Consider the following 72,089-nt stretch of genomic DNA (forward strand, 5'->3'; position numbering starts at 1 on the left):
TGTCTGAGGATGATAAGTTGTACTCATGTCTAGCTTTGTTTCGTGAGTTTTCTGGAGGGACTTGCCAAAACCTTGAGGTAAACCTGCTATCTCAACTAGAGATAATGGACATAGGTATATCATGCGGTCGGACTATTTCTTGGATATGGGTTCGCATGAGTCTTTCCATCTGGAATGATTCTCTAATAAGAAAGAAGTTAGCGGATTTTATCGAAGGATCGACAATTACTCCAATTGGTATTGTACCTACTCGGGAATCCGGGTAACTTGACGATGAAATCTATGATAGTCATCTTCTATTTCCATTCGGGTATCTCTGGCTGCTGGAGCAATCCCGAGGGTTTCTAACTAGGCTTCTCAGGTCTGAGCGAGTAAACGGGGTTAGATGGTCATTGTCAATGTCTTAGTCTTGCTGTCTAAGCTTTCCTTTCGGCTAAGGGCACCTCATGTTTATGTCTTTCTGATCGAAGATATGCTATAGTCTCTTATGGTTAGTGAAATTCGTGTACTTGGTTCCATTGAGATCATGTCTCTCATTCTTCAGTGCAGGAACTGCTGTTCCTAATTCCAAATCGTGAGTTGTGTAGTTAACTTCGTGTGCCTTTTGTTTGTCTCATAGCGTGAACGATAACTTTTCCTTCCTGCCTAAGTACATAGTCTAAACTCTGATTGAACGCACCGCAATGGACAACGAAATCCTCTGTTTCTTCTGGCAGGGACAAGATAGGTGTGATGTATAAGTCTGGCTTTAATGCTTGGAATGATGTATCTCACTTTTTACTCCAACAAAAGGGTATACCTTTCTGTGTCGGAGTGGTTAAGGGTTTGGTGATTTTGGAAGAAATTTCCGAATGGGTCTGCGATAATAGCCGGCGAAACCCAAGAATTGACAGGTTTTCTATGGGTGTCTTCGGCGCTGACCAAGTCTTTATTGCTTCGACCTTAGGAGGATCCACGCGTATGTCTTCATCGCTCACTACATGACCAAGGGAAAATGGTTTGACCGAAGGGTATCAATACGGACTCTTAGTGATCATATCGAGTCCTGAATACTGTCTTGGAAACATTATCCTCTTGAACTCGTAGCTGATGGTGTCTTGATCTAAGGTCTATCTTCGAGGAGTAGCTGGCTCCCTGAAATTGATCGAAGAAGTCATCTAATTAAGGAAAGAGGATATCGGTTTTGACGGTCAACTCATTAAGCCGATTGGATAACTCTTGCATTTCTGCTGGAGCTAAGCGATACGGAGGTTTGGCTACGGGGGTAGTTCCAGGAATTAGGTCGATGCGAAACTCAAATTGACGTTCGAGAGGAATTTTTGGGAGCTCTTCGGGAAATACATCAGGAAAATTACAGTCTTCGGGGACGCTCTCAAGGTCTTTAACTTCTTGTTTCTCGCTGATTACATGGACTAGGAATATCTGACACTCCTTTCGCAGAAGTTTTCGAGCTTTGATGCAGGAAATGATGCGAAGATTTGAGCTAAGCTTGTCACCATATATCATGAGGGTCTGGTCAGAGGGGAGATTGAGACGAATAGCTTTTTCATAACAAAGTATATCAACACGATTGGGACTCAGTCGATATATGCCAAGGATAACATCAAAGCTCTTTAGTGAAACTTACATTAGGTCAATGAGGAAAGAATGATTACTCAAGGTAAGGATACAGCTTAGGGATAAGTCATTAGTGCACTCATTCTCACCGGTAACCATCTTGATGGTAACTGTTTCGGTCATTAGAAGAGGACTATGTTTACGAAAATATTTGAATGAATGACTAATAAAACTTTCTTGACACTAGATTCGAAATGGATGCGAGCATAAGAATTGTCGAAAAGAAATGTACCCGCGGTGTTGGGGGGATCAGCGGCTGCCTCCTCTTGCTTCATAGCTAATACCATCTCGGCGATGTTGACGTTGTTGGTGGTTGCTGCTTTTGGGCAGTTTCGCTTGAAATGCACGATTTCTCCACAATCAAAACAGGCTTGGTCGGTACTCGATCCGGAAGCTTGATTGATTAGTTGGGCTGGTGTTTTGCAGTTTTGAGTGAGGTGGCCCTTCATGCCACATCTGATGCAAATCTTCTCACGGCATGGACCAGGAATACGATGATGATAACTACACCTGTTGCACCAAGGGAGATTACCAGCATACCTAGTGATAGGTGCTTGAGCTGTAGACGCAGCAACAGGAGTAGTGGCAGCTTGAACTGCCGCAGTTTCATGCCTCTTGGAGGGTCCTTGGGAACTCTGACCCTTTCGCTTTTTCCAGATAACCTTATTACTCTCATCATACTCATTCTGATGCTCCTGAACATTTTCATGGTCTTGGGGGTACCGAACCTGTCAGGGCACAATAGCTTCATTGTAGCTGTCACTACGGCAGAAACATCCAACTGAAACATCACAGGGTCGAATTGAGAAGGAGGTGGTGAGGGAGGGCTGTTGTTCCTTGAACTGGGTCCTTTCTTTGGAGACATTTCGATCTAAAATGATTAGGAAAAAGAGGATGGTAAGTCCTCTGAATTAAATCAAGAGATATGAAACAAGGGATATCTCTTTATGACATACATATAATTCTATTAAGCAATAAAGCAAGAATGACTTATCAAGGCAGATAAACTATCGTTAAAGGAATGATCGAGGGGCAACGCTTGAATGACAATTTTCTACAACAAAGTTGGATCTAGAAATACTCCCATAGTATTTCATGATTCGCGGCAACGATGGCTCGTTGTTTGGGGTATTTGGGTAAGTTTTAGGCATGCTGAACACCACAGTCACTCCCAGGCACATGTTAGCTGTGTCTCGAATGAATATAGTTGAACAGTCTATATTGATCCTAGACACGACTACATAACTGCCCAGGTTTAACCGCAGCATACAACACCCATTTACTTATGTTTTGTTCTACTCATAGTTACAGATCTCGACGGTTAGGTATACTTGTATGTTTTTGAAAATACTTATATTTTGAAGTATACTTTTAGTTCAGAGCACTTAGGCCCCTTAATGTTTATAGTCTTATACCATGCAAAGTTTGGTATACTTAGTTTACTATAAACAAGGGTTCTGATACCAATCTGTCACACCCCGAAACCTAGGGCGGAAACGTTCCGGGGTGGAGGTGACTTCATGCTGAATATCATAACCAACGTACATAGTAAGCGAAGTAAACACAAAACATTACATTACATAGTTTTCATTACATCTGTTTAAAAGTAAAGTGATACAACTTTCATAGATACATAAGTTAAACAAAAGTAAGACGTGACTCCATACACTCCGTCTTTTGCAAAAGAACGCGGGAATACCTGTCTAAGGAGAACCTGAGAATACAGGCAGTTTAAAAATCAGCATAAATCTGGTGAGTTCATAAGCGGTTTGTTTTATGAAAATGAACAAGATTCCTTTTGTTTTCTAAAAAAAAGTGGTTATCCAAGAAAATCCCATATTTTCTTAAAAGTAATGTTTAGTTTTCCATTATGTTACACAAATCTGGTTATGAATAGTTGTTACCCCAGGAAAATCCTATATTTTCCTAAAAGTTAGTTACCAATCCGAAATGTAATGTAAAAGATGTATACTGAAAACGTGATTATCCTTGTGAAGTGTATGTTAGTTTTAACACGTATATAAAACTATCAACACAGTAAACTAATTTCAAAGGTTATTAATTTACTATATTCATTATTACTAACAAGTAAATCTCTGTTATCCAAATTGCGAGTTCCATAACCATACGATAGACTAGATATGGCAATAAGTAGTCCAAATCATTTTATGACTTTCGTCACCCTTGAACCTTTCGGTTTGGCTGTAGCTAGCAGCCAGGTGCAGGGTAGTTAGCCCCGTATAGATCTATACACTCAAGTCACACTCCCTATCTAAGAGATTATGGTTACAGAAGCAGTCCTCCACTCGCGTATCTCTGTGGATTGTTCTTCGAGGACGTGTCTCCAATTTAGAGGAATAACAAATCTACAAGTAATAATGCAGAAAATCCTCTATAAATTCTATTTACAAAGACGATCCTCCACTCGCGTATCTCTGTGGAGTGTTACCGAGGACAAAACGAATGTACTAATCTAATGCTTTTAACAATAATGTTATGGAACAAATCTTTTGTGAAATATATAATATAACATTATATAATAAGATTCGAAATCGGTTTGTAAACTGATTTTGCAAGTCAAACAGTTGGATAATACGGTTTCAATTGTTAAAACCAAGTGGAATATGAAACATTTCAATTGAAATAATAAGTTTAAGCACAAGATATTCTTGTACTTTTGCTTGTATTCCCCCCATGAAAACATTGAAAAACATTGAAAAAGGGTAGGGGTATGAACTCACCGGACGAGGAATGTGTCGACTAGGATGCTAAACGTCGGATCGAGGCTTGAAAACTTGCGAGGTTCCTATGTAATATTAAATGATACACAAATGTATCTAATTAGATTTTAAATCACTAGTTAGTTGAGGATATACACTTCTAGACGTGAAAACACTTCAAATCAAGTGTTTGGAGTGACCCGGGTGACATCTATGGACGTATATGACTTGGATATGGAGTTTACTCTTCAAGAGTAAACTCCCAAGAGATTTCACGGCCCTAATGACCCACTCCCCATGAGTTTACGGCCGTAAACTCATGGTGGGGTGTTCTAGAGTGCTAAATGGCTTTATATCATTTTAGGGGTGATGCTAGATTTGTTTTCAAGGCATTGGAATGAAATTTGAGCATGATAGGGACCAATTGAGGAGTTTACGGAAGTAAACTATGAGTTTACGGCCATAAACTCTTATGTGCCATAACTTAATGTGTTTTGGGGGTCCTAGATTAATCACATGTGATTTAACTCATTTTTACAAGCCAAGGGGTGAATTTGGGGCACCATTTAATCCATTTATAGGAGTTTACGACCCAGGAACCCGTTCTTGGGGGGTTGACGTCCATGAACACCTAAGGGAAGGGTTTTTATCAAGTTTAAGGCTTCTAATTCGATTGTGGTTGTTTCTAGACTTTAATCCAAGGCTATTGGTGTGTTTAAATGGCATTTTAACACTTTAAATTGAGTTTACTACCCATGATATGGAGTTTACGGCCCAAGAATGTTCTTGGGCAGTAAACTCATGCTTACTCCCCAAAAGTTGAGTTTAGGGTGTTCTAAGTCCAATCCAATAAGTCCTCAAGCCATATCTAAGTTCCAATGGTGTTTTGGAAGGGTTTTAAGGCTCAAAAACCCCATTTGCATGTGTTCATGGCCTAAGACTGTTCCAAGGCCGTAAACACATGTTTATGGTCCTATTCTATGATTTGAACACGAAATTGAAGGCTAAAGATGTTATACTAGGAGGTAGGATAGTTACCTTGGGTATTTGGAGCTAGATTTGGATGATTTTTGGACCTAGATCTTGGATTGAGGAGAGAGGTTAGAGAGAGAGAGAGAGTGAAAAGGCTTCAAATGAGGCTTAATCAGCTTTAAATATGGTTCGGGTTTGGGACACAGTGGAATTCTACCCGATAATGACGTTAACCGAGGCTTTTGGTCGCACCTGATTAAGTTGTTGTAACCCGATATGGTCGAAACTAAAATTTTTCTAATTATTAGTTTGAGATCTTTAATTGTGTTTCTAATGTGTTTGGATACTTATGAGATCAAAATAAAAGCCTTAAATTAAATGGCCTTATCAAAAAACGAAATCGGAACAATTCGCTTAAGACGAGTTTTATGGACGGAATGGGTTATGGTGATGGAACAACTTCGGGTTGTCACAGTTTGCAACTTTATGAATCTCTAGCTCAAGGTGACCTTGTAGTGGTTTGGATCTGGTCTTTAGCAAAGTTTTGATGACATGCATGGAGTTTAGGTCATATTTTCCCCTTTTTGACCCATTTTGGGTTAACGACATGCATTAACCTTTGGGTTGATTTTGGTGCTAGAATCTCTTCTGGAAAGGGTGGGTTTCAGATCTCAAGGATTTTGTGTTTATTGGTTAAGCTCTTGAATCTTTAAACCTTTTGGTTGAGTTTTTGAGCACTTGGGGTAGCCCTAAAGGATAAAGTTGGAAAATTTATCCTTTTGATAACATTTGAGGTTAGATCTGAGTCTTGGAGTTCCTGAAATCGTAGGATCAGCTGAATGTATTAAGCTTGGGCAAACTCAGTGAGTTTGCAAGCCAACTCGGTGTGTTAGCTGGGATTTTCCCGGTCTTCTGATTACGGTAGAAACTCAACGAGTTTATTAGTGCACTCGACAAGTTGGGTCAATATGGATTATTAACCTTGACTGTTAGCTTTGACTTTGACTATGGTTGACCAAGTTTGGCCTTGAGGGGTATTTTGAGTATTTGGTATTTTGGGATTTTGATGGTTATTGGTCACTTGGATGGGTAGGTATTGGTTGGAGGTGAGATACGGAGTCCGGACCTCATCAGCTTTGGATCAGATCAAGAGGTGAGTGCTCCTCACTATACTTGTGGGTCGAAGGCACCAATGACGGCCTATTAGATTGATATTTTGTTATGCATGTTGTTATGTTGTTATGATATGTTAGATCAATATCCTGGTAAATAGGATGTTGATATGTTGTTATGATCTATTAGATCGATATCCTGGTAGATAGGATGTTGCTATGCTTAGTGATCTGTAAGATCTGCCTATTTGTCTGCTGCCTGGTTATATATTTATGTGTAATGTATATGTCGACGTGTTATGTGTGGTTGGGTTGAGTCGGTCCTGCTCTGTGCTGAAGGCCAAGAGACCCAGGGCGTCCTAGATAGATTAAAGGCCAGTGGGGCGTACCAGTCAGGCCGAAGGCCCATAGAACATTCCAGATAGGCTGAAGGCGCGGTGAGGTGTACCAGTCATGCTGAAGGTTCTGTGAGCATACTAGATAGACTGTAGGTCAGTAGGGCGTTCTAGTCAAACTGAAAGCTCTATGGGCGTACCAGATAGGCTGTAGGCCGGTGGGGCGTTCCAATCATGCTGAAGGCTCTATATGCATGTTGTTTGTCATATATATTATATGTTGTGTGTTGGCACTCCGGGGGAACTCACTAAGCTTCGTGCTTAGAATTTTGGTTTATGGTTACCGGTACTTCAGTGGACCGTCGCAAGGTGAAGGCGTGACCGTACACATCCTTGTGTTTTTGTGACTTATGATTTTGGGAAACTCTGATAATGAAATTGTTTTGAAAACTATGTTGTAAATGATTCCAATTTTTAAATAATGTTTTAGAAGCAATGGTTTTTGTAACTACCTCTTTAGTGAATGGGTTGTTTTGAAAAGTTAAAAATTTGTTGAAATTTTCGGGATGTTACAAAAGCAGATCATCACATAAACGTAAGCCTCGTGGCTACAAATACTATAACATAATCAGATAAATTATGTATCATGTAAATCTTATAAATCATGTATCAAAGATCGAATAAAATCAAATACTCAGGAACAATCTATCTTTCAGTTATAATCTATCTCTTGGTGATGATCTCTCTCTCTCTCTCTCTCTCTCTTAATTAATCAAGATCAATATGTCAATCATAATCTATCTCATCAATAATCACTCTCTCGATTATAACCAATCTATCTATCAATCAATATCTATTTATCAATTAAGTCTCAATCTATAAAGATAATCAGTCTCTCGGTAATAATCTATTTATCAATTCTCATCAATCTCTCACTCAATAATCAATCATATAGATCACAATATATATATATTTCACATAATGGATAACACAAATATCCAAACAACAGATGTTAGAGTAGTGTTACTCACCTAGTCAAGTTCGCAGACTAATTCCAGTTCTTACTTCAACCCTTCGTTGCCAATCAGCTCATCATATGGTAGCACCTGATCATCAAATAACAAGTTCCTTAAAACTTGTATTACTTATTATTGGCTACCCTTTATGAACTCTTGTCATGACAATAATCAAATCTCATAATATTATCATAATAGGCTTAACGTGTAAGCCATTAGCTATCTCTTATAACAGGCATTTCTCAAATATTAGCGTTATAACCCTCATAGTCTCGACTAAATCTATAATCATAAGATTTACTCACAATTTTACCAACGGGTTTGTAACAACAGCATATCACGAACACCTATAACAGATACTCAGGTCTATCAAGGCTCAATATCTATCATATATCATAATCACAAATTAACGGGGTAAAAGATACATTAACAAATCTCATACTCGACCTTGTATCTCCTGCATAACATTATATCGTCTCTGTCATATTCTCCTGGGAATGATTTCGAGCAGCATTTCCGATCCTACGTGCTAAAAACTCTCTAAATTACATGAAACACTCATTTTTATACCTAAGATATGACACGTAGTGGCCATATGTGTGCCACATCGTGGTGATCAATCTAGACCTGGTTTTGCCACGTGTCGCACTTTCCTGCTATGTGTCTCGATGACTCGCCTCATGCCACGTCGTGATAAATCTTCTATCACGTCGTGGGGCCCAAATTGCCACATGTTGCTCTCTAGTTGACACGTGTCTCGATGAATCACTCATTTCCGTGTTGTGCCAAATATACCTCTGGTGGTCAAGAGTTAACCGTTGACTTGACTTTGCATTGGCTTTCTCAAAATACCAACATACTTTCTTCTAAACTTCAAATGATCATACCTTTCTCATAGAACTCCCTTTCCGATGATCTTTATATTCACGGAATCCTCTCAACAAGATCAACAATTGCCCTTAACTATTTTTTTTTCTAAATAACATTTCTCAATTTAAAGCAACTTAAGGCTTTATCTCGCTTACTCATCTCATAATGATCTATATCTGTTGAGTTAATACCTATTGCGTGTTACGAGTATTATGGACTGGTTTCAACTTAGGCATTCAATATTTAAGAGAAATAAAAAGCCACATTTTCATTATTAATTTAATCAGGGCCGGTCCTAGACAATTTGGGGCCCGGGGCCAAAAAAAATTGGAGCCCTCATATTGTTTAAACAAAAAAGAGGGCGGCACCTCCGAAAATTTTATTAATTAAAAAAATAATACAATTGAAAGTTGGGGACTCCCCACCTATGGAAAGAAATGTGACATCCCCAAAATCTCGGCCAGAAAAGACCGATTTTCATTTATGCTTTTAAATATTTTCAGAGTAAATCCTTTTGATTTGAAAGAGTTGCGGAATTTGTTCCCAAAACAAAACATGATAAAATAATATTTATCAAAGCATTTCATCAAGAGATGCATTTCATTATATAATCAAAACTCGGGATGTCATGTTCCGATACAGACCATAAAGCATAAACGATAAACATTACAAGTCATTCAACAAATATATACATATACAGACTTGTAAACAAAACAACAAGATGATCCATCCATCTTACGCCCTTGTGCCACTTCCTGTAATACAAATAAAACTGAGTGGGTCAGGCTTGGGAGCCTGGTGAGCATATAGGGTTTTCAACCCACAATAAATAAGTTATATTTAATTTCACCAACCAAACACTATCCCGATTACCCATTCCCGTTATCCTCACTTTACGTCCCTAAAACAACTATCTCAAGGGACCTAATCTAGGATTTTCATCGGGACGGACATCACTGCGAAGGGGTTTCCTCAACAATAGATATCCTAAAGGCAACCATGAGGGGGATAGAGTACACCGGTGAACACATCGTTCACAACACCTACAGGTTATGAACCTGCTAGCGTTCCATTGGACTGTCTAGAAAGAGTCTGTGGTCGTTATCCATACTCCGCTGAATAACTAGATCAACAACAACAACAACATCGAGGCCTCTCATCTGTTTATTACACACCAACTATCTACCCATGTTCTACCCAACATATTAGTAGATAAAATATATATTTTCATACGTAGTTTAAAGAAAACCTGTATAGCATGCTTTAATCAACACATATATCACATAACAGATGAGGCACACACACACATAACACATATCTCATAAAGAAATAAGCAGATCTATAAGATAGAAGAGAGTGAATACTCATTCACACATAACACAACCAAATATATACACATAGCACGTATTTTTATATAAAATACTTCGTATTATTGTATTAGAAGAAATAACCACACACTCACTTGATCAGAAGATGATCGGACAGCGCTACGGCTTATAGAAGTAGTATTCCTCAGCAGATCTGGAAGATCTCCTCGAAAATCGAACTTCTCGCGGGCAGAGCTTCGACTCGGGAACCGCGCTTCTCGGGATCTTCGGGGTCTCGGGACTTGCCTCGGGGCTAGAGTATGATACCGGGACTTCGGGGTAGCTTCGGCACGAAAAACGATGCAAAAGACTAGAGAGAAGAGAAGAAAATGAACAAGAATTATGGCTGCCTTCGGATCCCCTTTTATAGAGGCTGGAGCCTCGGAGTACGCGGGGCGTACTGCCCAAAACGCCATTGCTTACGTATCCGAAGTGCTCGAGTGCGAGTGTCGACATCCCTCGGAGTACGCGGGGCGTACCTCGGATCAGATCGGTGACTCCTTCGGATAATGCTTCCGAATTTTGATTTAAATTTAAATACAAAATGATTAATAAACTTCGGAAATTCATAACTTCTTCATACGAACTCCGTTTTTGACGTTCTTTATATCCACGGAAAGGTGAGACCATGCTCTACGACTTTCGTTTAGACTCCGTCGGCTAATTTTGACTTTATTTTTATTAATTATTTTTAATAGGCCGGGACAGAAACTTTCGTTATAAATTCATAACTTCTTCGTTTGACGTCCGTTCTCGCCTAACTTTTTATCGCTTCGATACCAACAACGAGATCTTCGATTCTCATTTAGATTGCTTCGGCTAACAACCGCTCGATCTCAATTCGAGTATTTCAGGTTGTATACCGCTAAGCCGGAACTTCGATAAATCATAACTTCCTCATACGAAGTCAGATTTGGGCGTTCTATATATATTCGGAAACCTCGTTTCGACTACTACAACATTAACCAAAGATATTAAGTTTATTTTACACTTAAATTTTGACGCTTATTTTTATTCTTAATTAATCAGACCACATAATTAAGCAATTAAGCACAAAACACATAATACTCAAATAATACATTCTTATTATTTCAAAACGGGTTACAAAGGTTAACCTAGACTATTATATTGCTAAATATGGCAAGCCCGGACACAGGCGTTACAATTCTCTCCACCTTAGAATGATTCCGTCCCCGGAATCACACATCAACAAACAAATGCGGATAGCGACTCAACATGTCACTCTCCGTCTCCCAGGTGAGATTCGGCCCATTCGTGTGTTTCCATCGGACAAGCACTAACCCAACCATCTTGCGTCGCAATTTCTTAGTCTTTCGGTCAACAATTGCCTCTGGTTCTTCAATCAACCTTTTGTTCTCATCAATTCTCAATTCAGAAATTGGAATTATGTCGGGAACTTCTCCCGTGAACTTCCTCAAATAACACACATGAAAAGTGTTGTGAATTCCATTCAGTTCTTCGGGTAATTCGAGCTTGTAAGCTTGGTTCCCAATCCTCTGAATAACTTTAAACGGTCCAATAAACCTTGGATTCAACTTTCCCCTTTTACCAAACCTTATAAGTCCCTTCCACGGCGAGACTTTAAGCAAAACCGAATCCCCAACCTCAAAAGTTATCGGTCTCCGCTTCTTGTCAGCATAGCTCTTTTGACGATCCTGAGCCGCTAACATTCTTTCCCTAATTATTTTCAACTTTTCAGCAGTTTGATGAACCAACTCCGGTCCCATAAACTGCTTTTCCCCAGCCTCAAGCCAACAAGACGGCGTACGACACTTCTGACCATACAAAGCTTGGTACGGTGCCATCTTAATGCTCGAGTGGAAACTATTATTATAGGAAAATTCTACCAACGGTAAATGTTCATCCCAATTACCTAGGAATTCCAAGGTACATGCTCTCAACATATCTTCGAGTGTTTGTATCGTTCGTTCGCTCTGACCATTAGTCTGCGGATGGTAAGCTGTACTTAAACACAACTTGGTACCCAATTCCTCTTGTAGACTTTTCCAAAACCTCGATGTGAAACGGCTATCACGATCCGACACAATCGTTAACGGAACACCGTGAAGCCTCACAATTTCCTTCACGTAAGAATTCGCAAGCTTCTCCATAGACCATTTCTCCCTGGCCGCTATGAAATGCGCACTCTTAGTGAATCGATCAACGACCACCCAAATCATGTCGTGACCATTCTTTGTTCTGGGCAGTTTAGTGACAAAATCCATAGCAATGACTTCCCACTTACCCATAGGCACATGCAAAGGTTCTAAACTCCCGTACGGTTTCTGATGTTGTGTCTTGACTCTTGCACAAGTCACACACTCGGCCACATACTTTGCAACATCAAGCTTCATCGTCGGCCACCAGTAGTAGGGTTTCAGGTCCCTATACATTTTAGTGCTACCCGGATGAATCGAGTACATGGTCTTGTGAGCTTCTTCCATCAGAAGATCTCTGACTCCTCCTGTCTTAGGTATCCAAATCCGATCTTGGAACACCTTCAGTCCATGACTGTTTACACCGAACACCAACGTTTTGCCCAAACGTTCCTCCTTTCTGTCATTCTTCTCAGAAGCTTCGCTCTGAGCTTTCTTTATACTTTCCAAAATAGTTGAGACAACTTCAATTCTCAACGCTCTTGGCCTTTTCCTTTCGGGATTGACTTTCCGACTGAGAGCATCAGCAACAACATTAGCTTTACCGGGGTGGTAAAGTATCTCGCAGTCATAGTCTTTAAGTAATTCTAGCCAGCATCGTTGCCTCATATTCAATTCTTTCTGATTAAAGAGGTATTGGAGACTCTTATGATCAGTGAAAAGTTTGCACTTCGTGCCATAGAGGTAATGCCTCCATATTTTCAGAGCGAAAACTACCGCTGCCAACTCCAAATCATGAGTCGGGTAGTTCTTTTCATGCTCTTTCAGCTGTCGAGACGCATATGCTATCACCTTTTCTCTTTGGGTCAAAACACAACCCAAACCAACACCAGACGCATCGCTATAGACAGCGAAGTCTTCAACTCCATCGGGTAGAGAAAGTATCGGTGCCTCGCATAGCTTCTTCTTTAGCTTCTCAAATGCTTCCTGATGCTTCTCACCCCAAGCATAAGTAGCTCCTTTGTGGGTCAAAGCTGACAATGGACTAGCGATCGAAGAAAAGCCTTGGATAAACCTTCGGTAATATCCGACTAATCCTAAAAAGCTTCGAATCTCCGTGGGACTTTTCGGTTGTTCCCACTTCGTCACAGCTTCGATCTTTGCTGGATCAACCATTATCCCTTCTTGGTTGACCACGTGACCCAAGAATTGGACTTCACGAATCCAAAAATCACATTTGGAGAACTTAGCATACAGCTTCTCCTTCTTCAAGACTTCTAACACTTCTCGCAAGTGTCTGCCATGCTCCTCCTGGCTTTTCGAGTAAATCAGAATGTCGTCTATGAACACTATCACGGATTTATCAAGGAACGGGTTACAAACCCTATTCATCAAATCCATGAACGCTGCTGGAGCATTGGTTAGTCCAAACGACATAACCAAGAACTCGTAGTGTCCATATCTTGTTATGAATGCAGTCTTCTCGATATCTTGCTCTCTTACTTTCAGCTGATGATATCCTGACCTAAGATCGATCTTCGAGAAATAACTCGAACCTTGCAATTGATCGAACAGGTCATCAATCCTTGGCAACGGATATCTATTCTTTATTGTTGCCTTGTTCAGCTCTCTGTAATCGATGCACATTCTCATACTTCCATCTTTCTTCTTTACAAATAACACCGGAGCTCCCCAGGGCGATGAACTAGGTCTAATGAAACCGTTTTCCAATAACTCCTGAAGTTGCATCATTAGTTCCTTCATCTCCGTCGGTGCTAATCGATAAGGTGCTTTCGCAATTGGCGTTGTTCCTGGCAACAAGTCAATACGGAATTCCACTTGTCGATCAGGCGGTAATCTAGGAAGATCTTCGGGAAATACTTCTGGATAATCACACACAACTGGAATATTCTGCATCACCTTCTTTTCCTTCTTGGCATCAATCACGAATGCTAAATACGATGTACACCCCTTGGTCAAACATTTTCTGGCTTTCATCAATGAAATGATTCCAGAATTCACTCTGCGTTTATCTCCATACACCATAAACGAATCTTTCCCAGGCGGGTTTACTTTGACTATTTTCTTCTTGCATAAAATTTCGGCGTCGTTGGCGCTAAGCCAATCCATTCCCAATACGATGTCGAAACCATTAAGTTCGATAGGCAATAATTCCTCGTGGAACTCATTCCCATTCAGATCAATTAAGATGTTTTTCATGCGATAGCTAATAGGTACAAACTTGCCACTACCAACTTCGACTAATAAAGCATTATCTAGTCTAACAACAGGCAAAGCTAGCTTTCTACCAAATTCATGCGATATAAAGGAGTAATTGGCTCCAGAATCAAATAAAATTTGGGCAGGCAATTCGTTAACGAGAAAGGTACCTGAAGCGACATCAGCTTCATCTTTAGCAGCTTCCAGTGTCATCTGGAATGCTCTCGCCTTTGGCTTTGGCGGAATGTTGGGTCTAGCTGCCTCCTTCTTCTTCGGGCAGTCCCTCGACATATGACCCTCCTCACCACAACCATAGCAAACTTTCTTTGTGAGGGTACACTCATTGGCATAGTGCCCTGGCTTTCCACACTTGTAGCATGTGTTCGCCACCTCACATCTTCCATGATGCTTCTTCTTACATTTGTCGCACCATTTCGCTTCACCTCCACCTCCCCTCGAACCAGACTTCGAGAACTTGTTTTTCTTGTTGGACCCTGAAGTTCCATCGAACTTCCTCTTTTCTCCAGCATCTATTCTTTCCAGACCCCTTTCCTTCTGCTGGGCCTCCACGTTCTTAGCTGCACGAACAGCCGTTTTCAGAGTGGTTGCCATTTTGACTGTCGGACCAAAGTCAGCAGGCAGTCCGTTAGCAAACCTCTCAATCTTGGAGAGTTCCGTCGGCACTAGGTACGGAAACAACTTCATCTTCTCAGTAAATGCAGTAGCATAGTCATCTATGCTCATCTTCCCTTTCTTCAAGTTTTGGAAGTCATTGTTCAGATCAATCAGATCTATCTCCGAACAATACTGCACCCTTAACTGTTCCAAGAACTCCTCCCATGACATTTTCAGGGCCTCTCCTCGTGGCATAGTATCTGCCAACAACTTCCACCAACTCAAGACCCCAGTCTTCAGTTGTCTAACCGCAAAGACGGTTTTCTGTTTGTTGCTACAGTCGCAACTTTCAAATACCATCTCCATTTCGGAGATCCAATCCATTATCTCAACAGGCTTTGGGCTCCCAGAAAGACTTGGCGGTTTGGCGCCCAAGAAGTTCTTGTACATACGCCCATCCTTGTTTTTTCTCCTTTCTGGATCGTTCCTTCGTTCCTCTTGAGTCCCGACTTGACTCATCATGCGACTATTGTTCCCTTCCTCCGATTGCTTAGGAATCAATTCAGGTTCCTCAATAGGTATGATAGGTTCATCCCTATTATTATGCAACATTTGTCGCATCTCCTCCCTTTGTTCGGCTAGCATAGCCCGAATCATGGCTTGCACCGCAGCCATTGTTATTGGTTCTGGTGCTGCTGCTACAACAGGTATCTGCTCAATCACTTGCGGTTGATTCCTGTTTTCATCCACGTTTCCAACGCCACTCCTCGTTCTCACCATTTTTTATCTACACACCGAATAAGGTGAAATTAGATCCTCATTCACGATAGATATTCAAATCACCCTTATCACTCCGAAACGTTTACATGCTAGTTCTAATAACGTAGGCATACGCTTAGAATCCTACACACATAACTTTTCCAGATCCGGTCGGCAACAGACCGTAGATCCAAACAAATAATATCATATATGGAAACATATAACATTTAGCACATAAAAGCATTTTAGGCAACTTTCCTTAAAACTTGTATTACTTATTATTGGCTACCCTTTATGAACTCTTGTCATGACAATAATCAAATCTCATAATATTATCATAATAGGCTTAACGTGTAAGCCATTAGCTATCTCTTATAACAGGCATTTCTCAAATATTAGCGTTATAACCCTCATAGTCTCGACTAAATCTATAATCATAAGATTTACTCACAATTTTACCAACGGGTTTGTAACAACAGCATATCACGAACACCTATAACAGATACTCAGGTCTATCAAGGCTCAATATCTATCATATATCATAATCACAAATTAACGGGGTAAAAGATACATTAACAAATCTCATACTCGACCTTGTATCTCCTGCATAACATTATATCGTCTCTGTCATATTCTCCTGGGAATGATTTCGAGCAGCATTTCCGATCCTACGTGCTAAAAACTCTCTAAATTACATGAAACACTCATTTTTATACCTAAGATATGACACGTAGTGGCCATATGTGTGCCACATCGTGGTGATCAATCTAGACCTGGTTTTGCCACGTGTCGCACTTTCCTGCTATGTGTCTCGATGACTCGCCTCATGCCACGTCGTGATAAATCTTCTATCACGTCGTGGGGCCCAAATTGCCACATGTTGCTCTCTAGTTGACACGTGTCTCGATGAATCACTCATTTCCGTGTTGTGCCAAATATACCTCTGGTGGTCAAGAGTTAACCGTTGACTTGACTTTGCATTGGCTTTCTCAAAATACCAACATACTTTCTTCTAAACTTCAAATGATCATACCTTTCTCATAGAACTCCCTTTCCGATGATCTTTATATTCACGGAATCCTCTCAACAAGATCAACAATTGCCCTTAACTATTTTTTTTTCTAAATAACATTTCTCAATTTAAAGCAACTTAAGGCTTTATCTCGCTTACTCATCTCATAATGATCTATATCTGTTGAGTTAATACCTATTGCGTGTTACGAGTATTATGGACTGGTTTCAACTTAGGCATTCAATATTTAAGAGAAATAAAAAGCCACATTTTCATTATTAATTTAATCAGGGCCGGTCCTAGACAATTTGGGGCCCGGGGCCAAAAAAAATTGGAGCCCTCATATTGTTTAAACAAAAAAGAGGGCGGCACCTCCGAAAATTTTATTAATTAAAAAAATAATACAATTGAAAGCTGGGGACTCCCCACCTATGGAAAGAAATGTGACATCCCCAAAATCTCGGCCAGAAAAGACCGATTTTCATTTATGCTTTTAAATATTTTCAGAGTAAATCCTTTTGATTTGAAAGAGTTGCGGAATTTGTTCCCAAAACAAAACATGATAAAATAATATTTATCAAAGCATTTCATCAAGAGATGCATTTCATTATATAATCAAAACTCGGGATGTCATGTTCCGATACAGACCATAAAGCATAAACGATAAACATTACAAGTCATTCAACAAATATATACATATACAGACTTGTAAACAAAACAACAAGATGATCCATCCATCTTACGCCCTTGTGCCACTTCCTGTAATACAAATAAAACTGAGTGGGTCAGGCTTGGGAGCCTGGTGAGCATATAGGGTTTTCAACCCACAATAAATAAGTTATATTTAATTTCACCAACCAAACACTATCCCGATTACCCATTCCCGTTATCCTCACTTTACGTCCCTAAAACAACTATCTCAAGGGACCTAATCTAGGATTTTCATCGGGACGGACATCACTGCGAAGGGGTTTCCTCAACAATAGATATCCTAAAGGCAACCATGAGGGGGATAGAGTACACCGGTGAACACATCGTTCACAACACCTACAGGTTATGAACCTGCTAGCGTTCCACTGGACTGTCTAGAAAGAGTCTGTGGTCGTTATCCATACTCCGCTGAATAACTAGATCAACAACAACAACAACATCGAGGCCTCTCATCTGTTTATTACACACCAACTATCTACCCATGTTCTACCCAACATATTAGTAGATAAAATATATATTTTCATACGTATTTAAAGAAAACCTGTATAGCATGCTTTAATCAACACATATATCACATAACAGATGAGGCACACACACACATAACACATATCTCATAAAGAAATAAGCATATCTATAAGATAGAAGAGAGTGAATACTCATTCACACATAACACAACCAAATATATACACATAGCACGTATTTTTATATAAAATACTTCGTATTATTGTATTAGAAGAAATAACCACACACTCACTTGATCAGAAGATGATCGGATAGCGCTACGGCTTATAGAAGTAGTATTCCTCAGCAGATCTGGAAGATCTCCTCGAAAATCGAACTTCTCGCGGGCAGAGCTTCGACTCGGGAACCGCGCTTCTCGGGATCTTCGGGGTCTCGGGACTTGCCTCGGGGCTAGAGTATGATACCGGGACTTCGGGGTAGCTTCGGCACGAAAAACGTGCAAAAGACTAGAGAGAAGAGAAGAAAATGAACAAGAATTATGGCTGCCTTCGGATCCCCTTTTATAGAGGCTGGAGCCTCGGAGTACGCGGGGCGTACTGCGTTACGCGGGGAGTACTGCCCAAAACGTCATTGCTTACGTATCCGAAGTGCGCGAGTGCGAGTGTCGACATCCCTCGGAGTACGCGGGGCGTACCTCGGATCAGATCGGTGACTCCTTCGGATAATGCTTCCGAATTTTGATTTAAATTTAAATACAAAATGATTAATAAACTTCGGAAATTCATAACTTCTTCATACGAACTCCGTTTTCGACGTTCTTTATATCCACGGAAAGGTGAGACCATGCTCTACGACTTTCGTTTAGACTTCGTCGGCTAATTTTGACTTTATTTTTATTAATTATTTTTAATAGGCCGGGACAGAAACTTTCGTTATAAATTCATAACTTCTTCGTTTGACGTCCGTTCTCGCCTAACTTTTTATCGCTTCGATACCAACAACGAGATCTTCGATTCTCATTTAGATTGCTTCGGCTAACAACCGCTTGATCTCAATTCGAGTATTTCAGGTTGTATACCGCTAAGCTGGAACTTCGATAAATCATAACTTCCTCATACGAAGTCAGATTTGGGCGTTCTATATATATTCGGAAACCTCGTTTCGACTACTACAACATTAACCAAAGATATTAAGTTTATTTTACACTTAAATTTTGACGCTTATTTTTATTCTTAATTAATCAGACCACATAATTAAGCAATTAAGCACAAAACACATAATACTCAAATAATACATTCTTATTATTTCAAAACGGGTTACAAAGGTTAACCTAGACTATTATATTGCTAAATATGGCAAGCCCGGAAACACAGGCGTTACAAGAAAAAACTTTGGGACAGGCCGGTAAGCCAAACAACCTAGCAAATATTAATACAAAACAATAAAATAAAGAAGCCAAAACATGCTCTAAACCTTAATACATAAACATATCAAAGAAAAAAAACTAAAGAAATTTACATTTACGAGCATTTTTAGATGCAAAGTCATCAATTATAGAATCAAGTTCAATATTATCCAACAAATCTTTTTCAATGCATAACATAGCCAACCCATTTAATTTTTTTGTGACATTGATGATCTCAAATAATTTTTTAATAATTTTAGTTTTGAAAAATTTCTTTCTGCTAATGCTACAGTAACAGGTATGGTTAATAAGATTCTATATGCAATACAAACATTTGGATAACAATCTTTACCTTCGACAAACTCTAAAATTTCAACCAATGACATAATAACATTTGGCAAAGTTTTTTGTAATACTTTAAGTTCCGTCAAAAATTCATTTAAATCCACATCACATAAGCTAGTATGAGTAAACTTATTTACAAAAATAGCACAACTTTTTTTAAATTCAATATCATCCAATGACTTTAACCTTTTTGAATCATATAAAAATCCAAAAATGTTTTCAAAGTTTGTTAATTGCTCAAATCTACTCTCTAATGACGCAATTGCCACATCAATAATATATATATATATATATATATATATATATATATATATATATAATACTCGATTCTAAATGAGTCTTCGGGTGATAGTAGGTCATCTTCACAATTAATTTCATCAAATTGTTTTTTCTAGTAATTTGGCGTTTCTTTGGTAATATAGGTTCAACTTCCATATCCAATGCAATGGCCTTAGCATTATCGATACTAATGGCATAACCTTCATTTTTATAATTTTTAAAACATGTCATCATATTTTTTAATAGATCAATTGTGGCATCAATACACATAGTTTTGGTTTGCATTTTTTTACTAACTTTATATATAGCAAATAAAATATCATACCAAATCACCATATCAAGTAAAAAATCATAACTTTTAATAGCATGAACTAAACTTTCAGCTTCAACTTTTAGATTTTGCATCATCACATGATGAACTTAATTCTATCAAAGCATCCATTATATGAGGAGCTTGAAACCTAATGGCTTTGACACTTTTTATTCTACTCTCCCAATGTGTATTAGATAAAGATTTTACCGTTAAGTTAGAGACTTTATCAAGTAATATTGACCATCTTTTGGTTGAACTTGAAAATAATACAAAAATACGTTGCAAAACTCCAAAAAAAGAAATGGCTTTAGCACAAGAATGACCCATATCACTAACGGAGAGGTTAAGACTATGAAAAGCACATGGCATAAACAATGCTTTTGGATTAATTTCAAGTAATCGTTTTTGAACACCTTGGTGTTTTCCTTTCATGTTAGAACCATTATCATAACCTTGTCCTCTTACATCATCAATATTAATACCATAAGATTTAATTACATTTAATAACTCATTAAAAAGTCCTAAATCCAATGTATTTTCTACCTTTAAAAATTCTTTAAAAAATTACACATCAAATAACAAGAGTCATTTGTTCTTGATGACTAACATCGGGGGTCCAATCAAGGATAACAGAAAAATATTTTGATTCTTTTATAATATTAATTATAGAATTTATGACATTATTAGCTAAAATAGAAATGATTTCATTTTGAAATTTGTGTCCTAAGTAATGAAGATGAGTTTGATGATTTTCTATTTGTCTAACATGCTTTTGCATCATAACATTAAATTCTGCCATCATTTGAATTGCTCCCAAAAAATTATCATTAGATTCTTGAAAAAGTTTTTTTGTTACAACCTCGAAAAGCCAAATAATATTTTGTCAAATATTTAATGACGACAATTATTCTTTTTAAAACTTGCCTCTAACATTCTTTTTAAGCTAAAACTTTATTTTGTAAATCTTTGTCAATTGTTTTATTCTTATCCAATCTTGTTATTAGTTCATCCCAAGAATCCATACAAAAAAGATGTTAGGGAACTATTTTCATGTTCTTTAAGTCTATCAAATAGATGTTTCCAATTATTAAATCCATCATTCACTAAAGAAATTTTATTAACATAATTATTAGGTTTAAACAATTTACAACAAAAACGAAACATTTTATCAACTTTTTTTTGAGTAAATTAACCATTTTCGATCACTCGTCTCACCATTACTTAGGTGTTGTTTGTTTTTTCGAAGAGAAATTGCTTGAAGTCTGCGAACCACCTCTTCAATCCTATGTAGCAAAAGAGGTGGAACAAATGGCTGCAACATGTAATAAAAAATATGTTTGTTTTTTAACGTCTGCAGACTGCTGCAATAAGTTAAACTAAGGCGTGAAGAGGTTTGAAGCAGTTGGTTTAGTGCTGCGCCACGCAACACACGCGCAACAGTTTTTAAGTCAGAAGTCTTCTGAAAAACAAACAGCTGTGAATGGTCAAGTGTTGCGCGTGTGCTGCGCGGTGCAGCAGTAAGTGGTTTGAAGTGGTTTTTTTAAAAAAACAAACAACACCTTAATTTTCTAGTATAAGAAGCATAAGAAAAATGTCTAGATAGATTATCTTTAGGATACACAAAATTTGATTCTCTTATTTGCCATTTTTCAATCAAAATGTCTCTTAAGTTATTATAAAAATTATCCCAATTACTAGTATATATATATATAAATATATATATATATATATATATATATATATATATATATATATATATATATATATATATATAGAGAGAGAGAGAGAGAGGAGGGTTCAATTGAGAAAAAAAAAAGGTTGAGAATGGGGGAATCATTCTCAGCCACACATTTATTTTGCCGCAAAACCAATGTTTTAAAAACCGGTTTTTTAGTTGAACCGGTATGGTGATCGGTTCCCGGTTCAACCGGTTTAACCGGTTCGACCGCCGGATGAACCGGTTTCTATATTTTTCATGTTTTTTTTTTCCTACACATACATACATATAAAAATTATGAATTTGATGTTTACAAGTTCAAACATTAAAAATACACATAAAAATAAGTTGTAGATGAATCCAAATACATTAAAATAACACATAACCATAAGTTTTAGTGTTTTAAATCAATCCATATACGTCAAAAAGAAAATAAAGTATAATACCGAAACGAAATATAGTTTTTGATGAATACAAACATATCAAAAGAATCTATAATATTTACCATATGTTTTTATTTAGAGAAAACTAAATAGATTTGCAAAAAAATCACCAAAGTTTATTATGTAAATGGTTCTTTTTCATGTGTTTTTATTCGGTTTAACCGGTTTATTTTGACCGGTTCAACCGTTTTTTTCTAAAAACCGGCCGGTTCAATCCGGTTCAGAAATCAATGTAAAACCGGTGATAGTTGAACCGCTCCCTCTTCTGGTTCCTGGTCCAACCGGTTCGACCAGCCGGTTCAAACCGGTTTTTAAAACATTGCGCAAAACATTTAAGCGTACCATCGGAAATGGATAACAGATAAAGATGTGTTTTCCAACCAAATATGTTTCCTTAAACTATGCTAATCATTACCTTAATATACACAAAAACATATTTTTTTTCGTTTATTTTTTATTTTTAGAACGCCATTATTATCGAAAAATTATTTTAAATATATCAAAATTCATAATTTTTTATTCTCTATAAATAGACATCCATATTGATATATACTTTTAAGATAAAATAAAAAATTTATTTTTTTTTAGAGTTTCAGCTCTCGTTATTCATAAGTGAATAAAAAAATATAGCAAATTTTTATTACAGTATATTTATTATTCACTTATGAATAAAACATATGCGTAATTTTTTTTATAGTTTAAGTATCGTTCATATATGAATATGACACGCAATAAAGTTTTCTTACTTAAAATATATTTTTTACATCATCTTTCATCATATATTATATTTATATATGAATAAAACGTGTATTAGTTGTCGCCGTATTTTATATTCATATATGAATAAAACATTTATCAGATTTTTGTTACAGTTAATTTGTTATTCATATATGAATAAGTAGTATAAATGATACTTAAATTGTAAAAAAAAATTAATTATATATTTTTATTCATAAGTGAATAACGAATGTATAGTTGCAAAAATCTGATGCATTTTTATTCATTTATGAATAACGATAGCTGAAAATATAAATATATATATATATATATATATATATATATATATATATATATATATATATTATCTTAAAAATATATCAATATGGATGTCTATTTGTAGAGAATAAAAAATCATGAATTTTGGTATATATTTAAAATCAATTTTCGATATAAATAGCTTCTTAAAAATTAAGAAAACAAAAAAAATTATGTTTTTGTATATATTAAGGTAATGATTAGCATAGTTTAAGGAAACATGTTTTGTTGGAAACACATGTGTATTCCTTATCCATTTCTGCTGGTACAACAAAGGCTTTTGCGGCAAAAATAAATGAGTGGCTGAGAACGATTCCTCTATTTTCAATATTTTTTATTTTCTCAATTGAACTTACCTCTCTCTCTCTCTCTCTCTCTCTCTCTATATATATATATATATATATATATATATATATATATATAGGAATGAGTTCTATGGAAAACAAATAACTAGAGCAACATCTACCGGAACCAATAATCAAATGACACGTGTCTATTTCTTTCTTCACAAGTAATGTATTGTGAAAGTTATTGTGAAAGTGATGTGTTGTCATGTTTTCATTGGTTCAAATATGTGTTGCCTTAATCATTCATTTTCCATATAACTCTTCCCTATATATATATAGAAAGAGAGAGAGAGAAAATAAATTGTTCATTGTTATACCTGACTTTTTCTTTTTTGTTTATTAATTATTTAATAAATAAAAAGGAAAAACTCATGTATAATCAAATCGGATAAATCCCCTATTTAACCTGTAAAAATGATATTTTAAGAAATAGCGCGGAAAAAAAAAATAATAATGACCTTTACAGTGGTATGGTATCATTTTCCTTTCTTTCTATATCTCTTATCTTGTCGATTTCCATTTGTGGAGGAAGGGTTTTTGTCGTTTTTATTTTTCCTTTTTTTCATGAGCTTATGAAATGGCAAGACTCTACCTTGAAGAAACTACATAAATAGTCCCTCAACTATTTTTTATTTGCAAATAATACACTCAACTATTCTTCAAGATTCATATGTTGTTATTTACGAACAAGGGTAAATATAAACTTACATACTCTTACCAATTTATATACATACTCTTACCAATTTATATGATGAGGTAAACCCTTCACCCGTTCATACATCTTTTTTAAATTTCTTATAAAAAATTTACTTATTTATGAATGTAAAAATTTAAAAACCCCATTGAGTTATATAAACTGATAACACATAAACATCCATGCACAATTTGGTAAAAGATTGAATCCTGTAAATAAATTGGTGTCATTTAAAAATCCTACTGAGTTACATAAATTGATAACACATATAAATCATTGGCCCATGGAAATACTCTTTTCATCCCAAATTAAATGAAAAAAATAATAATCTCAAGTCCTCAACTTGACTGTACTGATAATAGTTTGTGTATCAGTCTTGCATATATATAACTATTGGGTATAAGATAAAAACAAACCAAAATCATCTCAATTTCTAATTTTACTTGCATAGAAAGACAACTCTGCTGTGATACTTCGTATATCTTAGAATCATTAGTAGAAGATGACTTATACTTTTAGGTGTATATGGATTGATCTTCAGATTTAAATCCAAAGATTTTCAGAGCTTTCAAGAAAGAAATACTTTGTGGAAGATGACTTATACTTGTACCTTGTACGTCTAACACTTGTAAACATTTCAAGCTTCCTACTTTCTCAGGCAATTTCTTAAGTTGATCACAGCAGCGAAGATCAAACTCCCTGAGATGTTTCAACTTACATATGCTACTTGGAACATCTCTTATCTTGCAATATGTTACACTAAGTTCCTCCAAAGATTCTAATAGCCCAAGATCCTCGGGCAACTTCTCAAAAACATAACACCTTGAAAGAAGTAGAGTTTTCAGGCGTTTCAACATACAAATGCTATTTGGGAGATGTTTGACAAGTGTCAACCGTAAATTTAGCCATTCTAAACTTTCTAAATGGCCAATATCTTCGGGTAATTCCTCTATCGCACAACTTTCAAGGTCAAGGTCTTTTAGATGTTGTAAACTACATATGCTTTGTGGTAGACTCTTGAGGTTTTTGCACCAATTGAGATCTAGAGAAACAAGCTTTTGAAGATTTCCAGTTGATGAGGGTAGTTCTTTGATATCGTTGCTTGAAAAGTTAAGCTTCAACAAACTATGGTTGGAGTGCATTGGAAGTATATCTGGAAACTCCATCATATATAAATAACTTAGATCAAGAACTTGAAGTGATTCCAGTTGTTTGATAAATGAAAGAGATTTTAATAGTATGCATTCACTTAAGTCCAAACAGACTAGCCTTGTTAGAGATCCAATGGGCGCATGAAATTCAACCAAATGACAACAGTTTGCAAGATTTAACTTCTCGAGATTAGGAAGTAAGCCACAATCAAGGGTCCTCAAATGTGAATAACTGAAGTCAAGGAATTTGAGATTTTTAAGAACCTATCACAAGCAAGAAAGAAGAAAAAGATTAATATTCCTGTAATAACTAAGATGTATGGCATTAAATGAATCAATCAACTATTCTACCTTTCTTTCTCCATCTTCCCATAGTTGTATAATTATGCTTGAAGAAATTTGAAGTGAAACTAGATTATTTGCTTGAAATGTTTTTGGTAAAGAACAATGAGGGAAACGTCGCCAACTCAGAAATCGTAACGCATTTGGTAAGTTTTGGCCAACTCCAATATTCACCGGCCAATCCCGAGTGTCCGAATCCACATGAAGAAATCTAAGATTCTTCATGTTTCCGAAACCATTTGTAAGAATTTCATAACAGGGACGCTCATTATCACCGCTTGAATTGATTTGAATTGCTATAGCTCTTGTCGCTTCTGTAACCTGTAATCCAAGGAAACTGATTATTAGAGTTGATTCATAAGTAATTAAAGTGAGTTAGGTGTTGTTTGTTTTTTCGAAACAAAAATCCGTGAAGTCTGCGGACCACCTCTGCAATCCTCTGTAGCAGAAGAGGTGTAACAAACGACTACAGTCCATAATAAGAAGCATGTTTGTTTTTTAACGTCTGCAGACTGCTGCAGTAAACTGAAATTTAAATAAACTAATTTCATAAACTGAAAATAGTTTTCAACACCGAAATTTAAATAGTTATAGTCGTAAAACATTGAAAGAGTACTAAAAAGAACATGTAAAAAAACAAAAGTATAAAACTTTGAAAAAAAACTTACAAAAATATAAAAGAAGCTAACAACTTTATTCTAGAAAAAAACTAATTTTATAAAACATAAAAAAGAAAATAATAAAAAAAAATTAAGAAAGAATTGCAAATGATGTCTACAAAGTTCGTAAAAAATTACACATGTTAAAAAAAATGAAATTGAAACTGAAAATATTATTAACAGAAACGCTAAAAAAATTTTAAAAAAATTGAAGTTTTTTAAAAAAAAATCAAGTTCAAAAAAAATTGTGGAAACTAAAATAAGAAATTGTATCAAATCCGTAAATAAAATTTTAAAAAAATCTAAGTTTTAAAAAAAAAAAAAGTTATACCAAAATTCTAAAAAAACAAATAAAAAAATGAAAGTTGAAGAGGTTTGAAGAGGTAAGTCAAGTGTTGTGCCATGCAGCACACACGCAGAGGTTTTGCAGTCTAAAGTCTTCTAAAAAAACAAACTGCTACGAGAGGGTAAGTGTTGTGCGTGTGTTGCGTCGTGCAGCAAAAAGTGGTTTGAAGAGGTTTTTTTTAAAAAAAAAAACAAATAACACCTTAGTTTTCTCCACATTGTAAGTAAAATTGATCCTTACCAGGTCCTTAGCGAATACATCTTCAATCTCCCCTCGAATCCACAATCGGCTATGTCTTATGGGCTCATTTGGGTCCGAACGACGAGCAATATTCCGGCCCATTTCCTCTATATGGTCATGCATGCCTAACTCCATATTCGGTGAGATAGTTATGAGAGATTTTTGCTCAAGAACTCTTAAGCCATTCCTAGCGCGAAATCCACAACTTTCAAGTGCTCTAATTGCTTTGTCTTTCTTCCAACCTTTTAGTAAGCATGCAACATCTAAGAATATTTCCTTGTAATCATCCTCTAGGCCGGTATAGCTTAATTCTAATTTTTCGAGCGTTTCTTTCAATGGAATTGTTTTTAGTCTTTCTATTGCATCTTCCCATTCGAGCTCATTTTGCCCGCAGAGAAACGAACCCAAAACTCTAATCGTTAAAGGAAGACCAGCAGCATAATGTACAACTTTGAGTGATAGCTCTTTGTACGATTGAATCGGAATATCTCTACCAAATGCATACCTACTCAATAGGCACATTGCTTCATCTTGTGATAACATATTGACATCACGAATACATGTCACTCCATGTGCTACAAGAACTTGCTCATCTCTTGTTGTGATGATAATTCTACTTCCTGGTTTAAACCAATCAAGCCCACCAGCTAATGCTTCCAGCTGGTCTAAATGATCCACATCGTCTAGAATAAGAAGAACCTTTTTACTACACAGCATCTTTTGTATTAAGCTTTTCCCCTCATGAACACTCCCTATGGTGTAACTTCTATTATTTAACACATTGAAAAGTACTTGTTCTTGCAACGATCGCAACCCAAACATTGATGATTTTGAAACTTCCCTAACATTCTCAACAAAGCTTTTACCTTCAAATGAAAAGCATATTTTGTCAAAAACTGCTCTCACCAAAGTTGTCTTCCCACCACCTCCAATCCCCTTGATACCTATCAAGCGAACATCTTCAATGCCCATTTCCATTAATGAAACAATATCCTTTACCCGGCTCTCCATGCCTATTAGCTTTCTGTCGACTTCCAAATTATTGAATCGTAACTCGAGTGAAATCTTTTTAACAATTTTATTGATGACTTTAGCTTCATGCCTGCACAATAAAGTAGAGTCAGTTAGCTTGCTAACTATTCACATGAGATGCTCCATGCTCAATATTGCATTCTTCATCATTGAAATAGTCGATTTTGGTTAGAATTTATAAAACATGAGATCCCTTGGATGACCCTTTTGCACATAGATTAAACAGAAACAAAGCAAAAAATATTGTTGAGACATGATTAAAGAATTACCCATCAGCAGTGTTCCTCAAATCCCATCCAGCCAGATTGGATGCTTCTCTCAAAGCTTCTCTCCACTTCTCTACCTTCCCCTCGTTGTTATGTATGGAAAAAGCTTCTCCAACTCGTCCCAGTTGTTTGCGAACTTCAGAGGGATCCACATCGTAGAACACAGGGTAAGCAATTTGTTCAATCACCTTCTGGCACTCCATAATCTTCACAAGCTCATCCAAGCACCAAGTGGAAGATGCATAGTTCTTTGAGAACACAACAATGTAAAATTTTGATTCTTCAATGGATTTCAAAAGCTCATCGTTGATCTTTTTTCCTTTCTCAAGTCTCTCATCATCCTTGAAAGTGTGAATACCTTGAATTTCTAGAGCAGCATAAAGATGATCAACAAAATTCTTACGGGTGTCTTCCCCTCTAAAACTCAAGAACACGTCATACTTATAGCTCTTCTGAATAGATACCTTTGAAGAAGAAGCCATTGAAGGTATCCTTGACAGATCCTGTTAATTAATCGAATCAAATCTTTGTTAAAGCAAAGTTTTCCTATAATGAAAAAGAAGCTAAAAGTTAAAAGTTAACAACTAACAAATCTCAGTTAATACCAACAATTAATTATTAAAAACTAACAAATCGCAATTGCAAACCTTACCTAAAACTTACTACCCACAATTAAGAATTAACATCTAAAAAGGTTTAACTATGAATAGTTTGCAATAAAAGGCCTATTAACAATTAACATATAATTTCAAACTAGAAGAAATTGAATATGTGTACCTAATTAAAGAGAGCCCCGAGAGCAGCAGAGAAAGTCAGAAAGATAGACCAAGAACAGTAAGAGAGAGAGAGAGAGAGAGAGAGAGAGAGAGAGAGAACAATATACATTTAAGCAATGTAGTAGGTGGCGGCAGCAACCCAAGATTGTGGATCCACATGTAAGGTCAACATGATGCGTTTGCTTGAAAAATAGCTGTGAAACGAATTACAAGAAAATCTATATGTTTATTATGTACTCAAAGTCAAACCATCTTCTATTCATACGTAAAATAAATAAAAGTCCATTATACACCAACCAACGTTTTATTTTTATTATATTATTGGACGAATAAATTACAAGAATTCTATATGTTTATCACGATTTTTAGGTTTAGTCTAATTATGTTATATACTTATATTAATTAAACCACTTTAGCAAATATTTTACATGCCATTTTAGTATATAGCTATCACCTTTTGCACAGCGCCACTTCCTAAAACATAAGGTATGTAAATCAATTAACATCAGCGATAGAAAAGTAGGGTATTATTTCTTCTACCGTTTGGAGCTGGGTGTCATGTTTGCATGTGCTATTACATTATATGAAGTAAATTTGCAGGTGTTGATGTAAGATACCTGACCTTGTAAATTGTAAGGTTCATTCTTTTAAACATGGCATCCGAATAATGATGCACTTCTCTCCATTTGTTTTGTTACTTAACCGAGCTTGGTAATGGCTTCATCCTCATGCCAAAAAACCAATGAAGACATTGATGTTATGGACGAGAACATAAATGATGACATGCCTGATAGATTCTCTATGTATTTCAAAGCAAATGAGTTTAAAACGACTCAATAAATATAAGGATCCTTTGTTGAGCATACAGCTGTGTGAAAAGAGCACATTGTGGAATTCATTCCCAAACAGGGAGAGATTACTTCAAAATGATGAAAAAGAATACATGCAATCGAGCAATATGTGTGTATGGGGGATTTAATCGTGCATTCTTGTGAATTCTTAGAGATGTTGGAGTTCATTGAAAAGATGCCTTATAACCCAATGCTGCTATATGAGGTTCTTTATTGGGTGCATCTAGAATCCATTTAAATCATGAAATGGTAGAGAACATGCTGCAAGATCCTTTCTTGAAATGGAACCCCGAGAGTTCAAGAAATTATATATTATTATCAAATATTTATTCAATGTTAGGAAAATGGGAAGATGCATTGAGATGAAAGAGAGGGGTTACAAAGCTCCCAGATGTAGTTGGATTGTGGTTGATAGGAAAGTGTATAGCTTTTATGTTTTTGAAGATAATTCGTATCCTTTTATGGATTTAGGTTTGAGAAAGATTGAGGATGGGAATACAAAACATATCTAACCGATTGTCATTAATGTCAAAAACATTCATCTGACTCGCCTACCGGTGAATCTATTATAAAGCTGGCCCGAAACCCTAGTTAGGGAATTTCCTTTTCCAAAATAATAAACAATGTATCTATATCTATTATGCATTTATGCATTTAAACTTCTATAATATCAAATTCAACAAATATGCAAATATATATATCATGCCCAATTGCCACTTGTTTTTCATCGTCAACAACTAGTTAACTACCACAAATCCGACCTACCAAGCAAAAGTAGTGTTTCCGTGTACGAATTCCAAGTGGAGAAACTCCTTATTCCACCAATCTCAAGAGTAGTGAAGCTTTGTGAGTTAGGCTCATATACCACAATTTCACTTTCTCCAAGACAAACATCTTTCACTTCCATTATAGGTGTGCCACTCTTCCTGAGTCCTAGAAACCTAATTGACCTATATTGTTGTGCAGTAATGCTGAATAGCTTTGTAAATGATTTTTGAACACCATTCTCCATCATCCATAAAGATACAGAACACATTTCAAATATGACAAGAGATTCCCTTAACTTAGAAATAGACACCTTAGTGGGAAGGCGGAGTGCTAAACTATCTGGGAGGTCTATCACTTCAAAAGTGTCATTAATCATATCAAATGACAAAATCAGATTAGAAGTCAATCTACTCCAACTACTACCATCTTCATCCATCAGGTGCACACCAGACCAATATATAAACCTATCAATAACTTGGACATCCCCTCTGACTCTGACTGATTTACTCGGCACATTGCTAGAAGAAGACAGTCTTTTCCATTTCCCTGAACTCAATGTATAAACCATAATCTTGCTAATGTTGCTAAAGTTGTGGAATCATCACGATCTTAGGATCATTAGTAACAGGACAAACGCCAAAACCAAAAGCTGATTCATCTACGCAATTGTACATATCAAACGGATTCACAGGCACAGCAATAGCAATCGATTTTCTGATTGAAGGATTCCAAAGTACAACCATCGGCTCTCCAGAATGAGATTCATAATACCCATACAAGCACACCAACCCGTTACAGCTACCGACCATTCTTGACCTTGTAAGCAGTTTAATGGAGGGGGGAAGAGTTGGAACAAACCTCTGTCGGGGGAAAGTGTCATCATCGACGATACAAACATAGTGTGGCTTCCTTCCTACCAGATACCTTACAAACAGATGTTGCCGCTGATCTTGGCTAACGGTATGAGCAGCAATAAAACGAGCGCTGTCGATTAAACACCTCCATGCTTTGCACGCACATCTAAACCGAACCAATGATTTTACAGGAAGCCTTCTCATGATTTCCTCTTGTACATGAAAACAAATTTCGCCCGACATTTTGATTTTGGGTGCTGATGGGTTTTGACTTGCTAGCTAGGGTTTGGTTTGGTTTGGTTTTTATAAACGGAGAATTGGATTTGGATACGTATGAAATTTGACATTCATCTATCCATATTGTTAGTTAGAGGGTTTTATTGATTTTTCATTTAATTGGTTTTTAACATCTTTAAATCAATCGTAAACCAAATTAAATAAATTCAGTTTAATTGGTTGTTTGGTTTATGGATTACATCAAATAAAATTTCACATGAAAAAACAAAAATATTTTGGATTTCTAAACCGTTCTAACTAGTATTAACCAATCAAAATCGACCAAACTTTTATAAAAACTTTAACTCACAAAAATAAAACTACATCCGCTTCAAAATGGATTGAACCATTTGGAGTTTGTTTTTTTTTCTAAGATCATCCATATCAATGCAATGTAATTGCTCTTTTAAATATATGACGTAAGATTTTGTAATCATCTATACATCAATGTGATGTAATATCAATCATTTAAAAAAAACCACACTGTCACACCAACAATTTATTTATATTTATCTTAACTTATATATTAATTATATACAAAAATTGATTATCCATTAAAATATAAATGTGAACAGATTTACTTATAATTAAATCATAAATAATAATTATAAAAAAATAATAATAATAATTTTGATTGTATATTTTAACACATTTATTTGTAAATGATAAATTAAATAATGAAATGTATTAATTGAATATGAAAGAAAGATGTTTAAAGAGATGTTTAGGTCAATAATGAAATGACATTTTAGTAGGCTTTGTTAATACTTCAAAAAAGAAGGACGATGTGGCTTTGCTAAAACTATTTGCAAAGTGGCTATGCAAATGCATGTGGTTGCTCTAAGTTGTAAGGCGTTAGAGAAAACATTCGTGATCGTAGTTGCGAAAATGGTTAAGTTTAATCAAAAGGATTTTGAGTGGCTCAACGCTAACGTAGATGTTGAATAAACTTACATGAATTATAAGGAAAATAGTTTACCAACGAATATAAAGCAAAGTAAGTAAAATGCTTGAATCTTAACAGCTTGCATATAGTGTATTTTCTTCTTCCAAAAAAAAAAGTTTTATTTAAAAATGTTTAGATATGTTTTGAGGTTATTATGATTTTAAAATTTGATAATGAATTTTGGGTTAATAACTAATTTATGTAATGGGTTATTGATTTTAGAAACTTATCCTCATAGGTACTCTTTTGCATATTAAAATAAAATAAAGAAATCGACATAACTATGGACCTTGCTAAAGCCAAAGTTGCATTGGTCGTGGGTGTTTGGTATAACTTTTTAAAATAGCTCATTAGAGCATCTCCAATGGTTAACCTATACTATGATTTAATATCATTGACACCTCATCATTCCATTACAATTAACCTCTAATTAAATGGCATCTCCAATGGTAAGCTCTCCCAATAATTTTTTTCTTTAAATTTAACTATTCTATCATTATTTATGCTTTATTATCAGTATTTGATACAATTAATCCATCATTTGTTTAAAAAGTTTGCCAAATTAGTGTGTAGGAACTATTGAGAGGCATGAACGGAACAAAACTCAAGATTTTGAAGGCTTATATAAAGAGGGAGAGAGAATAATGTGAAGAACAATCACAATTCATAGCTAAGTAAGTTTTGTTTGTTTCTGTACCGATTTCACCCTATCAATTGATGTTTCCTATTCTGAATTTTCTTTTAATAGATTGCGAGTTATTAGCCGAAATTATGAGGTTGCTTGATTTGGGGTCAATTGTTTATGTCAAGGATCCAAGCATGTATGTTTTTTTATTGTTTGAACTATTTATATAAATTAGTTCCTATTGATCATCTGTGTATCATTGTTAATTACAGTCTGATTGGTTTCTTTTAACTTTTAGATATATAGCCTTTGCAAGTGATTTTGAAACTGGTTTAACAAGATTAAGTACTTTTTTATAAACTTAATGCTGAGCAGTTTCTTTTATCTTTTGAAATGGACCTCTACAACTTTTTGGTCCCAGTTTAACCAAGGCCACGTTGGACCACACATTTGAATTCTCTTAGAAGACATGGAACTTTGATTATGATATTTGGATTCATAATTTCCTGACTGGTGTTTTTTGATGTATTGTAATTATGTTAGTTGTTTCTATATTATAAATTATTATCTTTCTCCTTTTACAATGTGTATAGGTTGTATTCTCTTATCAATGCTGCTATAATAAACAAATTAATTAAAGTAAGTTTCTGTTTTGCATCTAAGAATCTGATTATGGAAGTTTAATTTGGCAGGATGATGGTAATCAGAGTTAAGACATGTTTTTTTTTGCACAGTGTAACAATGGAAAGTAAAGCTAGACATGTTTTTGTGTAGAGTGAAGGAAAGTCATTAGTGGTTCATATTGAATATGTGTTCCCTATTTGATTTGTGCATATGCATGTTTTAAACTGAAATAAATGTATACTTCAAATGAAAAATATATATTTTTCTTAATTTCCAGGAATTGTATTAATTAATGGGAAGCCCGATGATAGTATGAAGAAGGAAGAGATTTTTGCTTTGAACATCTACATTAGCAACTCCATTCAAGGCAAAGTATTTAGCAATTTCCAGTAAGCAGATGTGGTATGGGTTAACAAAGACTAATTGAGTACCTATATCATCAGAGACATAAACTAACTGTGACTTGATTATCAAAAAATTATGTTTCTCTAATTTTTTTTTTCTTTAAATTTACACGTTTATCTTTTATTTGACATCATTTGGTCGAATACACACAAGAACATGTACGCTAAGCATATAAACAAACTCAATGGAGTACAGAGCAATGTTTGTCTCATTGTCTGGCTCAAGAAATTCTGTTCCATTAAATGTATAGTCCCTGAACCAATTCCTTTCTATTTAGCAACATTAATCCGCTATGTAAGTCTCCGTCTGTTTTTGTTGGATGATTCTCTTCACTTGTGACCTCATCAACTTTAGGATTTCGTATAATTTTAGAAAATCTTATTTTTTTATGATTTTTTGGTTCTTTTTTGTTGGCGTTATAATTTTAGCATTGTTTAAATAGAAATCTAAACATTTTTTTATTTAATACCATCTAGGTTGATCAATATCAGAGTGATCCTTTCTCTTTCTAAATAAATATTAAGACTTTTAAATTGGTAAAGAAAAGAACTAATAAAAATTGGGTTTTTAGTAGTAAGCATATTTTACTTTCACAAAAAATAAGAAATTTATCTTAATTTTTTTAAGTGATTGTATTTGTAACAAAAGTTGAAGTTGTTAACTAGACAATTCGCAAATCATGTAGTTAGTTGAAGTTCAGGTTAATCACTTAACTTATGTTGTTGTCAACAATTAAGTACTTTAACATTTTAACTATTTAACTTATGTTGCTTTCCTTAAATATCACACGACAGTTAAAATTTAAATTTATCTATTAAGAAGCATGAAAAGAAAATAACTTATAAAAACAATATTGGTGCTATAATAATAGGAATATTACTTATCAAGACATTTGATTTGTATTATATGGATAATAATATTAGAATGTCATAATAATGATTTATAACTCTATTTTATAACACATTTATCCTTATCTTCTTCTCATTTGAATAATACTAAAAAATAGCATTAAGATAAGCCAATTACTAATAATGATTCTGCTTTGTTTTAAATTCTTTGTATAATTTGTAAATTGTTTTCTTTCCTACTGCTGTATTTTGTATTTCGCTAATAAAAACATAATTTGCTTAGGTTTAACCTTATTTGGGCTATTTTGCCTCTGATATTTACTGATATCTGTTGGGTTGTTTTCTCATACCCATGTAGCATTATAATGGTTTTCATTGCCCAAAAGTATGATGCTATTTTATTTTAGAATTTTTATAAAATAATTTCATTTTACATATGTCAATGTGACTACCTGTATTCAGTATTCAGGTAACTCATTTACAACAAACTTAATTTTCTGAGTTTGTTTTAGGATCGTTATGAAATAACTTGAGTTTGTTTTAGGACTATTTTGTAGCATTTGGACCATTTTGCCCCTGATATTTGCTCATCAGTTTTTACTTCTGTTTTAATATGGGTGATCAGTTATCTATTTGATAGGAAAATGAGTGAAGATCATGCGTAAGTATAGGAGAGTTTGTAGTTGAAAGATGGCGGTCAATCTTAGGAAGCCACTTATGGATGATTTACACTTCTATTAGTAACAAAACATGAAGAATGAGGTTCAATCCATTGTTTTAGTAAATTTAATGAATGCTTATATGTAAATGTTGTACTTTTATACCATCAAAGTAAACAAGGTGGCGGTTCAATTTGACTATTTTTGTTAAAAATTTTAAACAAATACCATTTTTTTGTTTTTTTTACAAGGACCATTTTCGTTGATTTTTTTTAAACATTGATCATTTATGTTAAGAGATTTTTTTTGTTTTTTTGTCACTTGTATGGTGTGTATTGCATGAAAGGTAACATACTTTGATTTTATTGTTTACTATAAATTTACATAATTATTAGTTTATTAAATTTATATGTATAAGTTGGCATCCTACTTCCTAATTATGTCGTATTGTATGTAAGTTTGTTGTAAATCGAAAGTAGGTTACTATAAGTTTACTAATTTTCAAAGTCATTGTGGCATACTATATAATTTTACATAATTACCCTTTTATTAACAATAAACTAGATTATAACAACCTATTTTCATTTAGTGGCAGTCTACTTTACTTTAATTTAACGTATTAACATCATTCCATTTAAGCATTTATTTTGATTATCTTACTATCAAAGTTGCATGTTAGAAGTATGACTAGGAAATGAATAAAGCTAAAAGAGTAATCTTGGTTGAAATAATTAACTTTTGAATTATAAGTTCATACAACTTTTTATTAGTTTGATTTACGTTAAGAAGGACTATATGATCATTTTATATTCATTATGCTTTATGTTTTACTATAAATTGAGAATAGATTTATAGCCTAAATAGTATATCTTTTTTTTAAAAGAAAAAAACATTATTATTAATAAACAAAATAAGAACAAAGAACCATAATTAAAGTACCGATCCAAGGTAAATGACTTACTAAATATATCCTTATTATATCTAAATTTACATGAATGGTCCCTGCAATTTCAAGTTTAATCTAATCGCTTTTTTTTTCATCCTAATAAGACTTAATGATAGCTACTTCTCATTGAATATGGCTTACCCTCTTATATGTGTAAATGGATTAAGTCTTTCAAATACTTACAAATTATAAAGTTCTTAAAGAAATACAATATTACAATTCATAAGTTTTCTAAATTAATGTTATATTATTTTATTACATAATTAAATTTTTAATTCTATTTAAAATTAACACCCGTGGGTTCCACGGGTTTTAACCTAGAATATATATATATATATATATATATATATATATATATATATATATATATATATATATATATATATATATATCATGCCAAATTGCCAATTGTTTTTCATTGTCAATGACTAGTTAACTACCACAAATCCGACCTACCAAGCAAAAGTAGTGTTTCCTTGTACGAATTCACAATGGAGAAACTCCTTATTCCACCAATATTCCTGAGTCCTAGCACTATAATTGACCCATATTGTTGTGAAATAATGGCGAATAGCTTTGTAAATGATTTTTGAAGACCAATCTCCATCATCCATACAGATACAGAACACATTTCTTCTAGGCTTTCAAATATGACAAGAGATTCCCTTAGTTTAGAAATGAACACCCGAGTGGGAAAGCAGAATGCTAAATTGTGTGACAACCCAAGAGTTTCCATTCTATAAAACCATCCACAGTAGGTGAAGTCAAATCCATTCTGCTAACTTTCAAACTTTTGAGATAAGTTTGAGCATTTCAGGATTTACACTTAAGGAGATATCAGGAGAGAGGTTGCACTAGGGTATTGTGCAACTCTGTTTTTCCAAAGCTCATTCATATTAGAATTCAATCCTTGAATAAAATATTTTCTGCCAAAAACCCTAGGGGTATATATATGGTTCTTGACCATATTTATTCATTAGTTGCATTTCCAGCTAGAGAAAAGCCGATTTCTCTCTCATGGATCTTTGCCCGATCACCCCGGATTGTAAGTATTTCAATCTAGAGTGTATATAAGTGTGTTATACGCCTTAATAACATGAAAATCAAGCCAAAACACCAAGGAAATGGTGTTCACGGCCCAAGATCTTCTTGGACCTTAAACACTAATTTTAAGGGCCAAAGTGTGCCCAATGTCCCTCCAAGCCTTGGAACTAAACCTAGAAACTATCATGACATGTTTAGACCACAAAATCATTAAGAAACAAAGGCTAGAAGTGAGTTCACGGCCAAGGATGTTCTTGGGCCGTGAACTTCATTTTAGGGTGCCAAAATGCGCTAAATGCATTCCATAAGCCAAGAGACAAGCATAGCACTTTACCTTGATGTGTCTAGGAACCAAAGCAACCAAAATACCAACACCCATAGGTGTTTACGGTCGCAAGCACATGACCAAATGGTCCATTGGCCGTAAACTCAAGATAAGGGTGTTTTGATGCCACAAACACTTCCTACGGCTTAGGCTTGAATTTAGAATGCTTCCTTATGACCTTTAGGACCCTCATAAGCATAAATGGCCATGAGTTTACGGTAGTAAACTCATTTGGGCCTTGAACTCCTCAAAAACTCCAAAGAAGGTGGTCTTTCTCATCCTAGGTTAGAGCTAATGTCCCTAAATCATTCCCTAGCCTTCAAATTTGCATTCCCACATGAGTAGCCATGAGTTTACGGCCGTAAACTCCCTTAGGCCGTGAACTCATGGTAGTAAACTGATGTGAGTGCCTTTATACCTTCCTATGTTGAATCACATGTGATTCCAACACTTGGTCAAGGTGTTTCCTAGTAAACTCATTTGGGCCGTGAACACCCCAAAAGTGCTAATGTCCCTAAATAATTCCCTAGACTTCAAACTAGCAATAACCCTTGAGTAACGATGAGTTTACGACCGTAAACTCCCTTGGGCCGTGAACTCATGGTAGTAAACTCATATAAGTGCCTTTATACCCTCCTAGGTTGAATCACATGTGATTCTAACACTTGGTTAAGGTGTTTCCTAGTCCCGGAAGGTGTTTCCTTTCATATAGTTGTTTATAAACACTATATTCATGTCATTATGTGTAATTAAATATCATTTAGGAGTTATTGTGTCTCGGAACTTCATTCGTGGAACTTCTCATCCGTACGCGCATACCCGTTTGAATCACCCATATCAGGTGAGTTCATACCCCGTAATGAATCTTTTAACTATTTTAATTGTTTTAAAGGGGGGGGGGATACAAGTTGAACACAATGATAATTGTGTAATTATTTGTTGTTAAACATTCTTTCAAAATGCTACTTATGTTATTTATAAGTTGTTAAAACATTTCAAAACTCTTCTAAAGGTTATGTTACTTTATAGTTATACAAAACTCCATTTTAAAGTATAAGCATAACTTTGTAGATAAATGAGTCTTTTTCAGTAACAGTCCAGTTAGAGCATTAGTAAACTATTATAGGTATAGTTTAGGAGAATGCTATTCATTACTTCTAGCACAATGAAGCACACAAAGAGTCAGAACAGAACAGAACAGAACAGAACAGAACATAACTAAAAAGTTAATTTGCTATAGCATGACAACACGCAGACAGGGTCTAAATTTAATGTGAATTACACGGCATGCATGGATTTACTCGGGTCGCGTTTGGTTCCCTCAATCTCCATATATGAGAGCGGGTTAGTAGGGGTTCTAGCTTTCACATTATGACCGTAATAAAACACACATATGTTTTTAGGTAGATAGTACCTTCGTATGTCATTATAAACGACATCAGGGTACTCATTTCTCCCATTACTTTCATAAAGTGTCGGTAACACTTGAAGGTTAATCTATTCTCTATTCGAGATAGGTTATAAACTAGGGAGAATGTACTTTACAGTTGACAATAACAGTAGAGTCTTGGTAGAAGACTGCTTTCATAACAGTAGAGTCTTGGTAGAAGACTGCTTTCAAAACAGTCGAGTCTTGGTAAAAGGCTACTTTTAAGAGTGAGGACCATGATGCTAACCTTATGATTCCGTAATGTATAAACTACAGGATACATATATGTTAAGTAGATTCTGACAGCTAATAGGATGTGTGTTCTTCGCTGTACGTCCTGTTCCCGTTGGATGTGGGTTTACACCGAGGTCACCCAATCTATTATCTACCCAAATCTATATATATTTATGCTTAGTATACATTAAGTCATCATAAGGCTACCAGGTATGGATCAGGTCATAGGACACAGAGTCAATGCATAGTTTTCTAGTACAAAACTTTCGTTTCAAAGTCGGTACTTTTGGATATACAAAACTAGTGATTTCCCAGTTAAGGGCTTAATCCATTTTATTAAGCCAGTACAGTTTTAAAGACTTTAAGTGAGTTAACTCTATAATACCTTAGTTTATACACCATGTTTATATATAAGACTAATATCCGACAGCTAATAGGATGTGTGTTCTTCGCTGTACGTCCTGTTCCTGTTGGATGTGGGTTTACACCGAGGTCACCCAATCTATTATCTACCCGATACCAAATTATATATAGCAGTATAAACAAAGCTATTATAAAAGTAATCACCATAGTCAATATTTTATTATAAGAAATATAGGTTTCTTAAAAGGAACTCTCCATTAGACATAAAGGAACCATTACAAATAACTCCATGAGTAACAAGTGAATACCCCAAGGTTATATATGACAACGATCTAATAACCAATGGAATATGTGCTATCCGCCTTACTTATTGTACCCCGTCGGGTTGTAGGTTGAGGGCAGATACGCATAATTGATTGTTTGTTTACTCCAAGTATATATAACTTGTACCCACTTATTACGCATAGAAAGGCTTGTAGTGTCATTTTACTCAACTCCCATTTTAAGTAGGAAATATATGATTTTCTAGAGGAACAGGCAAACTTTACAAAACCACACCTTACAGCTTACAGTACTTTACATATATATTTTAAACCACATTTTTACAGCTTACTCACATCACTAAAATCTTATGAACTCACCAGCTTAATTAGTGATCAACTCTTTCAAATAACTTGTATTCTTAGGAGACTATTAGACAGGTGCTTGTGCTGGGACTTCAGAAGATGGAGCGTTATAGCTTCAAGTCTTCTTTTGTTATTTGTTTATGACTTCTATGTTTTGTGAACACATACATTGTAAACACTTTCTTTCTAAATGAAATGGTTGTTCGTTACTTGCTTACCATATACATATCTCGTGATACTTGACATGACGCCCTCCACCTCGAACGTTTCCGCCGTTCCGGTTTTGGGGTGTGACAGATTGGTATCAGAGCATTGTTTATAGTAAACTAAGTATATCAACTGATAAAAGATATACGTCTATAAATACAATGGGGCTTAAGTGCTCTAGATAATGATATATTTTAGAGTATAACTTCAAGTTATAAAAATATACCTACTTGCTCATACATGTACATAATAGAACTAGGATCACGAGGAGAACAGAACTAAAAGTATTTAGAGGTTGGACACTTTCGTCAACCTGAACAGTTATGTAATCATAGCTAGGATAAATATAGCCTGATCAACTATATTCATTCAAGATGTGACCAACATGTGTTTGGGAATGACGTGGTGTTGCAACAGGGTTAAAACTTACCAGAACACCAGTCAAGAGAACGCCAGAACAAGTACAGTTAGAGTTAGAGTACTATGGGAGTATTCTATGATACGATAGCGCGATAACAAGTCTAGAACGTAGCAAGTACATTACGTTAGGATACTATGGGAGTATGTTACTCCAGATACATAACTTATGTGATAACTTAAAAGACCCTTGCAGATAGGTCTATAGTCCTACAGGGTATATTCATAAATTTTTATATATAATCAAGACCTTATAGACATAGAATCTGTGACCAACGCTTCGCTATCCATTCCTTTTAAGGAAGTAGTGTTGAGGTGGGATCAATTGTTCGAAGGTCTATTTGATCTTCAATTATATACAATACAAACTGGTGTACCTTGTACAATTATAGGAAGATTTCGTAAGGATCACCCCATAAAGTTACCTTAAAGCTCATAGATTCTTTAGTCACTTTCATTCTCGCACGACAAGCCCAGATAAACGTAACCACTTCCTCATAGTAGACAACAGAAGAGTTCAGAAGGAACAAGGAAAAATTCATGAGAAGATTTCAAGGAAAGGTCAGCAGAAGTAACCAAAACGTCTTACGCGTCACACTAATAAATATTAACTAGGTTAATTTATCGAGCGAGTGGAAACACTGCTCACATTACATGTGTTAGAATTATTTTCTTACATGCAGCTGGTAACAGCTATTCAGGAAACAAATATTCATTCGAGGATAGTTATTTCAAATTCATAGAGTTTATTAGGTATAGACTCATTTATGAATTGTTCCTAGAACCCTGTGGAAGTCAGGACCCGATACATCTAGAACTAGGATAACCTTGTCTTTTCAGTTTTCGGCTTGTGTCTGTTGCTATAGACTTATTCCGTCTCATCTTTGTTTTATTTTAGCAAATATGCCTCCTCGCAGATCACCCAGACACGCTATTCTGATAACTCCAATACCTTCTCCACAAATCGATGCAGCAACTCTGAACGTTGTAGTGGTCGTGGCTGTGGCAACAACCATGGCACAATATCACCCCATCAGTACAGGTGGACGTGAAACGCCTACTGATTCTACTCAAGGTGAGGTCCCGGTGCACCAGGGAGAGTTCTCCTACAAGGACTTCATCATATGCCAACCATTGTCCTTTAAAGGGACTGAAGGAGTCATTGCCCTCCTGCAATGGTTCGAGAAAACAGAGTCGGTCTTCGAAATCTGTTTATGCCCAGAGGGAAGCAAAGTGAAGTTTGCTGCCTGCACCTTCGATGGCAAGGCCCTAACATGGTGGAACAGCCATGTAAAGTCACTTACCCTATCAGTAGCAAACTCAATAGGTTGGGAAAGCCTAAAAGAGTTAATGCCGGAAGAATATTGCCCGTTAGGCGAGATTCAAAAGCTGGAACAAGAGCTGTGGGATCTCACTATGGTCGGCTCAGAAATAGTGACCTACACCGACCGGTTCAGCGAACTAGCAGCTCTATGCCCCGAGATGATTACCTCGGAGAGCAAGAAGATAGAAAGATACATTTGGGGTCTGACTGCTCCGACCCAAGGAAATGTGCTGTCTTCTAACCCAGCCACGTTCGCTAGTGCTAAACGTCTGGCTCAGCGACTCATCAATCATGGAGTCCGCCACAGCGTAAAAGTCCCTATTCCCGAGTCATCAAGGGGAGAGGACTATAATCAGGAGTCGGAGAACAAGAGAAAGAAGAAACGAACAACACAAGACGCCCCACAAGAGCAACAAGCGAGTACTATGTACGCCGCAACGACGCCTACTGCTTCAGCATCTGCCAGTCGTTATGCTGGAAACCTTCCAAAGTGTGGAAAATGCAATTTTCACCACACTGGAGTGTGCCGGGAAATGCAGTGTCTAAACTGCCACAGAAAGGGACACACAGTCCGTTACTGCAGGGCACCGGCTCAGCCGATCTCCCAAGTCCCAGAGCTGATGTAGACCAAGCCTGTTATGGCTGTGGTGAGACTGGATACAATCAGAGGGACTGCCTGATAATCAAGAACTCAGGCGCGGATGGACGTATTCTGATGATCACCGCGGGAGAATCTACCCCGGAGTCGTTGACGAGTAGTGGTACGTTTTCAAAATAGTATTTACTTTTAAAATTAATTTATATTCATATAAAATTAAAATTTGGGGATGACACTTAAAAGTAACTATAACAACTCACATGATGAAATAGGTCGTAATATTCAAAAGAACTAAAAGATCCCTTAGAGAAGCTATTATGACTCACCATATACATCAGGGTTGTGCGCAACTGAGATGTTGCGGACTAAGAGTGAGTGACTCCGCTTAGACCCCTTTCCTTAATTGGTTGAGGATTTAAGGCAGAGATACTCAGTCGACTGCCTGGCTTATCTTAAGTATTCACAACTTGTATATGACGAGCAATGGTAGTGGTACCATGAGGGATGATGGTATAAAAGTATCCCTTCATTAAGTAAAGCACTTTTATTTGTATGTATGCGCACGTAGCGGTACGATGCATAGGAGTTTTAATTTCAAAATAGAAAACAGGAAACTCGAGAACAGTTACAAGGGGTACATTGTTGAACATACTAGGAGTACAGTACCAAGCATAACAGGGATGCATCGTCGTTTATCAGACATTTCTTTCATTTGACCAAAACTTCGTTCGGTATAGAGTCCGTTGTTTTCTTTCGTCATGAGTTGGCGTGGTCCTCACCATACTGAGTTCGTATGTTTCTATCGCCTCGATCGACAAGTTCTCGAAACTTTCATCATTCGTATCGAAAGTCCGACCTGAATCAAAAATTTTATCTTTCGCATTCTAAACCCCCGAAGTACTCGTGCGAAGAGTACTTTGTCCTCCGAAGCCTTATCATCGGATGTCCGCAGACCGTCACAAAATAGCACTCGTCCAACAGACCAAGTTCGAGCACAGAGGCTATGGACGAATACAGCCCGCCTATTATTATTTAGTGTATACGCGAGGGTGGTATATGAGTATGATTACGCAGATCTAGTATGTGTGTTTCCGCCCTATCTCCTGTTCTCCGTTGAGTTGTGGACCTGGGGCAGAGTCGCACATCCGACAGTCCTACTAATGCTAACTATATACGACTTGTATACACGAATTAATGATAGATGGACCAAGTATGAATCCTATCAAGAACACCAGGGCAAAGTTGCCAGGTCTACGAGTGGGTATTCTGCCAAAGCAGAAGAGCTCAACCCCAATAGTAACGTTAAGAGAGCTAATTTTGGGACGAAATTCATTCTAACGGGGGGGATGATGTGACAACCCAAGAGTTTCCATTCTATAAAACCATCCACAGCAGGTGAAGTCAAATCCATTCTGCTAACTTTCAAACTTTTGAGATAAGTTTGAGCATTTCAGGATTTACACTTAAGGAGATATCAGGAGAGAGGTTGCACTAGGGTATTGTGCAACTCTGTTTTTCCAAAGCTCATTCATATTAGAATTCAATCCTTGAATAAAATATTTTCTGCCAAAAACCCTAGGGGTATATATATGGTTCTTGACCATATTTATTCATTAGTTGCATTTCCAGCTAGAGAAAAGCCGATTTCTCTCTCAAGGATCTTCTCCTGATCACCCCGGATTGTACGTATTTCAATCTAGAGTGTATATAAGTGTGTTATATGCCTTAATAACATGAAAATCAAGCCAAAATACCAAGGAAATGGTGTTCACGGCCCAAGATCTTCTTGGACCGTGAACACTAATTTTGAGGGCCAAAGTGTGCCCAATGTCCCTCCAAGACTTGGAACTAAACCTAGAAACTACCATGACATGTTTAGACCACAAAATCATTAAGAAACAAAGGCTAGAAGTGATTTCACAGCCAAGGATGTTCTTGGGCCGTGAACTCCATTTTAGGGTGCCAAAATGCGCTAAATGCCTTCCATAAGCCAAGAGACAAGCATAGCACTTTACCTTGATGTGTCTAGGACCCAAAGCAACCAAAATACCATCACCCATAGGTTTTTACGGCCGCAAGCACATGACCAAATGGTCCATGGGCCGTAAACTCAAGATAAGGGTTTTTTGATGCCACAAACACTTCCTAAGGCTTAGGCTTGAATTTAGAATGCTTCCTTATGACCTTTAGGACCCTCATAAGCATAAATGGCCATGAGTTTATGGTAGTAAACTCATTTGGGTCGTGAACTCCTCAAAAACTCCAACGAAGGTGGTCTTTCTCATCCTAGGTTAGAGCTAATGTCCCTAAATCATTCCCTAGCCTTCAAATTTGCATTCCCACATGAGTAGCCATGAGTTTACGGCCGTAAACTCCCTTAGGCCGTGAACTCATGGTAGTAAACTGATGTGAGTGCCTTTATACCTTCCTATGTTGAATCACATGTGATTCCAACACTTGGTCAAGGTGTTTCCTAGTCCCGGAAGGTGTTATCTTTCATATAGTTGTTTATAAACACTATATTCATGTCAATATGTGTCCTTATATGTGATTTAGGACTTATTGTGTCTCGGGACTTCCTTCGTGAAACTTCTCATCCGTACGCACATACCCGTTTGAATCACCCACATCAAGTGAGTTCATACCCCGTAATGAATCTTTTAAACTATTTTAACTGTTTTAAGGGGGGGGGGGGGAATACAAGTTGAACACAATGATAATTGTGTAAATGCTTGTTATAAACATCTTTCAAAATGTTACTTATGTCATTTATAAGTTGTCGTTACATTTCAAAACTCTTTTAAAGGTTGTGTTACTTTATAGTTGTACAGAACTCCGTTTTTAAAGTATAAGCATAACTCGGTAGACAAATGAGTCTTGTCATTTTCAGTACAGTTAGAACATTAGTAAACTATTATAGGTATAGTTTAGGAGAATGCTATTCATTACTTCTAGTACAATGAAGCACACAAAGAAACAATACCAGAACAGAACAAACAGCTAAGAGAATCAAACAATACCAGAACAGAACATAACAAACAAGTTAAGTTGCTATAGCACGATAACACACAGACAGGATCTAATTATACCAATGAATCGCTAACACATTAGTGATAGTTATATTGGGTATACATGATCATATAACTTTAATGTGAATTACACGGCTTGCACGGATTTGCTGGGGTCGCGTTGGGTTCCCTCAATCTCTTTACATGAGAGCGTTTAGTAGGGGTTCTAGCTTTCACATTATGACCGTAATAAAACAAATATGTTTTTAGGTTAATAGGACCTCCGCATGTCATTATAAACGACATTAGAGTACTCACTTCTCCCATTACTTTCAAAAAGTGTCGGTAACACTTGAAGGTTAATCTATTTTCTATTCGAGATAGTTATATACTAGGGAGAATATACTTTACATTTGAAAAAGGAACAGTCGAGTCTTGGTAGAAGACTACTTTCAAAACAATAGAGTCTTGGTAGAAGACTACTTTCAAAACAGTCGAGTATTGGTAGAAGGCTACTTTTAAAAGTTAGGACCATGATGCTAACTTTATGATTCCTTAATGTATACACTATAGGATACATATATGCTAAGTAGATTCCGACAGCTAATAGGATGTGTGCTCTTCGTTGTACGTCCTGTTCCCGTTGGATGTGGGCTTGCACCGAGGTCACCCAATCTATTATCTACCCGAATCTATATATATTTATGCTTAGTATACATTAAGTCATCATAAGGGTACCAGGTATGGATCAGGTCATAGGACACAAAGTCAATACACAATTTTTCTAGTACAAAACTTACGTTTCAAAGTCAGTACTTTTGGTATACAAAACTAGCGATTTCCTAGTTAAGGGCTTAATCCATTTTATTAAGCCAGTACAATTTTAAAGACTTTAAGTGAGTTTATACACCATGTTTATATATAAAACGAATATCCGATAGATAGCTAAATGTGTGTTTTCCCCCGACGTCCTGTTCCCGTTGGATGTGGGCTTAGGGCAGATTCCCCCAATTAACTATCTACCCGATATCAGATTATATATAGCAGTATAAACAAAGCTATTATAAAAGTAATCACCATAGTCAATATTTTATTATAAGAAAAATAGGTTTCTTACAAGAACTCCCCATTAGATATAAAGGAACCATTACAAATAACTCCATGAGTAACAAGTGAATGCACCGAGGTTATATATGCCAACGATCTAACAACCAATGGAATGTGTGCTATCCGCCTTACTTGTTGTTCCCGTTGGGTTGTGAGTTTAGGGCAGATGCGCACAATCGATTGTTTATTTACTCCAATTATATATAACTTGTACCCACTTAGTACGCATAGAAAGGCTTGTAGTGTCATTTTACTTAACTTCCATTAAAGTAGGAAATATAGGATTTTCTAGAGGAACAGGCGATCATTTCAAAACAGAACTTACAGCTTACATCACTTGTGTTTATACATTTTCAACCACATTTTTACAACTTACTCACATCACTAAAATCTTATGAACTCACCAGCTTAATTGCTGATCAACTCTTTCAAATAACTTGTATTCTCAGGAGACTATTAGACAGGTGCTCGTGCTGGGACTTCAGAAGATGGAGCATTATAGCTTCAAGTTTTGTTTTGTTATTTGTTTATGACTTCTATGTTTTGTGAACACATACATTGTAAACACTTTCTTTCTAAATGAAATGGTTGTTCATTACTTGCTTACCATATACATATCTCGTGATACTTGACATGACGTCCTCCACCCCCGAACGTTTCCGTCGTTCCGGTTTTGGGGTGTGACAAATTGTCTGGGAGGTCTATCACTTCAAAAGTATCATTAGTCATATCAAATGACAAAATCTGATTAGAAGTCAATCTAATCCAACTACAACCATCTTCAGCCACCATGTGTCCTCCAGACCAATATATAAACCTATCAATAACTTGAACATCCTGTCTGACTTGGACTGATTTACTCGGCATATTGCTAGAAGTAGACAGTCTTTTCCATTTCCCTGAACTCAATGTATAAACCATAATCTTGCGAGGGTCGTTGTTAATGTTGCTGATCTTTTCATCTAACTGACAAAGTTCTGGAATCATCATGATCTTAGGATCATTAGTAACATGAAAACACCAAAACCAAAAGTTGATTCATCCATCCAATCGTACATATCAAACGGATTCACAGGCACAACAATAGCTATGGATTTTCTGATTGAAGGATTCCAAAGTACAACCATCGGCTCTCCAGAATGAGATTCATAATACCCATACAAGCACACCAACCCATTACAGCTACCGACCATTCTTGACCTTGTAAGCAGTTTAATGGAGGGGGGAAAAGTTGGAACAAACCTCTGTCTAGGGAAAGTGTCATCATCGACGATACAAACAAAGTGTGGCTTCCTTCCTACCAGATACCTTAAAAACAGATGCTGCCACTGATCTTGGCTAACGGTATGAGCAACAATAAAACGAGCGCTATCGATTAAACACCTCCATGCTTTGCACACACATCTAAACTGAACCAATGATTTTACAGGACGCCTTCTCATGATTTCCTCTTGTACATGAAAACAAATTTTGCCAGACATTTTGATTTTGGGTGCTGATGGGTTTTGACTTGCTAGGGTTTGGTTTGGTTTGGTTTGGTTTTTATAAACGGAGAATTGGATTTGGATACGTATGAAATTTGACATTCGTCTATCAATATTGTTAGTTAGAGGGTTTTATTGAATTTTCGTTTAATTCGTTTTTAACATTTTTAAATCTTAAACCAAAGTAAATAAATTCAGTTTAATTGGTTATTTGTTTTATCGTTTACATCAAATGAAATTTCACATGAAAAAACAATAATATTTTGGATTTCTAAACGATTCTAAGTTTCTAACTAGTATTAACTTTTCAAAAAACTTTAACTCACAAAAATAAAACTACATCCGCTTTAAACTGGATTGAACCATTTGGAGCCCGTTTTTTTTTTTTCTAAGATCCTCCATACGTAATGTAATTGCTCTTTTCAATTTTTCTTTCAATATAATATCAATCCTTAAAAATTGATTATCCATTATATTAATTATATACAAAAATTGCTTATCCAACAATTAATTTATATTTATATTTATCTTAACTTATATATTAATTATATAGAAAAATTGATTATCCATTAAAATATAAATGTGAATAGATTTACTTATAATTAAATCCTAAATAATAATTATAAATAATAATAATAATAATTTTGATTGTATATTTTAACACATTTATTTGTAAATGATAAATTAAATAATGAAATGTATTAATTGAATATGAAAGAAAGATGTTTAAAGAGATGTTTAGGTCAATAATGAAATGACATTTTAGTAGGCTTTGTTAATACTTCAAAAAAGAAGGATGACGTGGGTTTGCTAAAACTATTTGCAAAGTGGCTATGCAAATGCATGTGGTTGCTCTAAGTTGTAAGGCGTTAGAGAAAACATTCGTGATTGTAGTTGCGAAAATGGTTAAGTTTAATCAAAAGGATTTTGAGTGGCCCAACGCTAACGTAGATGTTGAATAAACTTACATGAATTATAAGGAAAATAGTTTACCAACGAATATAAAGCAAAGTAAAATGCTTGAATCTTAACAGCTTGCATATAGTGTATTTTCTTCTTCCAAAAAAAAAGTTTTATTTGAAAGTGTTTAGATATGTTTTGAGGTTACTATGATTTTATAATTTGATAATGAATTTTGGGTTAATAACTAATATATGTAATGGGTTATTGATTTTAGAAATTTATAAAATAATATAAGCTTATTAGACTACCCTCAATCCTCATAGGTGCTCTTTTGCAACCGTAAGCTAAAGGCCAAAATGACAGTATTAAAATAAAATAAAGAAATTGACATAACTATGGACATTGCTAAAGCCAAAGTTGCATTGGTTGTGGGTATTTGGTATAACTTTTTAAAATAGTTCATTAGAGCATCTCCAATGGTTAAGCTATATTATGACTTAATATCATTGACATCTCATCATTCCATTACAATTAACCTCTAATTAAATGACATCTCCAATGATAAGCTCTCCCAATAATTTTTTCTTTAAATTTAACTATTCTATCCTTATCTATCTAAAATGTTCTACATAATCCCCTCCATTTAGTTAGTCATTTTTAAACACACGTTATATTTTAATACAAACTATCTTAATAAAGATTATCATTATAAATTTATATTTCATAAATAAAATATCATTAAATATTTGATAGAATTAATTAACTAGTAATAGATAAATAAATTAACAACTAAAATATACTTAAGGGCTAAAATAAAATATGAGTAGAAAATGAGAGGGTGAATGTATAAAGAATTAAACTATATTGATCATTCAATATATATTGAGTGGTCAATAAAAATAAGCAAAAAAGCTAGATGCTCCAATGATAATAAATGCTCAATATAAATAAGTAAATAATAATAAGCTTTAAAAAAAGCTCCCAATGGACATGCTCTTAGCTTTTTAGCTTTTTAAAATGTTAATAAGTTAAAAAAATTGTGTATTTAAAAAACGTTTTTTAAAACAGTTTTTTTAAATAGGAAAAAGTAAAAATTTCAAAAAGCTGGAAAATCTTAGTTTTTTAGTTTTTTAGTCATTTTACTCCTGAAAAACAATTTTTCTTATCCAAACATTTTTTAAAATCAATTTTTCATAAAATTCATAAGATAATAAGCACTTTTTTTAAAAATCACTTTCGAAAAAAAAAAACGTCTCTAACTTGGCCACTTTTTGAATTTAGATGAAAAATAAATTATTTTTAATCGGAGGGTTGTGCTTGACAAATGCATGAACAATTAAATAAAAAACTATTTTGTCGGTCTTAATAGATTATTTTTTTTAAAAAGTTATATTTTAAAAAAATTAAACTAGCAAGATACTAGATAAAAAATAATTATAACGAAAAAATACCAAAGATCGAGGTTTTGTAACCAACCCGATTCATTAGTTTTAAACATATGCTTGAACAATTCAAAAAAACTATTTTGTGGATATTAATAGATTATCTTTTTTTTCAAGTTATTTTATATCGATATCAATATTGATTATTTATGTCAACTTGTTTGAATGTAATAAAAATTGATAAAATAGAAAAAAGATGATAAAATAAAAAATAAAATAAACAAAGAACACAAGAAATAAGTTAATTCATATTCTAATAAAAAAAATAGTTTTAATCTCATTTTGTGATAGAAACCAAAACCCAATAACAGATAAATGAAACTAATAATATAGTTAGGCCTGACAATCGTGTCGTGTTCGAGTTGGCGTGTCGCGGGTTGGCGGGTTAGCGGGTCAAAATATGCCAACCCAAACACGACCCATTTAAATATACAGGTCACGGGTTGGCGGGTTTGGAACATAAACCCATATATGACCCGCCAACCCATTTATTTATACGGGTTCACAGGTTGGCGGGTTCATGGGTCAGATTTGGGTTCATGGGTCCGAATTTTAGAATTTTAAGTCTTAAACATCCAAATGAAAAGTAAAAACATTCATAGAAACATGTTACAGACTTAGCCTTATAGGTTACGACTTACGACCTTAGACCATCCACCACGAGTCAAAATGTCAAAACAGTTAAATGGTCTATGAATAAATGATATATATTATATAACACTTATTAAATATTAATACTTGATACATAAATATATTTAAAAATAAAATAATTTTTTTTATTAAGAATATAAACGGGTTGGCGGGTCAACCCATTTATTTTTTGATAAACCCATATATGACCCGTTTAATAAACGGGTTGGCGGGTTGGCGGGTTGAAAAACTCAACCCAAACCCATTTATTTCGTGTCGTGTCGAGAATTGCCAACCCTACATATAGCTCTAGGAAGCCATTTGATTACTAGATGGAAATAAGAACAAATCACAAAGGAAATCCAAATGATTGTCCTCCTGCCCTAATCAGAAAAGTTCTCTTAAGAGAAACCTCCTACCCAAGCTAAAGTCGATAATCAAAGTTACAAAATATTGAATGCCTCACTACTCCTATCACTACACTATTTATGCTATTCTTGAGATAATTCTAGATAGGGTGCAAAGTAGATAATAATAGATATTACAATTAAGTCCCCCATGTTTACTCATATATTTATATAAGACCCATAACAAATTCTCTATCATTTTGTCACGTGTCACTTCGATACAACTTCTCATTAATATTATGACACATGTCATGGAGATATATTAGGGTTAAATTTGAAGTTATAATAATTTTAAAATTTTAATATATCTCTTAATTAATAATTTATTTAAAATAATCTATCTTAATAAATGAAGATCATTTTGTCAAATGTCATCTTCTCATTAAATTTCTCACATGTCATTTTGTAATTTTTTTGATTAAATTTAAATCAACATATCATTTTATGGTTTTTTGAATTAAATCAATTAATATGCCACATAATACTAAATTTGTATATGTAAAATATTAAATATATTTAATGTGATAATAAATGCAAAGAATCTTAAAAAATATATTAAAATACATTGAATATGATAATAAATTTAATGAATATGACAAAACAATCAATGATATTATGGATGATCTTCTCAATAATGATTCTATTTATTCTTTAGTTGAATATGTCTATTTATTTTGAAATTTTATTTTAAAAAATTCTTAATATTTAAACTTTGATATATTTTTTTTAATCAACCCGTATAATACACGGGTTTCACACCTAGTTGATTAATAATTATGAATCTTACTATGAAAGTTTAATTTATTTTGTAACACACAGATTATAAATTAATATGAATATAACACACGGTTATAACACAAAGGCTATAAATTAATATGAATATAAAGAAGATACCATTTTGTTATTCCTACCCTATTTTCAATAATCCTACGCCTTTAATCATTATTTTTTAGGTGGTATTGCAGCTTTTGAATAAATGTCACGGAAAAATCAATTTGCTATTGTTAGAAAAACAAATTCTCAAGACAAGCTTCTCGAACTATGCGAACAGTTTTTTCTTTTTCTTTTTTTACATTTTCATTAATAACCTCTCTATTTTTAAAAAATGATATTGTTTACCCTTATATTTATATTTATATAATTTCTGCATATATGTCTATTTATTTTAACAAAAGAACGTCAGACTTTTTTTATGATAAAATTACATACACTTTAAAAATTGTACATAATTAATTTTTGGTGTTTTTTTAATAGGTCACTTAAACTTTAAAAATTGTACATAATTAATTTTTGGTGTTTTTTTAATAGATTACACAAACTTTAAAAATTGTACATAATTAATTTTTGATGTTTTTTAATAGATTACACAAACTTTAAAAATTTTACATCTTTAATTTTTGTTAATACATGTTTTTTTAATTTTAAAAATATTAAATTATTTGTTTTTATTTTTTGTATATAGAGATGTTTAAATAATTTGGAATCGATGTATTTGCTCGAAATAAAGATACTTCTATTAAGAAATCGATATTCATTACGTTGGCACTTGTAAACGGTATTCATTATATGTCGGTATTTTTGAAAGAAAATTATCCAATGCCTCCTACCACAGTGTATTGGAATGCCTCCTACATGACAAACTATATATTTGCTGCGTTTTAATTTATACAATCAACTTAGGTCTCATACTTCTCAAAATATTATTTTATATTTAAACCTTTTTTTTATTATTTGTTACGTTGTGTTGGGTTTTATCTTTTTTTTTAAATGAATAAAAATATTTACATATCTTTATTTTATTATTATTGTTTCGTGTTCTTATTTGTTATGTAAAAATATTATTTTATTATTGTTGTGTCGTGTTTTAACTTTTTTTAAATGAATAAAAATATTTATATATCTTTTATAAAAATAGTATTATAAATTATCTATTTAATAAATAAAATAACTAATATCTTAGTAAATAAAATTTATGAATAATTAATTATAAATACGCTAGTAAAAATATGTAATTATAACCTAATTATTAAAAATAATATTAATAATATATCATGATAACCTAATTATTAAAAAATAATCATTAGAGATAGTGATAAGTATAAAAAGGGTAGGAATAAATGATGCCACCAGAATATTGGTTGTCCATGAATCCAATCAGCTTTGCGTCATCTACACTTACCGGATTGAATGGCCATTTATTCAGCTCCATTAGCCCTTCATTACAACACTCTGTGCCTTCAAAACCCTGTAACAGTTCGCTTAAATCTTCTATCTTCTTCCCACCACCATCATCAATTTTCTACCATAACCAAGTATGCAAATTCTTCAAAATCCAAAATTACCGATCAAACCGTATCCAATCATGTCCCACAAAACGAGTTAATGCTGACGAATGTTGCCACTTCCCTCCACTCGATGGATTTAACAAACCCGGATCAGTGTGTTCATTACTACTCTGTAATTCTTCGAAACTCCATAATCTGCAATTAGTTTTACAAGTCCATGGGCATATGATTGTTTTCGGAGTCGAATTATGTGAGTTTGTGGGGAGCCAGTTACTGGAATTTTACAGCTAAGGCAGGTTGCATCGATAAGACACACAAGATGTTTGATAAAATGCATGAGAGAAAAATTGGTTCGGCCTGATCACTTTGTGTTTCCAAAAGTGTTGAAAGCCTGTGCTCAGCTCAAAGATTATAGGGCAGGGAAGGACGTATATGATTACATGATGACAATGGGCTTTGATGGGAATAATTCTGTCAAAAGAGCATTCTTGGACATGTTCATCAAATGTGGAAGGATGGATATTTTGCAAGGCGACTGTTTGAGCAGATGAGTTCAAATGATGTTATAATGTGGAACATGATGGTTTCTGGATACGCGTCAAAGAAAGATTTCAAAAGGGCATTGAGGTATGTTGATCAGATGAGTCTTAAAGGTGTGATGCCAGATCGAGTTACATGGAACACAATCCTTAGTGGTTATGCTTAAGATGGACAGTTTAAATAGGCTGCAAAATATTTCTCAGAAATGGGCGGATTTGGAGAATTAGAACCAAATATCATGTCATGGACTGCATTAATCACAGGTAATTTACAAAACGGATACCCGTATCAAGCATTAAATTTATTCAAGAAAATGGTGATCCGAGGAGTAAAACCAAATTCCACCACCATCTCAAGTGTTATTTCGGCTTGTGCCTACTTATCTTTGGAAAGAAATGGCAAGGAGATTCATGGGTACTGTATAAAAAGTGAAGAGATTGATTCAAATTTGTTTGTGGGCAACTCCTTGATTAGCTTCTATTCCAAATCCCAGAGGCTAAGTGATGTGGCAATAAAGTATTTCGATAGAACTAAAAAAGGGAGATTATAATGAGAGATAATGACAGGTTTCATCACCTTGTTGATGGGGTATGTTCATGTGGAGATTATTGGTGATCATAATTCATATATAGAAGTAGAGGTAATTCGAGATGTTCTTAAAAATAATTGGAAGTCGGCAACAAAATGTCAAAACGGTTACTTGAGTACATATGACAAAAGTCAAAATGGTTGCCCAAACATTCTAAACTTACAATACAAAATTTAAGTGTGGGTTGCAAACTAAAACTTGATCCAATTTCAAAAAAGCCCTTCAAACATGATTTGTAATTATGACGATAAAACTTAATAACTAAAAAAGGGAATAAACAGATTGTCCTAATCCCAATTAACGACTCGAACCATAACTTAGTTTACCTGTTTCTTTAAGATTGTTAAATATTTACAATTTAGAAAAATATAAATTCATTTTTCCTTCTAACTACTAAAAGACATAAAGTAAACTACTAATTTTACTTTCTTTAGTTTCAAACTAAATGATCGGAAACAATACACTTAGGGCGTGATTGGCACGGAGCTTTTGAGAACTTCTAGCTTTTAGCTTTTGACAAAATGTTTTAGTTTAAACAAAAAGCTTCGTTTGACAATACGAGCGTTTAGCTTTTAGTTTAAACAAAACGCTCCAAATCTAAAAGCTACTTCATGTAGCGTTTAACAAAACGTTACGGAGCTTTTGAAATCAATTTCCATAATTAACCTTAAAAATATATTTATATATTTATTTATTTTTAATCAGTTGTCCTTTTATGTTATTTTATATATTTTAAAAGCTTCCAGTTACTTTTGCCAAACACTCATATAACAAATAAAAATTTCCTGCCAGTAGCTACTCGCTACCAGCTACCCGCTTCCAGCTAACAGCTAGTTTTGTCAAACACACCCTTAGACTTAGTTAGCTTTTTTATTGTTATTATTATCGTGAGTTCATTACGTTGCTTTTAGGAAATAGCTAAAAGATTAAGATGAGCCATTGTGATGATAGAGATCAGAGGACATTTCTCCAATTATGCAATTTATTAAATTTTTTGGCTTTAGATAGGTTACATATAAATTACTATCTCTATGATGTACATTTAATGTCTCACAGCTTCTCCTGTCCTACCCCCTCCTTACGACCATCTTCCTCCACCTTTTTTGCCCTACAAAACCTTCTGGCTTTCGAAAGATGAAGATTAGATTTTGGTGTTGAACATATTCATTTGATAAAAAAGAATCAAAGACTTCCAGTTGAAATTGTTTGCTAAAGCACGATAAAAAAACCGGGTTATGTTTTGATTTCTTTTATCTCCATCAAGTGAACTCTCACATCTCTAACAAACTAGCATGTACTCCTTTCTTTATAGACGTCCTTAATGTTTCTAAACCTTAGCTCAGGTTATGCTGAATTGAATTTTGCTGCTCGTATATGAAAATTTTCATTTTATACTCAAGTGATTAGATTATTTGTTGTTTATCCATCCTAAGATTTCTCTGTTTTTTATAAGGATACATGCTCCTCAAAACCATCCTCCAGGAAAATTGAGGCCTATACATGCAAATCTTCCATATTGTCTCTCATTTATTATTGGCTTTCAAAATATATCCTCCTTGATAAATGAAGATTTTTTTTTGCCACATGTCAATCGCTCATGAGTTTTGACACTTGTTATTTTGTGGTATTTTTGAAATAAATATCATACACTTGTTAATTTTTGGTTTGTTTCAATTTTTAAAATTAAAGTCATATACTTATATATGTAAAGTATTAAAATCCTCCTTAATAAATGAAGATATTTTTTGCCACATATCAATCTCTAATGAGCTTTGACACTTATCATTTTGTGGTATTTTTGAAATAAATATTATCCACATGTTAATTTTTGGTTTGTTTCAATTTTTAAAATTAAAGTCATATACTTATATATGTAAAGTATTAATATATATATATATATATATATATATATATATATATATATATATATATATATTATATTACAATAAATACGTTTCTTTCTTTTTTATTTTAAAGTTGTACATTAAAAATATTTTATGTTTACACTTAGGTACCGTTTGGTAGATGAATTGGGTGGAACAGAACTAGATTGGACAGAACTGAACTGAACAGAACTGGACTGGACAGGACATGACAAATAATTTGTATAGCGTTTGGTAAGACTAAAACAGGACAGAACAAGTTGTCTGAAACTGATTGGTAACAATAGAACTGGACAGAACAAGATGTAAAAATGACCATATTACCCTTTTACAAAAATGTTAATAATAACTCTATTTGACATACATAACTTCAAAATTAACATTTTTATTAAAAAAAATTTAAAATTCTCATATTAACACAAGTTCCAATAACAAATAATCAAAATTGCTTCAAAATAATAAAGTTCTAAACCCAACTGGTTTCCGAAATCCGTAATTTTAAACGTAAAATAACAATCTTCAATTGTCTTCTTCCAATATAATCTTCTCAACAAAATGGTTTGGTAGTTACATCCAAGCTATTCCACCTCGGTAACAAATACATGTTTTTTTGTAAAATTTAAACAAACCCGCATGACTTTTGAAGAACACAACTTAATGGTCTTCAACTCTCCATATCTACAAAGTTAAAAAAAATAACTAAAAAAGAGCATTCCATTGATTTTAAAGAAAGACGTTTGAGGGACGAATATGGAAGATTTTGTTTTTACCGGTATGGAAAAATATTATTAAAATAAATGAAATGCTTGCAAGAGGTTGGAGAGATATCAAATCTAATAAAAACAAAAGAAAACTACTCAAAACAAACAATGTACTTAACCTCAATAACAATATGTATTCACCGCCACCATCCAAGAGCAACTGAACAGTTGAATGAAGTCTTCCAACTAACACGTAAAAAAAACTCAAGGGCAGGTACAAAAGTTCAGGGGCAATTTCGTCCGAAATTGAGTATCTACAACTTGAACCGGGCAAAATAACATAAACTTGACAGGTACTAAACTAGACAGCAAAAGTTTGCTTATTTTAGCCTCCCAAGAGCCAACAAGGATGTTTATCATAAACCGGATAGGAACAAAAGCTTAGGGACAATTTGGTCAAAAAATGGAACACATTACAAAAATTAACAAAGAATGTTTAGCCTCCTAAAGTTGATACTACCTTTAACTGATCTGAAGCATAACCAATAACATCTTAAATCATATTCTAACATGTTCCTTTTAATTTAAAACCAGCAAAAGGAAATAAATACACAAGGTAATTGACTTTCTTTGGGCAAGATCGATCAAGAGGGCTAAAGACATAGCACAATCGACCTTTATCTTCCCTCTTTATCGTTAAAAACTTTTGAAAATTGCTGGCAAGAGTTTAATAAACTTACATTACAAGCTACATGATTAATTCTGCAAAAATATTGCAAATCGGTAGTGATTACTGATAACTTCAAGCCATTCAAAATTGTAAACATATGAATTTACAAAACAACAGATGCAGTTTAAGGCATCAAATCGAAATTAAAACATATAAATTAAGATATCGTTCAGCTAATTGAAGAAATGCATATTCTGAAGTTTAATCATACCTGGTGATGATAAGAATCAGACGGCATTTATAAGAATTCAATGGCTGGAGAAGTCATATGGCATCAAATCAAGGATGAAGAATTGATAATCAAATTGTATTTGCAATGGATTGAGATGATTATACGAAGAAGTTGATAATTATTTGATGAATGCGAGAACAACTTGAGAATGTAGATAACTAAAAATCTGGAGTCGCAAGCCGTTCCATGTAGGGTTATTTTCGTCACATTAAGAAAAGAGAGGAACGTGTTCAACCGTGTTCCACCTATTTGGGTAGGACTAATTTTTTAGTAAATTGTCCCATTGAACTGGATCAAATTTCATTTAGTCCTTGTTCGAGACACGCCAAACACCATGGGAAGTTTTTTAGTTTTGTTCTGTTCCACTTAGTTCTCGTGACCAAACGGGGACTTAATGTTTAATCTTTTTTTAAATCAACATGTAATACACAGATCTCACACCTAATATCAAATACACAAACAGAAAATCATATCCTAGTCTGATTGATTTACTCGGCTTCATCAAAACTTGTTGCCATCAGCAATCCAGTTGTCTATAAATCTATCAACATAACTAACTAGCTTACGGTTAACTCAATCATATCATACGAAGTACAAACGCCCAAATCCAAAAACCAAAAAATTAATAATGATAGTAACCCTAGGTTAACATACAAACAAAATTTATGATGTGAATTTTTCTTTCTTCAAGCGACAACTACTGGTTGTTGCTTCGTGGGTTCGATATTCGTTTTCGGTTTCTGATTGGTGAAATCTAAATCTTCAATGTTGTATATGACTGTGATGTAAAGAGAGCAACTAGGACACCGGGCGATTTCTTCACCAATTTTCAAGTCCTCTTTTGTTATCTGAAACAAGTCTCCACAAGGACAAGGATACGTGAATGCCTTAAGCTCCTCGTTCCATTCCATGTCTTCAATCTCCACATCGTCGTAGGACATCGTATTTAATCAACTCAACACAAAATCTTTGATTTCACTGCATAACGAAATCGTTTGTGGTTAGGGGTCTGGATTTTTAAGAGGTTTGAATTTCTAAGAGTATCTAAATTTGTAACATGTTTTGTTGAAACAGTGTTGACCCTTGTTGAATTTAGTATTTCTGTTTTATACAATAACCAACTGTTTTTTTTTAAATAACCAAACCAACTTCTTGAATAACTATAGAAAAAATATATAAACACCATACATCCAAAGTAAACATAAATAAAAAAAGAACAAATCAAGAATATAGTTAAGCAAATAAACACAAACTTAGCAACATATTTCAGCTATACACACTCATACATTTAAAAAATCAACAAAAATCGCAACGTCAACTTATATTTCAGAAATCAACCCACTGAACAAATTGAACAGAAAATCAGCAATAAATCAGCAAAAACATGTATCCATTATAAATGAAGAAAAACTAAACTCAAAGTGAGGTTATAACAAATACAAAACTTTGTGTTCTTCCCCATCATGGAAATCCCTCTTTATCCTTTTCTTTGATTGAAACCAGAAAACATGAATAAAGAAAGATCAAACGTAGAGGCAAATAAAAATATAGAAAGAGATAAAAACGCAGGGAAAATTCAGATAATACATATCGATGGAAAATTTAGAGAACCAAAAAATTCAAATCAGCTATTAAACCTATATCCAATTAAAATAAGATAATACAAATCGATGGAAAATTCAGAAAATTAAGAGAACCAAAGGGTTAAACAGATACCAGAAAACAGGGAATAGAAGGAAGATCGAAAGCAGCACAAAAAAAATCGACTGCAAGGAACAAAAGAAGACGAAGGAAATCAACAGCAGGAACAAACACGAACCTTAGCTGTGGGGTCGAAGGTCTCCGTTGTTGCTTCGATCTCCGGCCGGTGGGGAGGAGATGCCTAACGGCGACGAGCAGGGGAGGGCTCGCTTGAGGAGGCAACGACAGGAGCAGCAATCGATGGAGGCGTACGTGAAGTCTGTTGTGTATACGGTTAGTAGGTTAAACGGAGTATATTGGTCAATTACTTTTTTTTTTTTTTTTTTTTTTTTTTTTTTTTTTTTTTTTTTTTTTTTAAGTTTGTTCTTATAAATCTTTCAATTAAATGACTCTGTTAATATATTAAAATATTATTAAAGTGATATTAAATATTAAATATTAAATATTAAATATGTCATTATTTAATTAAATAGAAGGATTTGTAAGAAAAAAAAACAGTAAAAAAGATATTTAATTTCTCAAACTTTAAACATAAAGTTTTTAGTAAGGATATGTGCCTTATCAAAATTGAGTTATAGTGTGTTGCAATTTTTTACCAGGGGTAAAAGGTTGTTCTCTTACTTTAAATATCAATGGAAGTTGGAAAAAAAAGGCATTAATTCGAGCGGTGGAAATAGAAAGAGAAAGTGTTAAAAATCCACAGTTGAAATATACCGGCAGCAATAATTGTTTTCGAGGGCCGGTATTTACCGCCGGTAATACCCTCCACATAAACATATCATCGATGAAAAAGCCATGACACCGTATAGCCTTAGAGCATATATAGGTTGTTTTAAAAAATGCTTCTGGTGTTCTTTTTAAATTATACCGTTATGGAACCGGTAATAAGTTAAAAACTTAATTTTTTAAGCTTAGCCAAACATCCTCTTAATTCTAAGAAATTAGCTTACATTTTCATCAAATGTGGAGGAGAATTCACTGATTTCAACAACGAACCATTGATATCAACAAAAACATCATTGATTTCTTCGTTGAAAAACAAAATGCATACCTTAAGAGGCATCGAGCTTGATGTGTGACGGTGGCAACTGAGGCAGATGGTGTGCGACTTCAGCTCTGGTGGTGCGAGGGTGTTGCTGATGCTCTCTGGCGTGGAAAATGGAGAGGCAGAAGAGATGAGGCTTGGTGTTCTATGGACGGGAAAGGAGAGACGAGGGTAAATTCAGGGTAAAAAAAGCGAGTTCTTTTTTGTTTTCTTTTCCGATGCGACTACATATCTTACCGAATAAGATGATATTTTCAGATTTAGATGGAAAAATAACATCTAACCAAACGCTCTAAATAAAAAAGATTTAGACCTACCTTTTATTAAGAGGCGTTAAGATGCTACCACAAATAGATAAGTATTTTGTTTTAGCAAAAATGACATTTTAACCCTATAAACGTTAGGTTTTGTTTTAAAAATTGTTTTTTATTCTAAGAGCTTAAAGTCCAATTTTAACGATAAAATTGGTAACTTTACTTAGGATAATTAGATCCATTGCATGTAGGCCTGTTTCATCCAACAAAGATAAATGTCAAACCTCAAAATCAAAATAAAGAAAAATTCACCTTTACAAACCTTCATAACTAAACAAATATATTGCTAAATGCTTCATTAGTTCTTCTTCACAATAACTCTTCTTCTTCTGATAGTTGTTTCTTTTTGTTTTTTTTAATCTTTGAGACAAATCATCGTACACCAGGAAGATCCCAATGTTTCAAAATGTGGGGTCATCTTCTGTGACTTCAACACCTAACCAAATCTTTCTAATTGCAACATCCCAAAAATTTCAATAAATTTAAACTTTCCAAAACAATCCATGTACTAATAAAAGTGATTACAAAATTATTATTTTCAAATTATAATTTAAAATAAGAGTTTTTAAAGATCCATCCCATCGTAAAACCAAGGATATGTATGGTCACGCATTCGCCTTGCCACTAAGTTACCTGAAACCATAAACCAAAATTGTAAGGACGAAACTCAGTGAGTTTCCCCCAAAAAACCATCACACAAAAAGATAACAAACCAACAACATGCATACAGAGCCGTCAGACTAACTGGAATGCCGCATCGGCCTACAGACTATCTGGTATGCTCACAAAGCCTTCAGCATGACTAGAACGCCTCACAGGCCTATAGATTATTTGGTATGCTCACTGAACCTTCAGCATGACTGGAATACCTCACCGGGCCTTTAGTCTATCTAGAACGTTCTTCGGATGTTCGGCTTAACTGGTATGGCATGTAGTATATCTGGGACGCCCTGGGTCTTTTAACCTCAGTCGATATTGGTCCGCCTCAACCCAACCACACACAACAATTCGACATATACATATCCAACACACATATAGGCAGTAAACCATAACAACATATCAATACAAACATTATCGGGATTGTTGACTGACAGACTAAAGTAGTACAGTCTCAACCTAACCACACCACAACTACACATGCAACCGGTAAACATATAGCCAATAAATATATAACAAGCAAATCAAACAGATCACTAAGAATAACATCATCATATATACTAGGGTACAGGTTTAAAAGACCACTACACCATACCAACATGCGATAAACCAGGATAACAATTCAATGGGTCGGCCTTGGGGCCTTCGACCCAAAAGTACAATGAGGAAAACTCACCTCAATTCGCTAATACTCAAATGCCTGCCCAAGTTGTTGAACCGGATAACCTCGCGCCAACTAACAAATACAATCTTAATCAATAATTATCCTGATAATCCAAAATACAAGGCCCAATCCATAATCCAACTTCATAAAGGGTAAAAGAACATTCCACCCTTTTCTTACTTGGCTCGAATCCAAGGCCTAGTTCAACATCTCAAACATCATCCAAAATACCCAAAATACCCTTGGTCACACTTGGTAAAAGAGTCAATGGTCAACGAAAGTCAACGGTCAGTAGGCCCTCACGACATGGCCATCTATGGTCCATGTCGTGAGCCGTTACAGTACAAAATAATCAAGGCTTCAACCCTTACGACGTGACATGCATCTTCCACACGTTGTGAGATCCGTCTGTACGCCATTTTGGTCCAAAAACCTCTTAATCCATTAAGCTACCAATCCATCTTTTCCAAGAGGCTTCCAAACACTCCTACGGTCATAAAAATCAATGCTTTAAGGCCTTGAATGTCCAATACAATACACAAGCTCAAAATGGGTCATTCATGGAGAAAAAGAGGATCAATTCTCATGTATGAACTCCAACATCATCCAAACTTCAGATCCATGACATATAAGCATCTAGGAACCCTAAGGACCTATAAAGTTGCCAACTTTATGGAGTCCCAACACCCCAACTCTTAAGATCTTGGATAAATATGCATAAAACCTTAGATCTGGCAACAAGGAAACATAAAGCTTGGCTTTTGATTACTCACATTGGTCTAGAAGTTTAGTTAAAGGTTGCAAATGAGGCTTCCAAACTGCAACTATGATTCTATGGTGATCTCCTCCTCTTCAAACCATCAAAACTCCACCAAAACCTCAAGAAACACAAAAAAAGGCTAGGGTTAGGGCTTTACTGAGTAAGGGGAAGGTGGAGGCTAACAAATGAACCCTAAAACTGAGTTAATGGGGCTTAAATACGTGGGAAATCCTAATGTCACATCCCAAAAATCATGACCAAAAATATCATTTTTAAATCATTACTAAAACCATATTATCTGATTGTTTCATCAAAACATAATTTATAGTATCTCAAACATTATTATCAGAGTATCAAAACATCAAAGTAAAACATCCCATGCTAAAACATCTTGGTGTGTGCAATGCAGTCATCCTGAGCTCTTCCCTTCGCTACAGGAAGTACCTAAAATCAAAACTGAAAACCGTAAGCACGAAGCTTAGTGAGTTCCCTAACTTACCACATACCATAAAACTAGAAACATATACTAGGCCCCGCCCCCTACATCAGGACTTGCCCGACATCAGGCCCTGCCCGACATCAGATCCCGCCTGGCATAGTGTCACACCCCCAAACCGAAACGACAGAAATGTTCGGGGGTGAATGACATCATATGTAGTATCACAACAATTGCATCATAGTAATCAAAGTAAACACAACCATTACATTGAATATATATTAAAAAGGTATTTACATTTGTTTGATTCATATTTATATACATCAAAAGCAACAAAATAAAGACGTATCTCTATATGCTCCGTCTTCTCAAAAGTTTGCTGAGGTACCTGTCTACTGATTTCTTGAGACTACAAGTGGTTTTGAAAAGAGTATCAACATTAAACTGGTGAGTTCATAAGCATGTTTTTGTAATGAAAACCTTTCATTGAATCTGTAAATTGTTTGTATGCTTCCCAAGAAAATCCAATATTTTTCAATATATAGGTTTGTTACGGGTTTCTATAGTAGTGAATAATGGATTAGTTTGTATGCTTGGTTACCAAGGCTGAATTGTATATCGTTGTTTTGAATGAAAACCCTTTGTATGAAAACCCTGGCTCTTACCCGTAATGTATAGAATGTTCTGTTTGAGCTCTTATTACTCTTGTAGTGAGCTCAGTCTCGGATAAAATCTTCATGCGGCCCTCCTCACGCCGTGAGCCTCCATGCCTCACATTGTGAGGAACCTTTTTTCACAAAAATCCAATGTTTTGACCCACCGAAACCCTAATCTGATTCATCCAAGGAAATGGATGTTACAACTCTCCCCTACTTAAATTAGATTTTGTCCTCGAATCACTCCTTACTACCTCCCAGTCATACTGGATAACTAGAGAACTTCTTCTACTACCCCCGAATAATAACCATTACTATTCTGCCTGAAATCCAAGATTCTAAACCTTGTCTGGCCCCTGACAAACAACATATGGCAAAACATTGATATTACAATTCCACTTCGTATTCCAACTGACCATAACACTTCCATTCCGTGATTATCTTGTTGTTCCCACTGAAAACAGAATCACTAACCAGTCCTTGCTACTGAAACTTTTCACTTGATAGAAAGCTTAGATAATCCTTCGAGTAAAAGACTCACCCTGAAGTTAATGAATCCATGAACACAATGAGCAACAAGATACAATCTGGGAGTTAAAGATTCTAATGCCGAACAAGACACTGATTCCTTAACTATGGAACCGATACGCTGCTGCTATAATTCTGTAGTCCCATAAATTGCTAGACCTACATATATGTAGAACCATTCCAAAGCACATTCACAAGGGTATTTTCTACCATCCACACTACATACATCCCTTTTTGGTCCTAAACCTTCTAACTGATGATCCATTACACAAATTCCTAAATCCATAAGTTTCTGTGGTAAGATCTTGCGCATATATATATATATATATATATATATATATATATATATATATATATATATATATATATATATATACACCCTCAACTTCCAAAGGTATCCTCGTCCAAAACCAACTCGGTGCATAATTCAAATCCTGAGATCTAAGGATTTCCACTTGCATTTCACCAGAAATTTTCTGATTCGCGACATGCATTCACTATAAGGTCACACATTTATCAAGTTGGCTCATTTTATGAAAAACAAACATATCGTTTTTATCAAAACCCATCAGAATCTCCGCTGAATGATGAACGAAACGACCAATGATCAAGAACACATTGACATTAGATCTAATGAACCAAAACTTGCGAGCTGAATGTACCCTGTTAAGTTATAAAACAAACGTGAAGATCGATTAGATCTTTGTAACAGGTATTGCGATGAACACAAAACAATAAATAAGACAAGAATGGATCAAAATATGTCGAATGATTAGATCAAACAATCCTCAGCAGAGCTCGACTAAGAACTTCCGCTGTAGAGGATTTAGGGTTACAAGAACGATAATAATAAACTTCTGAATAATGCTCTGATCGTTCTATTCTATCGTTAACCTAAGATGCATGCAAGCACCTATATTTATATTAAACCCTACTAAACTCACGGATGGACATGCCCATACCGGAGATACCAAAATGGACTAGCTAACGAGCCCAATAGACGCAACATATTATACAAAACACGACCCAACAATCTCCCCCTTTGCGTCAAATTGGAGCGAGACTACTTCTTCTTCTTTCTTGGGCCAGCAGCAGGAACTTTCTTCGTAGTATCAAACAGACGAGAGATTAGCGCGAGAATATCTGTCTGAACCGAATGTACCATTGAATCATGTCATCGAAGTACTTGACATAATCCGCTGTGTTCTGCTTGCATCTGTGGATGATCCCCAAAACATGCTCTAAACAAGCAGTAGTGTAGAGGTGTTTGTCAGCCAAGGTGAAAAGACATTTCTGTCCTTCGTTCCTGGTGAACATGACCGAATTCCTTCTCGAGTCAATTTTACCCATCTGCATTTGGTTGAGATCACTGGTAGAGCCAACAGGAGATATTGTTGGTTTCTTCTTAAATACGCTCGCAATCTCTTGATCCATCAGTGCAACTTCCATGCTGTAGCACACGAGCATCCTCTTGAAATGGTCGATGATCGGACTGTATTCAGCTTCGTTGGTGAGTAGGATGTTGTGCAAGATAATCCAATCATGGGGATTAAGGTTGGGAAGATCTGCAAGGGAAATAGCATGTTCGGTTTTGGCAGATCCCCGAAGTACCTTGAACCGAATGTTGATGAAGTTCCCTTCACTATACGGCTTCAAGACCCAAACGTTGACAATTTTCTGAGCGCTCCAAGTCTGATACTGAGGTTGAGCAGCCTTCAGATAAAATTTGATTAAGTCCCGATCAACCTGTGGATGAGGATGAGGGAACTCTGCAACGTTGGAGAAGGCATGAAAGATGAACGCCTTTCGGGTCAGTGGCATGTCGAACTGTGAGTCGACAGTGTTGGAACAATCAAGAGAGATTACAGGTTCCAGCCACAAGATACTCGGTGTGTCAATGGCTTCTTTTATCATCCTCTCGAGAGTCCAGGCAGGAAAAAGAGTTTTCCTAATCTCAAGAAGGTCGTGGGCTTCCTTCTGTTTTCGTTCTGCTTCTTTAGCCTCTCTAGCCACACGAGCACTGATATCAGCCTCATCGTTTCGACTTTTTCGCTTCAACAAATCAGCGATTGTCTCTTTATCTTCATCTTCATCCTCCTCAGCAATCTTTTTGCGTTTGTCTTTCACACCAGAACCGGAGGCTTGGCCTACTGGAGGAGGTTCGGTTGTGTGAGTTAACTTTGAGGTAGGAGGTGGTTGAGACATTGATTCCTTCTCTCCCCCTTGTTTCGGAATGGACACGAAATCAAGTAGCCCTTCGATTTTGCTGAGCAGGGCAAGGGCGGGAGCGAGCTTCTCTACAAGGTCACGCCTCACAGTATAGTTAAGAATAGGATCATGTGCTTTGAGGATGTTGGAGATGGCAAGTGGACATCCAAAACACACGACTTTATCACCTCCCTTTCAGACCGAAGAGAGTCAATCTCCTGTTGAGAGTTGGAGAGTTGAACGCTCTTGACCTTCAGAGCTGTGGTCTTCCTGGCTAGAACATCCATAAGAGAGTTCTCGGCAGCCAAATCTTCTTGTAGCTTTGAGAGACGCTCATCAATGGTTGTGCGAAAGGCTGAGTTGTCGTCTGATAGCGTTTGACGAAAAGAAGCGAAGGACTTCAACTCAGTGGAGACTGACGTTGCCAGCTGGTGAACAATAGGTTCCAACGAAGTCTTGGCAGCATCTGTACTCTCCTGTAAAGACTTTAACAGGGAAGAGGCATCAGAAAATAGTTTATCGACTTTTTCGGTCGCAGCCTGACAGGCTTTTGTTGAGGCATCTATGGCGGAGGTTGCAGAAGCAATGGAATCTTGCTATCATCAAATCGATTAGACTCCCGCCTGAGTCAGCATGTCATCATTTTATCCCTTTAAATTATAACGCCATCTTTTGAAAAATGCTCCCACGTGGATTAAAATCAACCACAACCTTTAATCAACCGCCAATCCAAGTAAAATGCCTTGTAATTAATATAACCTGAATTTAGGAAAATCAAAGATTTTCGTGCTTAGGGTGTAAAAGAAAAGAAATAAAGCAATAATTTTAGGAAAATATGTGATGTCAATAAAGACACGAAATAAATGATCCCGGGCACGAATCTCTTCCTTCAAAGTCAAGAGAGACCTTAAAGTGTTTGTGTGGTTTCCCGTTGAATAACGATCAAACACTTATTAAGAAGTGTTGAAAGACTTCTTTTAACTAGGCTTATTAGGGTGGCTTTCGCTTCGACTCAAAATTCCTAATCTTGATATAAGATAGATAGCGAACGAAGTACTTGTGAGACCGGTGTAGTCTATTGAACAAGTAGGTTGGAGATAATTTAATTTGGCTAGGAAATATATATATAAAATCTCTACAAAAATTTAAAACCGGATCCCAAGGGAAGAAATGTTATTGGTTTTAACAATTTCATAGGAATCACACAAAAGAAAATTTTGAGATTTCATGGAGGTACGTCCGTCAATTCATTAGTGAAAACTAGAGCAAATTAATTGTTCACCGTCAATTCGTATTGGGTATTGAATTTTGGGTTTCACTTAGCTCGTAGTGGCACGAAACTAAGATCATGAACACAGTAATTGTGTAACCATAAACCTCAGTGGTAATTTCTGAGAGTCTCAAGGGTTACGTTTGTGAAACGAATGTGATGGAGAAATGCAATTTAGATGGTGTAAGAAATCAAAGTACCTATGCTGTAAAAAATAGGACCAAGCAGAAAACTCTTATCTCATGTGAGAAGAGAGTTAGGTAGCTCATGATTAGAATAAATATGATAGCCTAATTGGGAAGACAAGGTTTGTGTATACCAAGTCATTAAGGCTATTATTCAGAATCAGGCGAGGCTTTGGACACATACAGCAGCATGCTTCTAGGGACACGTAGCTAATTCAACAATTTCCCCATAAACGAACACACAAATAAAATTAAAGCCAAAAGGAAAATAAAGAACAAAATATTTTTGGAGTTTTTGAATTTAAAAAAAATATTTTGGAATTTTTTATAATAAAAAAAAAGAAATAAGACATAAAAAAACACAGAGAAAAAGAAAAAAAAATGGAACCAAACCCGAACGTTCGGTTTATTTCGGTTGTGAAAAACTTTGGAACCGAACCCGAGCGTTCGGTTTATTTCGGGTGAGAAAATTTTTGGAACCGAACCCGAACGTTCGGTATATTTCGGTTGCCAAAGAAAATAGGTTTTAAAAAGAGAATAACTTCGACAATAAGATAAATGTATTTGGAACAATTATACATAAGATCTACAACCAAGAAAACTACCTTTGATTGATGAGCGAAAAGCAGATTATTCAACCGAACCCGAGCGTTCGGTTCATTTCGGTACATTAGTACAAAACCCTAACCCGAACGTTCGGTCTATTTCGCTTCTTACGTTTGAGTTTGAGAGGTAATTTTTGGTACTGACTCCAATTCCATCATACCTAGCCCTTGTAGAATTTTGTTGAACGACGCTTCAGGAAGAGCTTTGGTGAAGATGTCAGCCAGTTGATCAGTGGTTCGAACAAAATGAATTTCGACGTTCCCATCTTCCACATGATCCTTAATGAAGTGATACCTCAGTGCTATGTGCTTAGTCTTGGAGTGTTGCACTGGGTTATGACAGATCCTAATTGCACTTTCAGAGTCACAATATAGTGGGATCTTTTTCATATTGAGTCCATAGTCCCGGAGTTGACTTTGGATCCAAATCACTTGAGAAGTACAGGAGGCAGCTGCAATGTATTCTGCTTCAGCTGTAGACAAAGACACACAAGTCTGTTTCTTTGATTTCTAGCTAACTAACTTCCCGTCAAGGAATTGGCAGCCTCCCGTGGTGCTTTTCCTGTCTAGTCCACAACCTCCAAGGTCTGCATCTGAGTAGGCTTGAACGAAGAAGCCTGAGTTGGATGGATACCATAGGCCTAAAGAGGTAGTTCGCTTGAGATATCGGAGTATGTTCTTCACTGCAAGCATATAAGGTTCACGTGGATTCGCCTGAAATCTAGCACAGTAACAAACAGAGAACATTATATCAGGCCTGCTAGCAGTAAGATACATCAGAGAACCGATCATCTGGTGATATAGCGTAATATCAACTGCTGGCTTATCCAAGGATGGAGTGAGCTTGGTGCCGAATGCCATTGGAACTTTAACCTTTGAATCTCCCATCATGCCAAATTTTGCAAGGAGAGTCTTCGTGTAAGCTTCCTGATTAATAAAGATGCCTTCGGGTCCCTATCTAATATTTAAACCAAGGAAAAAGTTAATTGGACCCATTGAGCTCATTTCAAATTTAGTCTCCATCAGCTTTCTGAATTCAGCCGTTAAGTTAGGATTCGTTGAGCCAAAGATGATATCATCGACATAAATTTGAACAATCATAAGGTGGTTACCTTCCTTCTTACGAAAGAAGGTTGGGTCAACCGAACCTTGTTTGAATTTGGACATCTTTAAAAACTTGGTAAGCGTTTCATACCAGGGCCTCGGAGCTTGTTTCAGTCCATATACGGCTTTGTCCAAGATGTAATAGTGATTGGGGTACCTTTCATTGACGAATCCAGGAGGTTGCTCCACGTACACCGTTTCTTCAAGTTCTCCATTTAGAAATGCGCACTTGACATCCATTTGGTAGACCTTAAAGTTTTTGTGTGCAGCATAGGCAAGAAATATTCTAACGGATTCCAGCCTAGCTACAGGAGCAAAAGTTTCTTCATAGTCGATTCCTTCCTCCTGACA

General features: G+C 35.2%; 2 protein-coding genes and 1 pseudogene across 2 annotated transcripts; all 3 read right to left on the reverse strand.

Moving 5' to 3' along the window:
* Positions 1-24,752: 24,752 nt before the first annotated feature.
* Positions 24,753-29,018, reverse strand: LOC145086450 (disease resistance protein Roq1-like). The gene is made up of 4 exons (XM_079024210.1): positions 28,523-29,018; positions 27,222-28,323; positions 25,986-26,297; positions 24,753-25,898 (listed from the first exon to the last, which is right to left on the reverse strand). Exons 1-4 carry the CDS (start codon positions 28,999-29,001, stop codon positions 24,999-25,001), a joined length of 2,793 nt encoding a protein of 930 aa, XP_078880336.1. The 5' UTR covers positions 29,002-29,018; the 3' UTR covers positions 24,753-24,998.
* Positions 29,019-30,638: 1,620 nt separating this feature from the next.
* LOC145086451 (F-box/kelch-repeat protein At3g23880-like) lies at positions 30,639-32,096 on the reverse strand (annotated as a pseudogene).
* Positions 32,097-60,057: 27,961 nt separating this feature from the next.
* LOC145086453 (diphthamide biosynthesis protein 3-like) lies at positions 60,058-61,580 on the reverse strand. The gene is made up of 2 exons (XM_079024211.1): positions 61,425-61,580; positions 60,058-60,583 (listed from the first exon to the last, which is right to left on the reverse strand). The coding sequence occupies exon 2, from the start codon at positions 60,544-60,546 to the stop codon at positions 60,292-60,294; it is 255 nt and encodes an 84-aa protein (XP_078880337.1). The 5' UTR covers positions 60,547-60,583; positions 61,425-61,580; the 3' UTR covers positions 60,058-60,291.
* Positions 61,581-72,089: the final 10,509 nt, after the last annotated feature.

Source organism: Lactuca serriola, chromosome 2, assembly GCF_051521515.1.
Source record: "Lactuca serriola cultivar US96UC23 chromosome 2, Lser_US96UC23_V15, whole genome shotgun sequence".
NCBI classification, from domain to species: Eukaryota; Viridiplantae; Streptophyta; class Magnoliopsida; order Asterales; family Asteraceae; genus Lactuca; species Lactuca serriola.

Excerpts from the sequence above, each read along its gene's own strand:
- LOC145086450 (XM_079024210.1), bottom strand. The coding sequence starts at position 29,001 with ATGGCTTCTTCTTCAAAGGTATCTATTCAGAAGAGCTATAAGTATGAC. Across the intron at positions 26,298-27,221 it reads ATGTATTCGCTAAGGACCTG|GTTACAGAAGCGACAAGAGC; the intron begins GTAAGGATCAAT and ends CTTGGATTACAG. Across the intron at positions 25,899-25,985 it reads GGGAAGATGGAGAAAGAAAG|GTTCTTAAAAATCTCAAATT; the intron begins GTAGAATAGTTG and ends TGCTTGTGATAG.
- LOC145086453 (XM_079024211.1), bottom strand. The coding sequence starts at position 60,546 with ATGTCCTACGACGATGTGGAGATTGAAGACATGGAATGGAACGAGGAG.